The sequence below is a fragment of the Hyalella azteca genome, unplaced genomic scaffold (genome assembly GCF_000764305.2).
Source record: "Hyalella azteca isolate HAZT.00-mixed unplaced genomic scaffold, Hazt_2.0.2 contig258, whole genome shotgun sequence".
In the NCBI taxonomy this organism is placed as follows: Eukaryota; Metazoa; Arthropoda; class Malacostraca; order Amphipoda; family Hyalellidae; genus Hyalella; species Hyalella azteca.
Window position 1 is genome coordinate 1 of NW_025930613.1, and position 62673 is coordinate 62673.

Here is a 62673-nt window from a genome sequence, read left to right on the forward strand (position 1 = left end):
AGCTCAAATAACACACGTGCTTCCGCCGTGAACGCAACTGACTTTCTCCCGATGGTGTGATGTATGAGCAAACAGGAGATGAATGGATTGCAATGATTGTGGGACTGTCAACGGGGGTAACTGCTGCTATGATTGAGAGTGGAAAGCGATTTTTGGAGGGTGAGGGAGAGGATGAGGTTGGCTAGAGTGGAGGCTGGGACTTACCTGGGAGGGTGTAAGAAAAAAGCAATAATAATAGTAAAATTGAAATAACCAAACCATAATAATATCGCAAATAGTCACTCAGGGACTAAGAGGCCCCATAGCTAATATAATTATCAAATACACAGTCAACAGTTTAATAATTGACAAATAGCAATAATAAACCAATGAATCTCATCTTGAACTTCTCTTCCCCTTGATTACATCTCACCCTTAAGCTTAACACAAACTTTCACACCTCTTCTAGTTCTAGCCTCTTCTCTTTAATGTTGCTTCCACCTGGCTTGGTCTCCCTTTCTTCTTCTTACTAACAAATGAAAATGTGATGCGTGCATGTGGCTGATGGCCGTTGCAAAGGCCTGACCCTGAAACTCTTTTTCTCAGAGTCACCACGCCCCAAATCCAAATCCTAACTGCAGTTTGAATTCTTGCAATTTTAAGTTGCAAAGTACCGTACTGAGTACTGACGGACACTGTCAGGCTGTCTCGTCTCTCGACGTCAGTAGAGGTTCTCAACTCGTATTTTCTTAAAACAAGTCAATGTTGTTTAAAGCTGATTTTAAAAGGGCTTCTGGTTTGCAGACTGGGTAACACTGATAATAAAGAGAAGGTTTCAGATAATAGAGAGAATGAGAATTTAAGAAGCTGCATAATTCTTGATCTTATGAACATTGTAGGTACAGTACAGTAGGCTGTACTGCTGTAGCCTTGTAGGTACTTAGGCAGTTAGGCTACCTAGGTAGCGTAGGTTATGTGCACAAAAAACTTTTTTCCTTTGATCGTAATAAAAATTATTCCACTGAAAAGAGAAAAATGTAGAAAAATATATAAGTATGACATATGAGTGGAGTAGGTCGAAAAATGAAAGAAGCTAGTTATGAATTTTTTTCAATTTCACCCCAAAAGTGGACCAAATTCAGTCACTTTTTTTGGAAAATTATCATTTGTAGGTAGGCTTTTTATTAGCCAATTTCAAAGATTCATGCACCATGAGCATGAGGAAGCTCTTGTTGTAGGCTTTCTAATGCAGCCCTGCACTGCCTACTGAGTAGGTAGGCAGTGCAGCCTGCAGGGCTGCCCGGCTGTAGCCTTGTAGGCACTAGGCAGAAGCACAGAACAGATTGCCAGTGTTTGCCATCAAGATGGTGCTGAATATATCCACCTCCTAGGCTCCTTACTCATTAGCCAATAGCCATGGAGTCCATGACTTATTGATTATGACAACTACTGTAGAACTTTCCTGCTGATGCCATTTTTGGAGCTGGGAGATTCCTGAATCGTGATAGATGAATTATCTCTTATCTAATTGCTTATTAAACTGCACAATTGTCCATGTGCTGCAAGATTCCAAAATCCAAAAGTATAAGAAATTTGTCACATTGGGCTGCGAGATTTCATTCTTGAGTAGGAAAATTTCAATCTAGGTAGACAAGTACTAAACTCTTGAACTGAACTTACTAAAGTGAAGTACCCGTACCATAGCTGTCAAGAACTCGTGAGTTCAGAATGATTATACATAATGATGATAATGCTCTTATGTTACTCGATATGATAATGGTATCGTATCTGCTATGCTATCTGCAATTTAATCTGCTATCTGCATTCCTATGGCCCTTGCCTTTTTTTTAAAGAATGAAGAGTAAAGGCAGACAACTTTTTACTGCAATTTTCAAAATTGCTCTGTAGTCTAGCATGAAATATTATACAAGTCTCTACTATTATAGCTGTAAATAGAGCTTTCTCACCATTTTTGGAGAGGCAATATTTCCCACTATGTTGAGTAGGTACTGTAAAATGGGGTAACTTTGACCATTTTTTTTTTCAAAATGATGCCATTTTTTTACTAGATAAGTTAAACTTAAAATGAAACATGCAAAATACAGGTCTATACTCTAGCTTTACTCACCATATAAATTGCTGGCTCCTGCCTCTCATAGTTTTGATGTAATTTCAAAAAAGTGATGGTCTTTGTTACCCCAGCTCTTGGGGTTTCTTTGACCGGGTGATAAAATCAATTTTATTTTTTTTATAAAATAACTCCAACTGTCTCCAAATAACTCCAGGTTGTGGTGCATTGTAGTAGAACTCTTCTAGTTACATATGCAAAAGACAAATTTTAGGAGAGTGTCTTAGTTTGCAAATGGAGGGCGCTGCTCCTCAATGGGCAAAATGTGACCACCTAATGGCAGCCGTGATGGGGTAACATTGACCGGTTTGAAAATTAAGTTAAAATTACAATATATAAGACTCTGTATAGTCTGAAACATAAAGAAAAAAACATTAATAGGTGTATCAAACATGAAATATGTTATATAGGTACCTATGGTAATTTTAACTTACTTTCCAAGCCGGTCAATGTTACCCCGTCACGGCTGCCATTAGGTGGTCAAAGTTCCCCCATTGGGGGGCGATGCTCCCCATTTGCAAACTATGACACTTTCCTAAAATTTGTCTTTTGCATATGTAACTAGAAGAGTTCTACTACAATGCATCAAAACCTGGAGTTATTTTACCAAAAAATAAGAAAATTGGAGGGGGTACTCCAACAGGCTTTAAATAATAGCTCTTTTTTGTGGGTCACATTATTAATTTTTTAACCTATTAGATATGCAAACTTTTCAAATCTTTCTATTGTGTTACGTAGCCTCAGTATTAGGCCTTTGATGGCCATTGACAAAATTTTTCTATGTCAAATACCGTAGAACGGGGCTATTCGGGACAAAATTGAATGATTAGTTTTAAACAACAGTTAATAACTTCTTAGGATGAAACATTTCATAAACAAGTTTGGTTTCCTTTTATAGCTAATTGGCAGGGCTATCGAATGGCATTGTCAAAAAAATTCCATATGCTATTCGTAAGGTGCCAGACGCAAAATAGAGCTTGTCCCGAATAGCCCCGTCGGTCAGGGCTATTCCGGACAAATGCAAAAAACCTTACTTTTAACAAATTTACAGCATGCAGAATGTACTCACCCATTACAAAAAGTACTCTGAAGTCATTAACTTCACATGATCATTAGCTTGGCGTGATCATTAACTTCGCGTGATCATTAATTTGACATGATCATTAATTTGACGTGATCATTAATTTGACGTGATCATTAACTTGACGTGATCATTAGCTTCTATACATGACATGCTATGCACAATTTTGTGATGACAGATGATGCACTAATTTTTCCATAAGTGAAATTTTTTTCGCTGAGCAAGGAAAATGTGATCAATATTCTTTGTTTTTAATTAATTTTTTTCGTAATTGAAGCCATTGCTAACTGAGGTTCTACCCTTAATGCGTGTTTGGGGGTGTCCCGAATAGCCCCGGGGGGGTGTCCCGAATAGCCCCGCCGTGCGGAAATGGCTGCCAATTTTTTTTGCAATGAGATAGGCAAATTCTGTCAATTACGTTTTCAAGCCGACACCTGGGTTACAAAACACAGTTTTTCACCATTTTTTTCAGGAATTTTTCAAAGCAAGTAAATGCAGTATTTTTCGACTTCCTTTATACTAGATAGATAGGAAAAATAGTTACGTTTATGCCACTATTTTTAGTTTTGCGATATTCCAATTAGTTTCGCTACTACGACAGTTTTACGACGTGTCATAGGTCTGTCCCGAATAGCCCCGCTTGTCCCGAATAGCCCCGTTCTATGGTAGTTTTTGAGTTTTGGGGGTTTTTGTTAAAAAAACGAAGAGTGGTCAAAGTTACCCCGCCGGTCAAAGTAACCTCATTTTACGGTATTGTCAATGTCCAACTGAGTGATGAGGGACTATTTTGCACATTTTTCATTAAGAAATTCTTACCATGAAACATTTCGTAAATGAGTTTGGGCTCATTTTAAAGGTCTTTGCAAGGACTATTGTATGGCACCTCCAAAAAATTCCATATGCTATTTGTAAGGTGCTAGATGCAAAAGAAAAGCATTCAAATTACCCCTGGAATTGGCGAATGGTGTGATTTGGGACACTTGAAAGTAAACTTAATTTTTAAGCATGCAAAGTGTACTCACCCATTACTAACAGTAGGTATTCCCAGTCCCAAGTCCTCCTCTTCCTTTGTAGATGATGTAGTTAGTAGATGTAGAATAACTATCATTTTCTGTAATTTGTACTCATTTTTCCTTAATTGATATGATATTACCATGTTCATACATTACTGGATTGACGTGATATTACCATATCCATGGAGTCATGGACATGCCACTGAGTGTTGATAACAACCTTGTCCACTGCAAGCTTCATATCAGCAGCCATGTAGCTTTTCTTCTGTATCTGTAAGCTTATAGGACATGGCATGTAATTTTACACCATTTTAATTGGGTCAAGTGGATTTACCATGACAAAAGAAAGAAGATTGTAAAAAATGTATTTGAAACTGAAAGATATATTTTAGTGACAACCTTCATGTTCTTTGATGAAATATACCATAGTTTAAGATTATTCCCGATGGAATGAGGTTGGATTGTATTTTAATTTTATGACCTTTTTGCATCTTTAAGTTAAATATATACTTCCCATTCTATATTGCACGGTGCACAATTCTGTCTATGGAAGTCTATGCACAATTTTCTGGTAACCCTTGATGCATTAATTTTTTGTTAAGTGAAATTTGTTTTCACTGAGCAAGGCAGATGTAATAAAAAATTTTTGTTGTTAATTGATTTTTTTTTGTGAACTAGAGCCTTTGCTAACTGAGGTTCTAGTGTAAATGAGTTTTAAGGGGTGTGTTTTCATTACCCTGGGCTGGGAGAGGTGTCACTGTCCCTTAATAGGTACCATGTTCTGAGGAAATGGCCACCATTTTGTTTTGGATTGAGCTACAAAAATTCCATCCATGAAGTTTTAAAGCCAACACTGGTCTGCAACTTTTTTTCAAGCTACATTTTTCAATACAGCACATACTTTTTTTACTAGGTACATTACTTAACAGAATACATTTTAAAATATCACTTTTAAACATTTATTTAAGGGGATTTTTTAGAGCTAGCAAATGTATGATTTCTTAACTTCCTTTATGCTACACAGATAGGATAAATGTTAAAGTTTACACTGCTATTTTTAGTTTTGCAATATTTCAATTAGTTTTGCTGCTATAACAATTTATGCCATGATGGAGGACTGTCCAAATTTACCCTGCCTGTCCTTTATTACCTTGTTTGACAGTAAATGACAGTAAACTAATGAGCATTATGGCAAACTAGAATTTTTTTTGGAAACCAGTTCATTTTAATTTTTTGATCTAGTACCATCAATGATTCCTACACTGGTTGCTTGTCAACAAATATATACTACACTTACCATGTTGCTTGTTACTAAAGATTGTATAGATATGAAGGGGAATCTGGTGTTCTGGAGAAGTAGAAGCCTGATCTCCACAGGACTGCAAGATCTCTGCAGAACATTGAAGCTGTGCAGCAATCCATCTTGAGGTCTCCTTAACAATCTGCTTGCAAGCATGCATCAGCTCATCAGCTTGATCTGTTAGATGGATCCTTCATGAGGAATTGAAGTTCCATCCATACAAGATTGTTGTCACCCAGGAACTGATTTGTTGGGGCTTCGATGCTCGTGAGACTCGTGAGGAAAGATGTGCCTCATCCACAAAATGGCATTACACATTTGTCCATTCCATGACTACTGCAAAGAAAAAAATAAATTAATGTGGGTCATCATATAAACAAAACTTTACAGTTTGTGCTTGTGATTAAGCCCCTCCTTAAAGTTATTGAAGCAAATCACAGTTCAGGAAGGCTAATTCAAATAAGCAAGTTCCTCTGCCCCACCCAGTATAATACAGGTTAGAACTACAATTTGTAGAGTTTGATAACCATGTGATGATTTCAAAGCTGTTTCAATCATGCTAAAAAGATTTGGTGCAATTTTGTTTGTAAAATTAATTGTTTCTATTGAAAATTGTCAATTCGGGTGATGTGGCAATATTATTGGCATTGATGATAGTTCCAAAATTCATTCAATATCTATATGACACTGCTGATATCACTTATACTATATGGGTCTGCTCATACAACTCAAAAGGGAGAGTCTAAATAAGTCTTTGCTTTACCACTATGCTCACGAATTCAGACTCAAATTGATTTTATTTTAATATTTTGAAATTAATTGACCTTTCAAGATATTGTTTCCATCTCATTTATGTTTGAAAACAAGCTTTTGCGAATCAACATAGATACAGAATTGGAAGAAAGATAATTTATTTCACAAGCCATAATGCCAGCTGTAAGTCCTGCAAAAGATTTTCTTGCTGGAGGATTTGGTGGCATGTGCTTGGTGGCTTCTGGTCATCCTCTGGATACTATAAAGGTAATTAAGGCTTGTATGCTTAGGGCTTTATTCAGTGCATTGTTATTTTTAAGTTCTTTATTTTTACATACATAAATGTTTGGAACATTAGCTTAAAAAAGAGTGAGTGGGTCTAGACCCAGCTGATGGTGTGTGCTGTGGCCCAGCTGATACAGCTGATGATGTGCTGTGGCCCAGCTGATGGTGTGTGCTGTGGCCCAGCTGGTGGTGTGTGCTGTGGCCCAGCTGATGGTGTGCTGTGGCCCAGCTGATGGTGTGTGCTGTGCTCAGCCTAGGTTTTCAGGAAAATTTCTTCGATGCTCATCCAAATCTGGTGTCCACAAGAGACTTATGATTTAATATCACATGTACCATTCAGCTTTAATCTCAGCTGGTGGCAGTTTAAATTGCCTTTTTATGATTGTAAGGATTCTGAAGTATAGGTATGGGCAGTGGAGTGAATTATTTAGTTGAAATTATGTTAATGGTACTTCTCCATGTCTTAGAAGTCTTTTAGTAACATAATGATGATTTTTGTGATATTCTAATTGTTTTTAGGTACGACTTCAAACTCAAAGTAAAACTCAACCACTCTACAATGGAACTTGGGATTGTGCAGTCAAAACTGTCAGAGCTGAAGGCTTCACAGGACTATACAAAGGTTTGTTGTTTTCAGTTGCATGTTGAAATGCAGTAAACTTCTATTCATTTATTGGGCGTCAGATATAAGATAGAGTTTACATTGATGGTGAATTTTTTATTGTTCAAGCAATTTACATATGAAGTTTGGTTACTTCATTTGTCAGACTCTTTTGTTCCTTTTAAACAACATATGCAACCATCCTATTTCTTATCATCATAATTGACAGGTATGGCAGCCCCTCTCATGGGTGTTACACCTATGTTTGCTGTATGCTTCCTTGGCTTTGGCATTGGCAAGCGTCTTCAACAGAAAAGTCCTGATGAAAAGTTGACGGCTGTGCAGCTCTTCAATGCTGGCATGCTTAGTGGCGTGTTCACCACAGCCATCATGGCACCCGGCGAACGGATTAAGTGCCTTCTACAGGTACGTTTATTTGAAAATGGATAGTCAATTTGAATTATTTTTTTCTAGATAATGAACTGAAGACATTACTTGATTTCCTAAAATGTTGTATTTATTAGTTGGGATAATCACCTGTTGCTCTTTCTTGACGTGTTTGAATTTTTCACAATTTTGGTACTTTTTGACTATTTAGAATTGTTTTTCAGCATTATGTCAAAACACAAATTGCTGTTACAGGTTCAACAAGCCAGCAGTGGACCCCAGGTCTACAAAGGACCCATTGATGTGGTTAAGCAGCTCTATCGTGCTGGTGGCATTGCCAGCATATACAAGGGGACCTGTGCCACTCTTCTTAGAGGTGAACTATTCCTCCAACATCAACTCTGGCTTATAATAGTCTTCTACAATATTTTTTCCAAATTCTGCCCATCATATTTTAAATTAATTTTTTTTAATTAAATTTTTATTAAATTCTGCCCATCAATAGATTCTTGGATTGGGTATCACCTTTTCTATGTTGATCCATAAAATACATCTGAATTCCATTGCAACTCATTAAACTCTTTCATGCATCTTTCATTAATCCAGCTCCATTGCATTTTTGCTGAGTCCCAAACTAGCAGAAATAGAATGGATTCTGTAAGTATGAGCGTCTCCTGTGTTGCAGATGTGCCAGCGTCAGGAATGTACTTCATGTCATATGAGTGGATCAAGGCGTCTATGGCTCCTCCTGGGCAAGAGGCACAGCTCAGCCCCCTGAGGACTGTGGTTGCTGGAGGTCTGGCCGGTATGCTCAACTGGTGCGTGGCCATCGCGCCTGATGTGCTCAAGAGCAGACTACAGACCGGTATGCTGGACATGGGAGAGGATGTAGTATAGGCTCTACTTGGTATTGTGATCGATTGTGGTAGGCTTGTAAAGATCGAGTTGCCAATGCTGAAATAAAAGTTTTCAAAGACACTCAGAGGCTAGGGAGAGGCTGGAGTACGGTGTGAGGCAAGTTTATTGTTTACAGGTTCAGGGCTGGTGATGAACTGAACATTACTAAAACTTAGCTAACCAGGTTGACAAAAATTGAGCCTATTTCTTTAGTGGATGAAATCAAGAAGAACGGATGGTTGCTACAGGCTTTAATCTGTGGGGAGGGTGTTGGTAGGTATGATGCTTTCCTCCGTTGTGGGTTTGGTGATCAGTTATTTGGTTCATGTTTGGTAGGATCGTTCACTGCATGTAGATAGGGTCGGATGTAATGCGTTTTTGGGCGTTATTTTGTAGATTATTGATCAAATTAAGTAGGGTAGGATGCTTCACGTGTCTTGGTGATGGTCATTGGAATTTTTTCATCATTTATTCTCATGGTATCATTTTATTTAGACAATTTACTGCCTGAAAATGATGTAACACGTGATGGGGTGGAGTTTACCATGCCCTAGTGAAGTTTAAGATCTGTTCTTAGTCGAATCTTGAGAATCCTGCAAATTTCAAACAGATGTTTTTGTGGGAATTTTATAACCATAATTTGTTTTGTTAACTAATGAAGTATTGTTATGTTAAGTATTGTTAAGTACTGTTATTATTATTGTTATTGTTAATTATGTTATTTATTTATCATGAACTGATTACTGTGCAGCTCCTGAAGGCACGTATCCAAATGGCATTCGTTCGGTCTTCATGGACATCATGAAGAAAGAAGGACCTTCAGCTCTGTTCCGCGGTCTCACCCCGGTCATGATCAGGGCGTTCCCTGCCAATGCTGCCTGTTTCCTTGGCTACGAGGTTGCCATTAAATTCCTTAACAAAGTGGCTCCCAACCTCTGATGCCCTGTACATTTTAGCGAATTTCTAATTTTTTCACAGGCCCTATGAAGGTCATGAGTCCACCCTTTTTTAATTCACCTTGTAAAGTCTATGGCCTTATTTGCTGTAGTATTTGATGACTCTACTTTTCTTGTTGACTCGAATTCTAACACTGCCTAATATGTGTATCCTAGGTACAATATGCTTGGAATTTTTTGTAACAATTCTATGTCATTTGTTTTAAATTTTTTCCAAAGTTTTTGTCCTTGTATTAATGCAACTTATTTTTATATCAACGTTCAGTAGTTTTGTATATTATCAAATAATTCCTGCTTTAATTGTCACTAAAATATGTAATCCGGTTCTTATTTATTGAGTAAAATATTTTGGGGCCGAATTTGCTGCGGCATTGTTAGTTTCATTTATTAGTTTCGGTAGCTCAATCTGTCTTGTATAAAATTTTTTTGCTCATCCGACCTCAATCATTTATGAGGTCATTTAGGACAACGTAACCGTAAAATTTGCATGAATATTGCAATTATCAGTCTCTGGACATAATGAAACAATTCTTTTGTGTTTACGTTCGCAGTAAGTACTGTGCCTGCCATTGCATTTTTGCAATACCTGTGCAAGTATTTTTTAGTCGTTGATTCTGCATTTTTATTATAATTTCACCCCCTTGGACGCTGTTGAAACAATCTTATTTTATTCACGTTCGCAGTTCGTACTATACCTGCCATTGTGGTGCTATGCAATACCAATGTAAGTTTTTGTAAGTGAAAATATTATTGCATATTTTCAGGATTTCTGTGTAACAGAGGTAACGTTGCATACAGGGCTACAGTTACACCCGTTTAAGATCTTTTCAACCAATGCAGCAATGCAATGTGCAAGCGTAGCGTAATATTAACTCCGACGTAGTATATATAATTAGACGTTAAATTTTGTTGTTGATTTTACAGGCTGAATTTTAGTGCAAACTAGTTGAAATTGCTCTTTATCATCAGTATTGGGCGTGCGACTGCAAGGCTCGCGACCAGTATAGGTTGAATGGTTGTGCGTAACTTTCGAGGAAACTAATATTTGGTGTAATTTTATTGTATTTTGGTCCACTAGAAGTGGGAAGGAACTTTCAACACATTTTTTAATGTATTTATTTGGAGCAGAAATACTACCACAAACATGACTGAAGATGAAGTGCATAAATAGAAAGGATATATCGTAAAAAGTTTTGTAAACATGATTCTATATGTATTTCCATTATTGATTTTCTTTTAAAGCAAAAAAGTCTAAACGTCTCTATTAAGATAAAACAAAAATTGCTGTTACCGTCTTATCTGAAACTGGTCTGTGAACATTGATGCCATGACTGTTGAACCATTCTGTTTCTGTCCTCATCGCATGTCATATAATCTTGGATTAGTTAATAATGGCTTCCTCCCGTGGAGGATAAGCAAGCATCTTGGTGGTCATGAAACCTTGAAGCGCATATCGACAAAATAATGGATGTATATAGCATGTTCCATTAGAATGGGCAATAATAGAGGGATGTCAGAAGTCCAATTATTGCCTATATATGAGGTCGCTCTTAAGTCAGCGGTTGTTAAATCAAAAAACACATGCTACTAAATAATAAAAATATACTTTGGTTGTGTGTTCAAAATTTATTTTCTTATCTGGTATTCTCTTGCCTTAACGGCGATGTTACCTTGTGTTATATCACGGAATACATTCAAGAAAATGGCTCCAGAACTCCAGCGTTCTGTTTCACAAAGATGTAATAAGTTTAATTGAATGGACTTTTTTCAAATAATTAAAGATTGTCTTCGCCACTATATCATAAATACTGTTGTAGTAATGAGAATTTATCGTTGGCCACAGCTCCTATGGTTTTATCACGGGCATGCTGGACGGAAGTTCCAATTATAACACGTTGGGTGACCGTTATGTTGTAAAATTGTGGGATTTATTTTCTTTGACGTCAAATTCATGCTCATAATCACTTTTATGTTCGGTGCAATATCACTAAAAGAATTTTGTTGAATTTTTTGAGATTCTCCTTTTCTTTATCAAGTATTGTCAGCTATGATTTATTTTATTTCTGTAATGGGCTCATATCTTATAAAGGAATGTTAAATTTTACTTCTGAGTTTTCTTTCCTCTAAAATTAGTCATGATTATCCGATTTTATATTTTCAATTAACTGGGCATTTCTCGGTAATCGTTGCGGAAGACGCAGCGTGGGTACCGGGTACAAAGAGGCTAGTCTAACTTTATGATGATCGGTACTCGTAACTCTTTAAATAAACAAGCTAAAAATTATTGGCTCATTACTGACTGAACACTACGGCATAATAAATTATTCAAATCGACGCCTGTTCTTGCGATGAAAACTCGGATGCCTTGGCCGGACGTGAATTTTTAGTGAGCCTTTCATGCTCACGAAGAAGTCTTCTAAATTTAGATTTTTAATTTCATAATTAATGTTTATTAATACGAATTATTTTCTTATCTTAGACTTCCTCCTAACCAGTCTCCGATGCTACATCATAATTGTTGAAGCGTGTGCATATTAGCAGCCTTTCAGTTTGTCTCTTAAGCACATTTCTAAACAGATGCGAATTTCATACCTACAACCATTCTTGAAACGCACGTCACCCCAAGCCGTATCCCCAACGTGTTGGTAGCGAGTTCATAAGGAGCTTGTTATGTTCGCAGTCCGGCTTGCCTACTGTTTGGGTATCCTGACCGTTACCCTCATCCCTTTCCTCCCGCTCAGTACCTCCGAACCTGCCTTTAATAAACAGCCGCCACCCATCCCGTGGTGAACGTGGTCTCCGCGCTCCTCTCCTTCCTTCTTCCCTTCCCTCCCTTCAAGTCACCACGATCTCCATGTACCTGAGTATTTGTACTAATCTCGAGGTTTCTAAATTGTTTTTGTGTAAAGTTTTAAATTCTTTCTCCGTACCAGAAGTTTTATTGTTCTGCTTTATTTCCTGAAAACCGATCGTGAAAAACGCGTGCAATCTAATTTTACGCATTTTTCCCATCTCTGTATGCGTAAATTCGGGAAAATCAAACGGGAGTGTCCCACCGAATGCTATTAATTGTATTTTTCATAGCAAATTCCTGCACACTTGAGAACTCTGTCCTGATGATACTCGTAGATGTGGCACCGCTGGCACGAGGCGTGATGGTAGTGACGACGATGGTGGTGGTGGCCGCCACAGACGGCCGAACAAGTGCACGCACGCACTAAAGCGACGAGCCGCAGGGGTTAAAGAGACAGTCTTTGTGTTAATAGATATTCTGATGCGTTATTACAACAAGAAATTATTGAAATAAATTGTGCTTACTGCGTATACGCGTGACTCATTTCAAATTTTATTCAAGCTAGATGCACACCTAATGATGATATTCGCCTCCACACGAAATTAGACAATAAATACAATACTTGGATACACTTGACTACTATTTTGTGACGAAAACATATGAACATAAATTTAATTGGGCGACGATCGTTTTCTTTTGCTAATAATGAACGCCTGTATATCTCTGCAAATCTAGTGTTCATTTTTTTATGGACTTGAGATAGTTGGCTGCGATTATCACTTACTAGGCTATTCGAAGTTGAAATAATGCATTTCCTCTGGAAAATATATAATCGACTTAATTGAGCCTGATTCAATTTTGTTGATTGCATTTTGAAAAACCTCAAAAGTGAGATCAAAATAAGTGTCCAGGATTCTTTTTAATCAATATTACATTACGGTCTTAATTTATAGTTTAGATTTAAACAACTAATGTTCAGTTGGCCAAATTTCGGAATTTTATTTCCTCATGTCGCACTAAATAATTTAAATACTATTAAAGAATTTTATGATTCCTATGAATTTGACCGGCTGTATCAATAATTTAAATGTGCTAATAAGTTTCGCGTTCTGGCTCAGCTTGATTGACCTTTGAAATTTCCTTCGTTTTCATGGTTCCTTTTGTTCTGTAAGATAATCAGTTTGGTGACAGTCGGTGCTTGTGTCCCGTGGCCGGACCGAGCGAGCGACCATGTCCACGAGCATCATCTCGGAAGCAGTCAGTGTGCCCGTGCCGCTCGCCTGAGTGAGATGTTTGCTTCGTGGCAGCCAGTTGAACAGATGCTGCGTTGCTCTTGTTAATTTTTTCCCTGTGATCATCCACTCGTTAGCTTCATGGATTTCCCTGGATGATGTCACGTAGGAAACAGAAATTTCCTCTTCATCTAAGGTGTAAGTATACCTTCTCTATTTTTGCTTAGTTATTCGCACCTTAAAATATGTTTATCTTTAACGCTATCTATAAATACACATGGAGGAGAAATGTGATAAATTGTTTCAATGTTTACATAGCTAGGCTAGATCATCACTTTAAACGCTGTCACAGGATTGGCAAAAATTTTCTCCTTATAGTTATAGTCTGTATTAAATTATTTCTGATTTCCTGTGTGGAGTGTCAACGGTGAGCCAACTTGTTCCAAGCACCAAATGCCTTATCATTATGATTATGTTTAATTATTATATCATTGCCCTATTGATTAATTTGGTACCGCCGTAGCGATGATGTTTTTGCCATGAGTAGGTATGACCTTTATAGTTGAAAAATTAAAAGAACCGAGTATAGTACAGAATCTGTATTATGCCTTACGTTGAGTTCGATTGGTAATATGGTTAGTGTATGATAAAAAAAAAGGCTCGAAATATTTTACGACCCGAGTTCCAGGAGCACGAGGTCTTGCTCAGGACTCAGGTATTACTGTTACTCTACTTTTAACAGACTAAGCTGTTTTACTTCAAATAAACTAACTAGGAACAGAGTCTGGTACACAGATTTTGTCTGATTTCGTACAACTCTCATACTCATAGTGTCAGACTGTCAGTGATAGTCTGGTCGTTTAGGATATCTTGGATGTTAACCTTTTTAGCGCATTTTCTCGTTTCTGAAAAAATGCTCTATTGTGCTCGTCTTGTCCGTCCGTCCGTCTGTCCGTCCGTGACTTCACGTTTCCGTCGACGAGAAAATTCGCTCTCTGTCACTCACTGCAGTGAGTACTGAGTTATATTTTTAACCTACTCTGTAGTCTATCTAATACCGGTAGCGGTACTGTTGTATTGCACTTTGTCTTTGAATAATCGTTTTCGGCTATGTTATTTTTAATTAACTCAAATTTGTAATACTACTATATTATTCGATTGACATATTTTCGTCTGAAAAATGTAACCAAACATCTTACTTTTATTCTCAAGGGATATTGAGACTTGAGAATTTCGTTTGCTAATTTCGGGATGCTTGCTTGCATATTTCGACGTTAGTTTACCAAACCTCCTTTAATACTTAGGCGATGCCTGGCTAGCCTTTTCAGTACGAATTTATCGATGTACAAAATAAAACCTGTATATTGAACGAGAATCTTCAGCGTGTATACTGATAAAAATTGTGCTTAACATTGTTTTCTTGGAGATGCGTAGTCATAATCACCCACGTGTGCACGGGATGAAACTTGGAGCCTAACTTACCGGAGGCACGCGTCGCCTCTGTCGTGCATACCAACTTCAGTGTACCGCCCATGTCGCGTGCTATTATTATCTGATTTCCCACTTTGCTACTGATTTATATTTTACCATATAATTAAGCTATAACTCAGTGCAGATTTTATTTTCAAGTAATAGAATTTTCTTATCATGTTTCGTTGCTATGTTACGAGCCGGGTTCATTTGCTGTATTAGGCTATAGTTTTGTAGGTAGACAAATATTTTGGCGATCAAAAGTATTGATTTGTAACTTTCTGCGACAATAACAGATATTAGTTCACCTTAGAGTGTATATTTGACATATTACTGTAAATTTATTGAATTCACACCAAAGCATTACCATTGGTGTAACCACTTATTTCATTTTACGTCGTTTTTATAGGAAGAATGCTCGTTTAGTCACGTGTGCTCTGACAAATACAGAACGATAAAAAAAATCAGTTGGATGTGATTGGTTACGTGTCCCATGTAGGGGTTCCGCTGCTGCGACCGCACTCCTGCGTCCCCCCCCTCGCTTTATCCGTAGGCTTCTCTCCCTCCCTCCCCCTGAACCCCAGGCCACCCGCTCATGGGAGAGTAGCATGGCTCCAGGGCACAGGAGCAAGTGCAGCGCACGGCTGCCAACCGCTCCGTTCATATACACGGTGTGCACGTGTAACGTCCAACGCTCCCCCTTATCTCGTTAATAATTGCTAATTATGTAACTTATTTCTTGCGTATATGCTGAGATGCCGCTGACAAGTGCTGCACTTTACTTGGGAGCTCCTTGTCATCTTCTGATTGGCTATAAATGTATGGTTCATGTATCTCATGGTCGTTTTTATTCCCTAGTATTCTTTATCCCGTTTCAATATCTTGACACATGGCTGGCGTTGCTTCCGAATTTGTGAAGTAAACGTTTTTGAACAGCCGTTAATCTTTGTTCACTGACGAGCGTCTTATATGGTTAATATAACTGTGAACAAAGGTTAAATAACAACCTCACGATAATAAATCATTGGTGTGTAACACCTTCTTTGAAATTTACCATTTGACTTGCAGATATTTGGGTGGTTTCCAATAATTTGTATTATTCAATTTTAATATGGCTTATCCAGCTAACTAATTGATGAGGCGATAAATTTCGTCTTGAACTCCTTAGCATCTCCGATGAAGAATCGCGTTAGTGGAAAAGTATAAAGAAGCCGTAAACTACTAATATATTGTCCAAAAATAACCTCTTCTTCTTGTTATTGATTTATCCAACTTGTCTTTATAAGAATGATCATGAACTAAATTATTTTCAGTATTTATTAGATTAACTGCCATGGTTTGAATAGCGAATCCCTTTGTCATCAGCCTGTTAGGGCTGCGGTTTCGGTTAGGTGTCTGCGCGTCTAGGCAAGACGCGAGGCGGGCGCCGTGCTTGGGAAGGAATCCTACCAAGGATTTAGGATCTTGGGGCAGCAGTTGGTAGCCCCTACATCGGGGCAGCAGGCGTGCGTGTTGCATGCGTCGGTACGTGCTGCGAGCACTTGACGCTTTTATATGGTGCCTAGTAATGAAGGATCATATAATGCAAAAATCACATTATACTCACTAATATGTTGAGCTCAAAATTTTGAAATACCTTTTTGGAAATGGGATGCGTTGACACCGACTCCGGCGCGTGTCTGTATAAGGTTTTGGGGGCAGTTTTATTTCGGTGATTGAACGCACGCGTTGCTACTGACCAATGAGCGATCGCGACGTTGCCACGTCTACTGCCTGTGAGCGGGGCGGTCGGACGCCGCTCCGACAACCCGTGTAGCCAGGGTCGCTGGGCATCGAAAATCGCGCGGCTCTTTATCGTCCTCGGGTTTGCCTCGTCTGTCGCTTTACTTTTCGTTCAAGTTTCTCTCACAGCTTCGCGTGTTATTGTAACGCTGACACATTACGTCCAATTTTCTCCCTCCGTTGATTGTATGGCATGAAGTTAGCATTTAAGGCAACCTCGAATTTTGCGCGTTTTCGTATGTAATGTTGATTTGCAGGTTAATACGGTTTTATTCCTATAATATCGGTATTTCGGCATATAAATTGTTTCATAGCAGATTTACGCCTTGGCTTACAAATGTCTTTACACGGATTGCGAGTAAATGCATATTTTAAGTCGTCAGGACTTTCGAACCAAATTAAATAATAAAAAGCACTGGTGATTCCTCTCACTACCACCCTAATCCGTTATCATCTACAATTTCCCATGCACAAGTGAATCGCCGTATTTTGTGACGATTTTATTCATTTTATAATTATCGAATTCTCTTGATATCACTTTATCACCTAAGATAACCGAGCTCAACTGCAATGAGGAAAAAGTGTCACGGATCAATTTTTTATACAATTATCATATGAAAACTGGCTTGCTATAAATTAATGCCACTTGTCGTTTGTCTACTGCGTTACTCAATTTGTGTAAGGACGTTTTAAACTGTTAGGCTGAGACTGTGCTTTTTTGCGCATTTTAAGAGATTTTGAGCGCTTTACATTAATTTGATTAGGGTGTCGACTGGTTTAAAAGTCTGCTCTTCTTGATCGAATTTACGTCGCCTTATCTCTGTATCTTATCTGTCAACGGTGAAAATGAATTTTCAACAGTTCCAAAATTTACTGTAGAGAATTTAGTTTATTTATGATGACAGTAATTTATTTACTGTTCGGGAAATGACAAAGAGGAAACTTATGGTAAAGAATAATTGACATTAGCATTAAAAAACTTCAAATAGTAGCCCCGTTTTCTTTGTTTATGGTTGAAATCTTCGTCGTTTCTTAAAAGATACTCTCATTTGACTGTAGATAATTCGCGCCTCTGAATTACCATTATTTGTGTTTATTGATTGACAAATTTCGAATAATTTTGTCTAAAATACGCTCCATGTATTTGTGTTACGTTTGCTTATAAAATATTCGTCACGTTTTGCCGAAACCGTTTAGACTTTAGTGTCATGCGATTGATAGCCAGGTAAACAACCTTTATGTTCTTACTAATATAGTGTAGGCGCAAATTTTCTCTTGTTCTTTGTTGCTTGTGTCCTCTTATGTTAATCAGCTCTCTCGGGGTGACATTTTCACGTGTAACTTGCACTCAATGAAACCCACGCACTCGCATTGCCGAGCACGTGTGTCTTCTCGATCTGAGAGAACTTCCTCCTCCCGTCTGATCTTTAGGTATATTCTCAGTCTTCACGTTTACTCTTAGTTAACAGTTAACACCAGTAACGCAATAAACATTTTAGTTGATCAATCACTGGTACACGTTTTCTAATGATGCATTAATTTTTTGTTTATCGGTCATTATATTTTGCATTTTCGAGTTAGCTTGTGTAAATGTGAGGCGATCTTTGTTTTTATTGATCACGATCATTTCGTTTCAGAATTTAAATAAAGATAAATTGAGTGGAAAATTTTTTCTTCCATTGGCCTGCACTTGCATATTGCACAAGCATAAATATTATCAGTGGTTTCATATCTGCTTGTCTAATTTTATGAATTATAAAATGTGAGTTACTATTTATCAACTAAACTGAAGGCGCAATCGCAAAATCTAATTCAGGGTGGGCGCAAAACTGTGTGAGTTGCAATAAGAAATGTATACGGTATTGTGAATATTGGAGGCTTGCTTGATGCAGACTCGTTGAACATTGAAGACATGGATGAAGCAGACACATTGAGCATTGTTGTCATGGCTGAAGCAGACTCACTGAACATTGTTGGCATGGATGATGCAGACTCACTGAACATTGTTGGCATGGCTGAAGCAGACTCAGGTTGGTGTAATGGTTCAGGTGTGATACCCAGAGGAGCTGCTGACGCGCTACGTGCCGTCGTATTGATCTGCCGGCCGATGGCGCTCCGGGGCACGTGCTGCACGCGCCCGCCCCTCCCTTCCCCTCTCCTCCCGCTCTGCCGCCCTCTGCACTGTCCCACTGCCATCCCTCGACTGCCACTGCCGTCTCTCGACTGCCACTGCCGTCTCTCGACTGCCACTGCCGTCCCTCGACTGCCACTGCCGTCTCTTGACTGCCACTGCCGTCTCTTGACTGCTACTGCCAGAACTGGCGTTCAGACTGTTATGCCCAAGCTGCTGAAAACATTTTTCAACTAATGCGGCCATTGTTCAACTAAGAGCTGTTCATCAACCGAAAGAGCCATGTCCTACGGTCCTGGCATTCCTGGAGTTAAAAATCATCTACTGCTAATTAAACTTTTTACCTGCATAATTTCGCATTATTGTATTACATTTCTTGTACCATCGAATTAACAGCGGAATTCTTGAGCATCGCTTTGCTCCCTGTAGTATGTGATAAATAACGAGTGATAATTGTTCATGGGAGATTCAACGATCTACTTTCGCTAGTAAATGAATATGTATTTGTAAATACCAACAAATGAATATTTATTATTAGAAAACCTAATGTAAAGAAAAGGGAAATTTTAACTAACACCTCTTCGCATACAATTCGTTGGGATACTTTGGTAAGATTCATTATTTATTCTCGATAAAAAAGTTGATTCTGTTCAATTTTTCGATTAATTCAAAATTGGCTCAACCACTTCAATTTCAAATTGAACTTAGATCATGTTTTTCAACAGGTGGAGACGAAATCGTGGTAGCCGCAGCGGATTCCTCAAAAAGAAGAATCGGGTTCAGGTTTGCTTCTGATCCTCTCAACTCTGATATTGCACGGAAACTTAGACCTACCAGCTCATCTTTAGTGCGGAAAAGAGCAAGGATCTTGACGAAAATGAAAGATAATTCCTCGTCTGCTGCTGAAAGTGATAGCGGGAATCGTTCTCGAAACTTTCTTTCGAAAACTGCAATGAAAAGAAAACCGACGAATCGTTACCAACGTCTAAAGCATCAAGACGTGAACAAGAAAGTGGGGTGCAAAATTAACCCTATGCGCGAAGAAACCCATGAATTGACAGGAAAGAGATTCAAATTCTTAGCTACTTCATGTCAAGCTTCAGAAAAACTCGACTCGACTGAACACTCACCATTAACCATTTCTCAGGCCTGTGCCGCGGACGATATAAGTGAATCATCTACGCTCAATAAAAGTGTAAAAATGTCTGAACCGCCTGAGGAACGCGTGCCCAGTCCGCTATTGACCCATGGCAGCGCGATGTCGCATCAGGAAACCACCAAGAAACCTTTGACCGAGCGAGACCAGGAATTTAATTCCCCTCCATCGACTCGGGATGGTTGTATCGTAGATAAAACTACTGCTTCGATTACCAAGTCCTGTGCTGATGTTGCTGCCGATGACTGTTTTTCCGCTTTTGCTCATGTTAGGTCATTTAGTAATCTTGATGTTGGTGAGTTTCTAACCATAAGTAAGCACCGATAGTTCTAATTTTCTCCTATAGGTATATCGCTTTATTGCCGTCTTGTTGCTCAAATTTTTATTTTTAATTTGTGCCTGTTTTTTGAGTAAATTTGCTTCATGTTCCACGTATTTCTTTTCTAGTCGGTTGAAATAAAATACAACTTGATGCATTTTGGAAATCTTCTTATTTTTTCAGTCGAGTTAAGTGCATCGTGTTGAGTATACTGCATGTGTGATAAATATTTTAATTTATTTGCAGCGCTGAGCAAGCAACTTGGCATTGATTTGAAGTCTCCTGAACATAGCATTTTGGTCAGAAGAAGCGCTGGTTTCAGATCTAACGACCACCTCCTAACCAAGTCGACTTCTGAAAGCCACGTTTCGGCAGAAGATACCAAATCGGACTTGGTATGTTTTGAATAATTATTTGTATAACTCTCAGTTTTTCATCAGAACTCAGTGATATTGTCGTTCTTCTGCGACCTAGATATTCTATAAATTAATGTGGAAACAAATCATGATTATATTCATCATGGTTATTTACATCGCTTTTAGTGTAGCGGAACAAACAAAGGTTTTCTTTAATTTCCAGGACTTCTCGGATGAATCTCAGCCGCTGGATCTCAGTTGCCGAAGAGACGTACTCCTTGACGGCAAAAAACTACTGCCTGCGACAGTTAATGGACTGTTAGCTGATGAAATAGGGAGTATCCACTACTCCATGAACATCTCTACTCCTAAATCAATGTGCAGTCATTCTTTACTCGAGGCTGTGAGAGATGCTAAACAAGTGACTTGTAACACAGGTTCCTTGATGAAAGTCGTAAAAAATGGCCAAACTGAGAGAAGTTCAAAATCTTCTAGACCAACAAGTTCGGTATCGTCCGTGCCGTTCCTCCTGCCTATAAACTCGACGTTCCAACTGCCTGTTACCTCACGACTAGGTTTGGAAGCGTCGAGAGCAGCTGGACTGAAGAGTACCAGTGATGTTGCTCATTTCACTCGAAATAAATCTACAGACAACAAGAACACTTGCACCATCCGAAAAGTTCCCGAGAGTATGTGCGAAATTGAGTCCATCGGCGATAGTTCTTCAGACGGTTCAACCTATTCCGGTAAAGAATCTTCCAAAATTTTGAGCTCGACTGACGAAAATGATGAAGGTATCATTGGCGATTCCGTTAAAATTTCTAACTTCATTAGCCGTGACTGCAGTGATTATTTTTCTGATCCCAATAGTCTTTCAATTTCCAACGCTCCTGGAAGCATTAATGGCAGTTGTTCCAGGCAACAAAGGAGTCCTTTCGACGTTGAAAGGCAAAACATGGAGAACGAACTTCGTGAATTTGAAGCCAAGGTTTTTAATTACGAGCAAGCACGCTTGTACCTCAGGGACGATTCAAGCGCACTAGATGTGTGCGCAAAATTACCTCTGTTGAATACTGGTAAAGAAAAGAAAATATTCACAGTGAAGGAGGACAGCGAAAATGATCGGCAAACAACGGTTACCGTGCATTCTGAACAGGCAAGTTGTTGTGGAAACTTAATTAGTTTTAAATTCGATAAATTTGGGCTATTTCCGTTGCTATATAAATGCAATTTTTGGATTGATATATTTGTGAAATTTCAGACAATATCATTCGTGATTCATTTTCTGCCATTAATTCTTTCAACAATTTGTCTCATTTTCTACAATTTTACTGCTTCGAGCCTCTTGTCTCATTGGCATCGTCCTTCTAAATTGACAACGGAGTATAATGTTATGAATTTATTTTATCGTCACCGGCACTGATTAATGCTAATTAATGAATTTTGAAGTCATTAATAAGTTATTGCCATTTTGCGATTATATGAATATTAATCTATCATCCTGGGCTCTGAAGTATCTCTCTCATCTGGCAGGTGTTATCCAGTCGTCTCTTGTGTATCGACCATCGGAGCGGGTGTCGGCGTGAGCTGTATTTGTGCTACCTCTGTAACTGCGCTTTTACATCTGCTACTGACCTGCACCGTCATGTCGATCAGGATCATTTAACGCACTACACGTGCTCTCTTTGTGGTTTTACGACTCACGCGCCCACGTTATTCTCGCTGCATGTCCACCAGCAGCACATCGCGCCAGCTAAGATCCACTTGAACTCCTTGTGCCGAACTTCGTATTCTTTGCCTTCTTCGACGTCTCCTTGTGCAGAAAAGTCGACCTTGTCCATTGTGGATGCAATCGCAAGTATTGCTTCTGCAGGCACTCTAAATGTTGAAAAAACTTCGTCATCTCTTGGAGAAAGAATCGTAGATTTAACCTCTGGAGGCACACTGAAAGGAAACTCATGTATTGCAAACTTCAGCAGCAATGAATTATTGCTCTCTCCAGGAAAAGCTGCATCCGAGTTGGGATTGACACGTCATGAGACTACAGTTTCAAACAATGGCACACAAAGAGTTACAGAATCCATTGATACTCTTCTTGAAAACAATAATAATAAAAATGTTGATATAGATTCCAGCGATTTGAGATTTAATTCTGGGACTCCATCAGAAATCTCACAAGAATCATCTCGTGTTGGCGATGTTACAGACATCACGGAAAGCTCTTGCCCCGGTTCGACACGTAAGCGAACTTACTCAAGTGCATTCGGAAACAGAGCTGGACATAGCGGCAGAAGCTTTTCTGATAGTGGTTCATTTACTCAAGAAAATATTTCACGAGCCAAACTCTCAGCAGCATTTGACAGCGAAAAGCTTCCATCGCGAGATGGAGATGAGCTCGCGCTCGATAAGAGCTGCCGAGGCTCTTTCAAGCATGAGCCCGAGTGAGTAGACATTAAAAGTGATTATTTGGCTAGTATTCTTAGTAAGACCAGTATTGTTATCATATGTAACGAATTTGAATTTTGCCCTCAAGTATGGGCTTTTTCAAGGGGTCATAATTACTGATAATTAGAGCCCGTATTTTACGACTTTGAATGAATATAAATTTACATTTTGTTGCTTGGTCGATATAACAATTTATTTATATCTCTCCGCATTGCTTATTCTTTTTGTTTTCCTTGCAGAGAGCGACGATCCCCGTTTTTGTCTCCTGATGACGACAGTGATGTCACTGTGGCACAAATGCTTACTGCCCTCAGGCGAGGGTCGTTAACGAGGCAATATTTTCCTGAGAACTTGACAAATGTGACAACTTGCAACATGCTGACTCGCAACGGTATTATCACGTGCCGTGCTTCATCTCCCGTTACAAACTTACAAAATTTCGAATCACTGTCTTCTTACGCAGCTGGTGGCCATGCCAGTAAATCTCTTAAAAAGTTATCCTCTCCCTGTATCGAGATCCCAAACAAATACAGAGAGTTGCCAGATGCTGACAAACCAATTTCACATTCTCCGCCTTCCCTAATCTCAGCCAGCCAATGTTCTGACAGCCAATGTTCTGGTTCCATTAATTACACCGAATCGGACTATGTTAGTTCCTCTGAAGGAACTGGAGTTTTTTGCATTAAAACAGAAGTGCAAGATGTGGTAACAGCACATGATGTTCTGAAACTTAGAGAAGAGAATGTTATCGCAGGACTTGTGAACGGGGCAGACGTTTCCAAAAATTTGACTGCGTTTGCAGTTTTATCACAAGCCGACACTTTGCCTGTAACCAAGACTCATGCTGTGAACTATCCCAAGCTCAAGCTGAAGAACGGTGCAATTTCTGCGAATGGTAAAGAAAAACACGCATCTATGGAAGGTGAAAATGTGTTCAAAATGTACCAGTGTCGGTACTGCGAGAAAAAATTTGATCGAGCTTTTTCATGCAATCGTCACGAGCGGGTGCACACTGGCTACAAACCTTGCTACTGCAAACATTGTGGCAAGGGCTTCAGTGAGCCTCGGAACTTGCGGCATCACATGATCCGCTTCCACTCAGACGGATCTATGAAACATTTGATCAGACGCGACCGTCGTCGACGGCTTAGTGGCGAGTATGGGATGATGCCACTGTCAAAGCCTGCGGGTGTTCTCTACTCGCCCGGAGTATTTCAAAACCCTGTGTCTTCTGGTTTTTCTTTTAAAAATGGCATTGCTGAAAATATTGCTATGAAAGCTTTTTCGGACAACGGTCTGAAAAACTTTTTGCAGCTTATCGAGCCGCTTCAACAGAAATCTCTCGCTATGAACGACATCGTCAACAGCAATGTAGGGGACGTTAAGATGCAGCCTTGTGTTCAGTCTCTATTGGGAAGCAACGCTGACACGAAGCCACAGCAGATATTCGCAAAAGCTGGAGTTAATCTCCTTTTAAAATCACAATTGCCTTTTGCTACTCTTTTGTCTGATGTCCCAACGTCTCCTGTTGATCTCACCAGAGTTACAGATTTAATCAGAAGCGACGCTGACACCAATTATGATTCCGAATATTCACTCGGGTACAGTAGTATTAATTCTGAGGCGAATGTGTGCAGACAAGTCCCAACATCTGCCTCTGATACTGTGAGTGAGGATGACAAACTTGAAGCTCCTACGAATCAATTGTGTGATGGCTTGGACGATGATCAGCCGTCAATCAGAGATGCCGACATTCATGTAATTGATGAAAACGGTAAGTTGGTCGTAAACAAACGACTATATGGCTGTTCTCTTGTATGTAAACGATTGCCAAATAACACTACTTTCTTCGAAACTTATGACAAGCCTACGATAAAATCCTACTTTCAGAGTTGTCCAGATGAATCAATTGCAACATGAAACCAGTTTTTTTTATCAATTTAAAAAACGACGCCGTTGATTTTGTCGTTTATCTATACAATCATGATATATAATTTAGACACAATGCTGTCGGGGTAAATTGATATAACAGGCCTGTGAAGTCGTGAATTTATATTGTTATGAAACTGACAGGAACGTGTAATAATTTCACGCTCATTGCTCACGCACACGTTTTTTTCCTCCTTCCAGAGATTCAACCGTCATCTCCAGAGGATCACACGCCAAATTTCTCCAGCGCATCTCCAAAGTAAGTTTCAAGATTTTAATTACTCACACTGATGCTTCTTGTCATGTATAAGCTTATACATCATTTTACTATCAATATTGTAACAGCTAAGATATCAAAGTAACGTAGCGACGAATTTTCTGTTACAGCTCTACTTCTCCAGCTCTGCTCTGGATACCAGCAAATCGTTATTATGCTGTGACGCATAACTTGCAAATCTATATTACCATGAACCTTAAACCTATCATTTCTTTGTCACTTATGCAAATTCCGTGTGAACAGAAATTTAAATTATATTCCTCTTTTTCAGAGAGAGTTCGACAAGTGAAGGTGTCAGGGAACCGCTGCTCCTCTCGCTTCACTGCTCCGAGACGCTCTCTCAGGATGTCTCAGCGCGAGGTGGGCTGTGTATTGAGAGCTACTCTAAAAATTTCTCGTTTGCTAAGTAGCTGAAAGACCCGTTATGTGCTGACTCTAGTTTATAATTCTCTGCTGACTCTAGTTTATTATTCATCCCGAATATTTCTTACTCACTTTAGGCCCTTACTGGTAGGTTAACGCGTTTACACGAGTTTGAAGACATTCGTCATTTGAAAGCTCAAATTAATGTTATTCCACCCTCTTCGCCAGATGCGACGCTTCACAACTGCAATTTTTGTGGCTATTCTGCTCGCTCAGCGAGTCAACTGCGGGTTCATCAGCTCCGGCACAAAGGTTAACATTGCGTGTACGGTATCTCGCTCTACATCGAGAATAGTCAATTTTGAAATTGGTATACAATTCTACTTTTAACCACAGATCAGAGGAAATTTTTTACAGAATTAAACTTTCTGAAGTTAACTAGCGCCATATTTTATAAATTTGAATTTCATCCGTCTGTTTTTGTCGTGAGCCGTTTATCAAAATTTGACCTTTTACGTAATTTAACGTATAAAGTTATCCAGCAAATTACTAATCTGTGATTAATTCTCAAGTTTGATTTTAACTTGAAGGAGTGAAGGAGCACAGCTGTGCGGTGTGCAACTACAGCGGCGTGACGCTGAGCGACCTCACGCGACACAAGAAGACAAACTCCAACGTCCTCAGAAGCGCTAACATTTGCGCCTGTTGTGGTCTGGGCTTCCCAGCACCTGATCAGCTCCAGGCAAGATAATCCTATAATGTCAACGATACTTCTTAATTGTTGCCGAGCTTTGTATCAGATTTACGAAACTTGCGCGCATATTTCACGTTAAGACATATTAGGAACCTACCATGATCATTTTTTCTATTTTCACAGCAGATTTATTTTTCTTACTTTGTGGAAGTTGTAAATGACTAAATTAAAACGTTAAATTACAATTCTAAATCTACTTTACATCATGTGCAAATGTAGTGAATGTTTCTGAGCCTAATTTTATCGCTCCAGGTACACATATTAAAACAACATCCTGAACTCGAAGGAGCGACATCTCTACTTCAGATGAGCCTCGGCCAATGACTGAGTCTTCTTTTGCCTCTTTGCAAAAAACATCTTGGTTAGATACGGAGTCAGTTTTTACAACTATTCAGTTGATCTTCATGTGCTGATAGTTTACCAAGCTAAGGTGGAGTGGGCCGAGCTAAAGGCAAATTTCATGTATAACATCGTATACAAGAACAGGAACAAATATGGTGGTTTTCCTTGAGTCAGTTTTGAGCAGGTATTCGACCGGCTATATCACTGCTCACCTAAACCGAATAAATATTTAATTTATGGTAACACAAGCAAAAGACATGTGCCGTAGATTGAAACTTGAAAATAATCTAATTGATACATTTCTTTCTTGTGATGTCCTGGTCGGAACTGTAAATTGTCGGTCATTGAGTTTTATAGCCTTGTTTATATACAATAGTACAACAGCAGTTAATGAATGTACTCTTTATCGAGTTGTTCTTCTTTGCTCTCTAAAGCTATTTAAATTTGGATTGACAGTTAAGTCATTAATAATATAATGATGCAATTATTTGGGGCTCAGGGGGATTGCAAGGCCTTTCGTTTCAAGACGATACATTTCAAATAATTTAGTATATCAATGTTTACAATGTGCCATTAGCTCGGTTTTGTTTTCGTTGCACAGGCGACGCATAAGTTGACTGCTTTGTTCGGCAGGCTATGAACGGCAATTATTTACTCCCACTGAGATCTCTGATCCTGTTAGATCGAATTATTGTCTTAGTGTTGTTAAGTTTTGAAGTTCCAATTCGTAATTACCAGACGAAGATTTATTCCACAACCATTCCAGTTGAATTTACGTATAAAGAGTTTATGGTCTAAGTTAACGAGCCTGTGATAGGCTTGTGCAATGTTATTCCTGTCGATATTATCAGGTACGCAGATAGACATTAGATGTAGAGACACACCGGCTCAATAACGCTTTTCGTTGATCAGCCGACTATGTTTTCCGCGGCGTCTCCTTTTTTTTCTTGCAATGGCGATCGTCCAATAAATTAGGTACGAATAAGTAAGATGGGCGCCGCAAACGAAGCCTTAACTCTAGATAATCTTATTGCCACAAAAGGCGTTGTCGTGAGATTGTTCTTACAGCCAGATCGCAATGTAACTTAGAATTATTCCATTTGTTTTGTTCCGCATATTATCTTCCACAAATTTATTCAACCGTCCGATGCATCACACTCGATGCGGATGCTTATTTAATAAACAATTTAGCGCTTTCGCTCTACTGCATCTGGGCATTTTGCTGCTGGCATTCTAGAGTATACGCTTAGATTAGGCAACTGTTTACGATGAAAGCACTTTAGAAGCAGCTTTTATTAATAAGCGGTGAGATTGCAATTATCCTAAGCGATTAAGCTTCACTGTTGATCTATCATGTTAAGTTAGAATTGTGATTATAAAGTTGCAGGTTGTTACCAAATTTGGCAATTGATCACTCATCCTTAAATTTACAATTGTAATATGTTACGCAATGCATTTCAATGTTATGCACCCAAGAGATCACGTGAGAAATTTTGTTCGAATCTCTTCAAAGAATCAAGTAATTTGTTATTCATGCTTATGTCAATGATCAACTGTATTTGATTTTGATAGTGCAAACAGACTCCTACCTCATCACCTGTCATTCCAGTGCGTTGTCATACTTTGTGCAATGTTCACTTGCACAAAGTGGTCTAATAAAACATTGAATCGCCTTACTTCATTAATATGCCTTTCAGACTCGACAAGCATTTTCCAAGAAATTTGGGCACTTTTGATACCAGATTTATACTCTTTCTGCAAAACCATGCAAAAAAGGACTTTAAAAATTCATCACAACCATACGGTTAACCCGTATTCTAATTCATTAGCTGTGTTTACTTCATAGTTTTTTAATCTTAATCGATTGAATATAACACAGTATGTATTAATAATTTGGTGGATGCTCATTTGATCACGTATGAATCGTCTCATGACGAATACTTAACTCTAACTTCAAAAGTACAGATGCCGAAAACCTTTATTCTCCGCTTACCATCAGAATGTTAAACATAATTCGGGTAAACGGTACGTACATATTTATCGAAATCACAGTTATTGGACATTACTTCTCATAATCATTATGCACCTTCAACATGCTTAGTGATGTATAGAATATGATCTTCGTTATACATCATAATTTCAAAATTGGATAATGAATGAAAGCGCGGGCAAACGGAACCGCATAAATGAACTCGCTTCGATGCATTCATAACTTTTAGTATTTTGATTCGATGTGATAAGGCTTCTGTCAAAATCTCTTATGGAAATCGATGGTTAACAACGCTATTACAAGCACAAGCTACTATAACTATTGGCTGTAAGGTTCAAGGTAATAGCACCTAGATTCTGAAAGATAATTCAGATAACAGATGGATGGAACAATGATCTATAAGGGCCAGGGCACAGAGGACGCCAGACAATTCCGCCGTATAAATGAAAGCCGCCACAATGCCGTATATTCCCGCCGCCACAATGAAAAGATGAGGCTTTTTAATGCAGGTAAAACACTCCTGTCAATTAGATGAAGCATGTGCGTGATACAATATTGTCAAGAATTCAGGCGTATAATAACTAATTACTAAATTAAGATGTTAGGTAGGTCAAAGGGGACTTCATTTGAAAGGATAAAAAACATGAGGGTAGGTGAGCCCGTGTGTTACAACGTATCCTACGTAAGGGTACGCACACAGTGAAAGCAGGTTGCCAGCGTGCTGGTTACCTGCTCAGGCTGGCGCCTGAAACCATAGAATACAGAAGCCTATTTGTACAGGTTTTCACTGTGAACACTTACATTATTATCCTATGTTCATTCTTGTGGCAGGTTGGAGCAGGTTGCCCGCGCGGGCAAACCTGCTTTCACTGTGGGCGTACCCTTAGCCAGCCAGTAACCTGGTGTATTATTCCCCAAGCCAAAGCATTATGGTTCTCTTCCTCTCGCAATCATCAACAGTGCAAATAGAACAACATAGGATTATCTTTGAAGATGCTCAACACCATTCGGTAGAACATTAGAAGCAGTCAAAGACCAGTCTCTATTTACGGTCAGAAGCAGTCAAAGACTAAGATATCTACGTACGGTGAATTTCTACCTTGAGGATAAATCTACAACATTACTGAATTCAAACAAAAAATACTCATTCTTTAAAAATGTTCTCGACATTTCTTCAATGGAGTGTCAATATACGTCAATTAACTTTATATGTAAATATGAAACATGGCATTAAAAAACTGCATCGGCGCCTATCACGAAGATAATAACTAGCATAATAAACTGGCGCGAGCAATTCCACAAATTCCCCTTCTGACTAGTTCTTCTAAAAGAGAAGTCAACTGTATTATTGAAGGTTTTCATACATAGAAGTGAGGCTTCATAATGTATAGAAAAACAACAAAATATGGGGGAAAGGAGTGTCGCAATTAGCCCCTGAGACAGGACGCAACGAAATGACTGCTGTGTAAATCGGTATCGGCAAACGAAACGAAATTCACGGACCAGCGCCAAGTTAGAAAAACTAGGAGAGCGACGTCTATCAAAGTTGCTTCACTGCGCTTTTCTTTTTGAACTTAAATCTGAAAGAAAAAAAGAAAAATTTATTTCACGCACTATCAGGCAGTATCACCACGTATATAGTTGTTTAAAATTAAAGCGTAAATGGATCTACACCTCGGGTGAGAAGCTCCTACAAATCTTGTTCAAAATAATCGTATACTAGTATTCATGTACTACATGCCAGTGAAAAAAAAACATAAAATGAGTAACAAATGATAGAAATAACAATTGGTGCACGCACATGCTTCAATAAATGATCGTTTTTAACGAACTGCCATGTGTTTTTCCTTTTCAATGCTTCTTGGTCTTCAAACGTTTCACAATATAAGGAACTAGAACTTAAAGAATTTATACTCACACGATGAGCTAAAAATCAGGACTCTTCTTCTTCGTCGTCCGCAATATCTTCCCACTCGTCGTCATCGGCTGTTTGATTCTCACTGTTCCTGGTGGTGGAAGGGTTGGTTCGTGTGGCCCTGCTACCAGAACCAGGATGAATTTTTCTGCGATTTCTAGACGAGCCTTCAGCAGATTGACGTCTAGGCCACGACGCTTGGCCGCTACCTGACGCACCGTTGCTTCGATCGTCATCATCAGCAGCAGCGGTGGTGGTGGTGGTGGTGGTGGTTGCCGCGGTGTTGCTGTGGTCGTCAGTGCTGAGCTCAAACAACACTGACTCAGAATCGCTGTCATCGTCGTTGTTTGCTTCAACATCTTCATCGTCATCATCGTCGTCATCATCATCGCCATCGTTGTCGAAGTCCGAGTCGTTGCTCAGGTTCTCTTCGTCGTACGAGACGTCATCGATATCGAAAATATCTTCGTCATTCGGGCTGCTATCGTCACTATCATCATCTGAAGAAATGTCTTTTAGTGAACGCTTGAATTTATTTGGTATAGATGCAACTAATTTTGCATCGTTATCTACAAAGTTACCCGCCACTACACTGGTGCTCAGTTACACAAATCCATTATATATTTTAAAAAATCGTAAACAATTCAATCATAGGCAGTAAATTGTTTCCTCTTTCAGCGAGCCAAATTTCATGCTAAAGCTTCACTAATAAAAAAAATTTAACTCAGTACTCACTGCAGTGAGTGACAGAGAGCGCATTTTCTAATCGACGAAAACATGAAGTCACGGACGGGCAGACAGACATGGCGAGCACAATAGTGTATTTTTTCATAAATGAAAAATACGCTAAAGAAGACTTTAGCGCACATTTTCATTCTTGAAACTCGAATTTCAACTCAATGGAGGTTAGAATTAAATTGAAGTAATGTAAAACATTAAGTAACCGAGCTTAAACCTAACTGAATATTTGTCCGATCATGACTTATGAGCAGCAATAACACAACTCATTCATCACATTATCACTCACTTGCACCATCATTGACGGCTTGGTCCTCGTCGTCGGTATCATCACTATCATCGTCGTCATCATCGCTGTTGATGTCATCTTCCTCGTCACTCAGCTGTAAAAAATTAGTATTAACGAAATGGGACAGGAATCAATAATTCTCACTCAACCGACATTTTATCAAGTATGAGGCATTGGTTACCCCAGGCAGCAGGACATTTTCTCGCGTCACAGACATCAGTAACCTCAAGTAACGACGTCTTACCACACAACAGACATTACTTACCTAAAGTAATACACATTTTCCCAAACATAAGTCATAAGCTCCCTCGTGCAGCAGACATTAGTAATCTCAAGCATGAGACTTATCCCCTATATCACTCCTCTGAAGCTACATACATTGATAACTTCGTACAAGAGACATGATCTTACGCACCTGACAGGATTTACTGAATTAGCCAAGACTTAACACTCTATCCACGTTCCCATGCATTAGCCACGTTTCCGCGCATCAACCATCTTCCCACACATTAGCCATGGTGACGCGCATTAGCCACGGTGACGCGCATTAGCCACGGTGACGCGCATTAGCCACGGTGACGCGCATTAGCCACGGTGACGCGCATTAGCCACGTTCCCGCGCATGAACCATGTTCCTACACATTAGCCACGCCACAGCCACGTCCACCGACACGTGAGTTGTGTGTCCGTGAAATTCCACTCACTGGATCATCGTCCTCCTCCTGCCTCGTCATGGCGATGTCGTAGAGGCGACACGTAGTCACCTCGTCGAGATCGTCTTGGAAGCCGTTCGCCTCGACGATGGCCAGCTGCGAGTCCATACTGTTGATGGACAGGCTCGACACCACGCGTCGAGTGTCCACGGTCGCTGTAAATCAAGATTAAAATCTCAAATGATGTTCAAGCATGCAATGCGGCAAATCATGTAAACATGCCATGTGGCAAAATTATGTATAACGAGAAGCAATGAAATTGGAGCAAACGGGATGCGTTAAGAAAAATTGTCAAAAATGTATTCCATCAAGTAAGATGGAGTTTGAGAAATCACGTGTGGGAAATGTTCATGAAAGAGCATCTGCGTTAAATGCTCATAAAAAACCATATGATGAACAGCTCATGGAAAACACGCGTTAAATATACCATCTGTACTCGACTGTGACGACAAGCATTTTACTAGAAACATCGCGCACTTTTGATAACTTTTTTACTCTTTCAGCGAAAAAACTAATAATCAACGTGTCTTGCTAGCATAGGATACGAAAAATGGCTAGTAAGAGCAAGAATCTCACCAATGCTGGAGTAGTTGATGGCATCGATGACTTTAAAGCTGGTGTTGTAGTCATCCTCCTCCATTTCATTGGGATCAGCAACGCCGAAAATGACATCATTCGTAGAGTTGAATATCACGTCGCAGAGGTTGAGGGAAGGCACCGTGCGCAGCAGATGATAAGTTCTCAGGTCCCAAACTTCCGAAGAACTGATGACCTCGAGACCATTGCGGTGGAAACGGCCGTTTATCAAGGGGTTTATCTTGTCGAACTTGTGGATCTAAAGAGACGATGACAGTTATTTGAGAAATTTCATAATTAATCATTCAATTTTAATTCACATGGGTTGAAATTACAAAATCTTCAAGTACTGGATCAAAAAGACTCGCAGGTGAATAACTGTAGTTCAGTAAAATAACAAGCGCATATGTCAATATTTAAACATTGAAATCAAATGAAACAGAGATAATATGGGACGTTAACGAAGCGATAGCTTCATTTATATCTTTTCAAGTAAGTTACAAGCAAACAAAGTGTTCAACAACTTCACACCGACTTAAGAAACTTTAGGGTAAACAGATTATTAATTGAATATAAGCGATGATCAAATGTTCTAGGGCCGAAAATATTCTAGGGACGGGAATATTCTAGAAACAGAAATATTCTAGGAACGCAAATGTCCAGGAACGCAAATATTCAGGGGAGGAAATATTGTAGGAGTGAAAATATTCTAGGAATGGAAATATTTCAGGAATGGAAATATTTCAGGAATAGAAATATTCTAGAAACGGTAATATTCTAGGGACCAGAACAGAAATACACTAGAAAAGGAAATATCCTAAGGATGGGAATATTCTAGAAACAGAGATATTCTGGGAACGCAAATGTCCAGAAACGGAAATATTATAAGGATCGCAAATACTCTAGTAATAGAAATATTCTAGTACAATGGAAATATCCTGGGAACTGAAATCTTCTAGGGACAGAAATATTCCAGGGATGAAAATATTCTAGTAAGGCAAATATTCTAGGACGGGAAGCAGGCGGTGACCTCGCGGCCAGAGCGGACGTCGAAGAGGACGCCGTCAGTAAGGACGAGTTCGTCGTGAGGGTGGATGTCAGCGCGGTTGTTCTGGTAGTGGTTGGACAGAGTCGGCTGACAGTCTCGTATCACAGCCTGCGTTGCGATGTCTAGTAGCTGCACAATAATAAGAACTTTCACGTCTCTGTTCAATGTCATTTAAAGAAGCTAAGTACCTCGTATCACAGCCTGCGTTGCGATGTCTAGTAGCTGCACAATAATAAGAACTTTCACGTCTCTGTTCAATGTCATCCAACGAAGTTCAGTACCTCGATCGAGAATACCAATGTATATAGGTCATGCAATCTAACTCAAGGGTTTTATAGTTTACTTTCATCACTGAAGTACTATGGTGCGATATTTTTTCTGCATTCCTATCATTGCTTTCTTCAACGGTAATTCTATCATTATTTCACTAGTGAAGGGGTACAGTTAATAACAAGGAAGAATTCAACAGAAATTACTTTTGATGTAAGAGTTTCTGCAATAATCGTCGTGTGTGGATCGAGCGATCGCCGTGATGACAAGGAGCTCAAAAACGATACGCAATTAAAATGTTTTTAGAATCGCAGTAGAACTGCTCCAATAATAAAGGTGATGATAATACAAGGCTGTAAAACAATTCATCTAATTAAATATAACGCTAATAAGGGATAACAATGAACTATAAATGAAAACGTGATGTCCGTAAGAGAGGACGAACAGAGAACAAAACGTTACGATCTCTCACCGTTGCTTTGGTGTCCATGGTAGCCAAGATCTTGTCTTGCTGACTGCTGAAAGTTGCGTACTGGCAGTTGGGGATGTGGAACTTGGGCTCAGAGGTCGTATACACTTCGTCCAGGTTCCAGAGAACTGCCTCCGACACGGAGGCGCAGGAAGATAGCAATGAGGAACCAGACTTATGGATAGACAAATGGTTGACGGAACCTTGGTGAGCGGTGAACAACGCTTCTTCCTGTGAACAGAAGATAACAGTTTTGGAATTGGAGATAGCAGTATCGGATATTCTCAAAAGAGAATATTCAATTATTCCATGTGTATTTTAAGTTATGATTGAATGTAGACGAATTTTAATAATGAAGGGAATTGAATTAGAAGATAAAATGATCTTCCTCCAACTTCAATTAAATCTTTCAACTGTCAAAAATTAGTACAGATGGAACACTCACTCAAAAACACAACGGATCGTACTTGATGGAAAAGCTTAAACGTCACCAGAGCAAAATTGGTTGAATATTTTAAAGAAACAGTAATATATTTTTAGTTGACTGAACTGCATATTCTAATTTCATTTGTATGAAAGTGCGCATTATCTTAAGAACTAAAATGCAGCGAACGTATTGAGCTTGGGCTGGTTCTCATAAAGCCAAAAACATTGCCATTGGGTGCCTAACTTAAAAATGTTTCATATTACTCATAAAATAAATCAATCAGGGTTGGCAATGATTAAATCAAAATGATTAAATCATGTGATTAAATCACTTGATTTTTTTATAAAAAAATCATGATTTTTTTTATTTTTTTGATTTTTTCGATTTTTTTTTTATTTTTTTCATATATTTAAATATATTGAGTGGCAGTCTTTAATTTATATTGAGTTATTGTTATTCATGGTTTAGTATAAATGTACTATAAATGACAAATTGGTATATAAACTTGTTGCCTTTAGTGTGTATTAGGTTCCAATTAATTGAATGTTTTTGGTACAGAGGCATAAGTGTGCAATACATTGTACGTAGCTAGCAGCTTAGCTAATTCTTATAAGGCTATAAGTAGTCTTTAACTATTTGACTATTTGTTATATATTGATTACAATATACAATTTAAATGTGTTAGCTAGCTTATACAGGGTGGGGCAGAACTGATTGCACAGTTTTGGGGCAAAATAAAAGAGTAATGGAGGTACATAAAAAAGAAAGTTTATTTTCCTCAAGATTAACATAACATACCATTTAAAATATTTATATTTTGCAAACAATATCAGGAAAATGGGGTTTGTTAGCTGCATCACACTGTTGGATTCGTTCTCGGAAGTTTCCTACAGCACGTTCACACATATGGCGAGGTATGGCCACAACCTCTGCTGCAATAATCCATCCCCTTAGCTGTGGTAGGGTGTGAGGGCAACTTCTGAACTTCTCTTTTAGATGTCCCCAAAGAAAGAAATCGCAAATGCTCAAATCAAGTGACCTCACAGGCCAGTGTAAATCACCACTCAGAGACACCAGACCTCTGGGAAACATGTGTTTCAAAACATTGGGTGACATTCGGGCTGTGTGAGCTGTAGCCCCATCCTGCTGGAACCACACGTCTTGCAATGCATCATTTTCAACGATGTTTTCCATCATGGGCTGCAAGAAATTTTGCAACATTGCAGCATAGCGATTGGAATTCACTATCACGGTTACTCCCTCCTCCGAAAACGACTCCAACAGTGTGTTGCAGCTAATAGCCTCCATCTTCCAGATATTGTTTTCAAAACATAAGTATTCTAAATGGTATGTTATGCTTACCTCTAGGAAAATAAACTTTCTTCTTTATGTACCTCCATTACTCTTTAATTTTACCTCAAAACTGCTCAATATGTTCTCCCCCACACTGTATATTGAGAGGTTGAGATTGTATTGACCTTTTAGGCAATTAGAAAGATTTACCACCTTAATACGAGTATTCTAATTAAAATATTTAATTTTAATCTTTAAATATGTGAATTTAAAACTAGAAAAGACATAAAACTAGTGGATCTATTGATAGTGCTGTTCACTGTGCTATCAGCTACCTATCTCAGGCTATCTGTTATGTGACTCTTCAATGTTTAGAAGATCTGCATTCCTGAGGTGTTTTAGTATATTGAAGCCAGTTAAATGGTCAATATTTAGCTTATTACCTTGCTCCATACAAACTTTACAAAGCTAATGAATAGACATAGTACCAATAATTATTTACCCAAAAATCCCTAAGTGGTAAACACCACCTTGGCCTGTTGGCCATTATTGAAGGCAATAAGTGCCTTTTTTAGCCATCCATTATGATCCATATACTGTTATATTTAGTAGGCTAATTGCAACATAAAAAATAACACATCAAAAAGACAAAAAAGTTGAAAAAATAAAAAAATCAAATAAATAAAAAAATCATGAAAAAATAAAAAAAAAATCATTGATTTTTTAAAAAAATCAAAAAAATCGCCAACCCTGAAATCAATGCAAACAATCGGAACAATATAGTAATTTTTTCTCTTTACCGTGGGGTTACTGAGGTTGAAGAGGATAATCTCTCCGCGCATGGTGCCCACGAAGAGTCCTTTGTTGTCGGCCGAGAAGCAGTTGGTTGTGAACGCAGATCCGTCAGTAGTCGGTCTGATGATTTCAGAAGGTCGGTACCTGCCGTATATGAACTTACGATCGAGGGCCTTGAGCGAGTAAGCCGTGCTACCACCGCCAGGGTTGTGAGACCCGCGCATGTTGCCGTGATAAGAACCAAACGCGCGGACCAGACGTGGAACTGAGTAGCTGCGGTGCGTGATGCGGTGAGCGATGTTGTACGCACCGATGATCCTGTTTGTCCGTGGTTCCGGACACCGGTGAGGGCTAAAAAATGCAGAAAACGTTAACCATTCAGTAAACCGGATGATAATCGTTTATTTCACCAATGACCGTGTTTGTTTATGGTTCCGAACTGCAGTGAGGGCTGCAAGTTTGAGGCAAACTATATACATTAATGACGCGATACGAAATGTTTTCGGGGACTGCAAAGGCTAATATCCTCAGGATCCAGGAGAGGTAAGAGTAACCAAAATGATAGAGTTCCTAATTGAACATGAAATTCCTTACTGAAATTCATCCAGAGTTCCTTACTTCAAACAGAGCCCCATAACTCGAAAGTTAGAGTGGAATGATGCTATCTGGACCAAGCCATTTTCGTAAGCGAAATTCAAGACAGAATAAAAATAAATGCAACAACATAATTTTAAGAAAGTAAGAGCCTCCAATTATAGCAGTGACAAACTAAACAGTCAAACACTTATTGAAAAATAACGATTATACTCAACCAATACTCTTTTTGTATTAAATAAAACATTAAAAGATCACAATAGTAAAGAAAAATTACATCTTGAACGTACTGGAAGAGATCGAAGGTAGGGCAGGTGACCACAGGGTTCTGGCAGAGCGCGTGTTGATTGGTGAGATACTCGCGAACGATGCCATCCAAGCTGATGCCGCTGCTTGGTACGTTGCTTTGTCCGCACGCACCATAGCTTGTGGTGCTGCAGGGGACCATGGACATCTTACTAGAGGAAAGAACTGCATTGCAGGATGCGGCTGCAGCGGCGCAATCAGCGGCAGTGGGCGTAGAAATGCGGCTGGGAGTTACTAAAACCCCTGATGTTCGGCTATGGGTAATTTGAGGGGAACAAGTGACGCGAGAAGAGGGAGTGGGCGTAGAGCAAATACGCGTAGTAGAGATCATTCTAGAATTTGGTGCGGTGGACGAGACTGGAGTGGATGACATGTCGGTGGAAGAAGAATCGGAGGATACCGACGGGTTTGGCAAAGCACGACCGTCCGCCGACCTCTTTAATCCTCTGAGAAATAATTTGCGGTGAAAAAATCATTAAGTAATCGGGTCCTGGACCGTGTTGTTAAACTGCAATGAAAATATTGCAATAATAGGTGATATAGGGGGCTCGGTCACGGTCGTATCACGTACGCTTATTGCCATTAAGGCGAGTAAAATAGATATTTTTAGTGGCGATTTAAAAAATTATACAGAAACAACGATTACGCGTTTGCTCAAATGAAAAATTCGCGGAAAAACTAAATTTGTCTTTTTTAATTTTACTTGAAGGGAGTTAAGGAATAGCCTCGCGATAGTTCCCAATCAAGAGCAGTTCAAATTACGGTAAAGGCCCTCTTCTTCTCATGAAATTTTGAACGCCTGTAGAGCACTCGTAGAACTTTGACAGACTTTGCAAGGGAAGCCAGCTGGTTACGCTAGTTAAATAAACTTGGCACACGTCATTAAATGATCAGAAATTAAGATGTAATTAATTAAAAACGCAATCACCACTAGTACTTTGCGTAAATTTTGCACGATCGCTAAAATTTTTACACAAATAAATGAGCACAATCATGAATGAACTCGTTTCTTCGTTGAAATTTTTGGAAATATGAACGTTAGAATTCAACAATGTTATTTATTAATTTCCGAGATTCTGGTTGAGATTCTAAAGGGCTTAAGATTGACGATACTCTAAAATTTCACTATAACAAATAGAAAATAAAATTCAATGCACTAACCGGCCAGGTCTAATTGAAAGCGGTGTTGGACCAGCACTTGTAGAAGGCAAACCACTCCCAATAGGCGCTCCCCTGGCTGAAGAAGAGTTGGGGGCGGCGGACGTCGGAGTTGAGGTAGTGGAAGGCGATGGACGTTCAACAGATGGCCGAGCAAGAGGTGAAAAAATGTTACGAGCGCCAGGGGTGCCAAGATGACGCTGAGGAAAAGTTATCATGAATTACTGATGGTTAAATTTTCCTCAATAGAGCAACGCAACCTCACATTGGTGGTGCAATTTTTACCTCCATTCGAGAACTAGTCGTACTGTACAGCGTTGTGTGTTACTAATAATGTGAGTGACATAAATCTGATGCCTTGAACTAAACTGCACTCAGACCAAAGAATATAAGTCATAAATGTCCATAAAGGCTTCTAAGTCTTAGAAATTTGTGCAATACGTTTACCAACTCTCGTTATCGTCTGCTCGGCCGAGTTCTCTCGGGTTATGACATACATAAGACTCTATGTCCTAAGTATCGCTTGAAACTGTATCGTAAAACTACAGTTGCCTTGCTTACTATGACTTCACTTACCGATGGAGATTTCGTCTCCATCGGCAAGTCTCAATCCCGTGACTTGCACCCTGGAGACCTTCAAGAGACGACTGGACGTGTTCTTGGGCACTATCCCAGATCGACCTCCTCTGCAACACTACCAGCGGCGAGAAGCAAGCAACAGCATCGTGCATCAGGTGGCCCAAATGAGGGCGAATAAGCGATAATCAGAGGTGGCGATCCATCGTGGCCTGGGACTGCTACGTCCCAAACAATTACCAAGTTACCAATACATACAGTCTTATGTATGTCATTGACCAAGAGATTTCGGACGAGGAGACGACAACGAGAGTGTGGTTAAAAGCACTGCACAAATTTATAAGCCATAGAAGCCAAAAAGTCGTAACAGGCAGCCCGGATACATGATCATTAATTTTTGGATCAGCTGGGTAAAGAGAACTCAGAAGTGAGAACTCACAACACGTGCTATTTCTAATATTTTCTTTAGTTCGGTTCTCGAAATAAGACCTAACGAGGCATGAACAGGATACTTCAGAAACAAAAATTCTCACTATCAAATTGGGTAACAGCGATCTACTTGCGCATGATCTCAAACAACATTATCTCAGTTGATACGAAAAATGCGATATATTATTTTTAGTAATGTTATATGGATTCTCAGCGGAACAAATTAACTATTGATTAAGCGATCGCATCAAATCAATAGTCAAAAAAATTCAGAAGAAATGACAAGCATGGGAAATGAATCTATACAATTAACAGTATGTCATTCTCATAAAAGCCGTTCATTGAAATTAAAATAAACATAACAAAATTAAAAATATCTCTTACTGAGTCAATTACACTTGTAGTTCTTGAATCGACGATAGTTGGAAGAACAAATTTAGAGAAATTAGTCACAGCGTTAACTAAATATGTGGTTAAGTAGCAGAAATGCAACAAAGTCCAAATCCACCTTCAGTTTTGGCGACACGATCATATTTTACAAGGCATGTTGGATAAGTTTGTCTCAAAAATTTGCTTGCGTCAAGTTCAATACTCACGTTCCTGGGGGCAGGCGTGGCCGTGAGGGCGAGCGGAGGTGGCATAGGACAAGGATGGGGCAGTGGGGGAAGACCTGCCTCTAACTGCAAGGCCATGGCTGCGTTGTGTAGACCTTCTTTAACGAGATGCATCTGCATGAGCTGTAATAACTGGCGCTTATTGTACCCAATACGCGTTTGTGCCACCACATCAGCTTTGTGAATAGAAAGCAAAGAAATGTCCGAAGTAACACTGGCGGACGAGGCGCTCACACCGGCATTCACAGTGGCAACAGCACCACCCGAGGCTTTCCCGCTAACTGCGTTGATAAGCTCGAGTCCGTATCTCTGGAACTTGACGTGGTCAGCACGCTTCTCCTGAAGGATAGGCTCCCTCATGAGCAGCTGCAGTTGACCCTGAGTGAACATGGGCAGTTTGCTCATGATCTGACGGGCAGCTTCGCTACGACTTAAACCCACCAGTGCACGACACGCCAACGCACGCGTGCAGTCCGCGTCTGTGATGGGCAGCTTCTTGTGCAGCAGCGACAGCAAATACTGTGACAAACATGATCAGCTTGAGGATTGCGTTCATTAATCGTCAACCTAGTGAACAGTTTCAAACAAGTTTTAAAGGTTGAAATCAAGTGCAAGAGTTATAGGTCATTAATAGAATAGCCAAACGACAACATGCTTCCGTGGTAGCAGTGATAGATAATTCTAAATTAAACATTGTTAAGGTTGTCATTTCGTATCATCAAATTTGAAAAAAATTGTTAATAAGAATAAGCTTCTCGCTAAAGAACACAGTGAGAAAGTAGACTTATGGTTGGAAGCGAGTAAATTTAGCAAGTGACGCAGGATACAAATTGATATTATAGCACAATAAGCGAGACTTTAAACGCAGCAATGCTAACATTCCAAACACGTAATCTCGAGTTGCAAAAAGGAATTATGTTTCCTCTTGAACAAGAGAAGCATATTTGAATAATTAGCTGATTGCAAGAAGGGTCTCCATCTCATCATCAATAAAAAACAGCAAAAAAAGCTTCATTTATTTAGCTTACAAAAGCAAATGAACCGCACTACTCGTCAGCACAGCGGGAACTGTACACGGTTCCAAGCGCCACAAATCAAAGCCACTGCTTCACAAAGAAACAATAACTGTCATCACATTTCCCATAACTATAATCAAGGACAATGAACCAAATTACCATGATTCCGTTGCTTGTCCTCACGCAATCCCAGCTCTTGGTGACGATGTCCTCAGACGCTACAGAGTTTGCAGCAGACGACCTCGCCGTCTTCCTCCCTGACGGCGTACCGTCCACAGACCTGAATGACGCACCTCCAGACTGTCGGAAAAAAACTTGCCATATTAGTATACATTTGGCAATACACTGAATACAGGCAATTCTGGTAGAGTAATTGGAGCCAATGCATATTAATAGCATGAAAATAAAAAAAAAACGCTCAGAAAATTTCTCAGAAAAATTCAACACGAATGAGAAAGTATTTTTGGTGCTCAAATATTTCATAATTTAGTGTCTTTAGGGCTGAGTCATACAGTTAGTTATACCAACACTACAAATACCCCCCATATATGCGGTTAACCCACCCTATTCAGCGGCGCACAGAGGCAGTTGACAAGCACATGCAGAGCTGCACGTTGCACCTCAGGAGTGGCGTTCATCGGCTGAATGTTTGTCTCAGGGATGCACGCGACTAGAACCGCAAACCCAGGCGCCTCCATCGGGTTGACGTTGCGGAAGAAATCTTCACTGGCAGGGATTGTGATCTTCTCGCAGAAAGCCATCTGTACAGAAAGTTCAAGGTATTATGAGGGAACTTTGCGCTGCTGATAGGTACAACATAACCTGAAGTCTCAATTGGGGCTTAAAATTTCTTTGAAATAACTGTGAGCTCGCACGCACGATCCGTGATACGTCAATGTACATTTTGAAAAGTTTAGGGTTATTATATAGGCGCAAGATTGAGATCGTACTGAAAATTGAGACTTGCTAAAATACTGATGATAAAGTAATTCAGCATAAGATTGCACGCAAAACTATTCAAGTGTTAGTCAGATTGAAATCTTGATATATCGCTGTTGACTGCTAAGAATATGCATACCTTTAGTGAACATTAAAAAAAATTTCTTGTGAACCCAAGCTCGTACCTGAACCTGAGGCATAACAGAGCAGATGTAGAGCGTATCGAGGGCCGACACTGCAGTTTCAGGACGATGAGTGCTGTACCTGTTGTTGAGAACCACCGCCACAACCTGCAGCCACACAACACTATAACCAATCTCGGTCTCTTCATACACATGCTATCATGTATAATCATCACTGATGGATGTAGAAATGTGACAGTAAGATGAATATTTGTGAAACTTGAATATTTCAATTTACCGATTATACTAAAACAGTATAACAGTAATACAGAAAACATTAAAATCAAAACGCACTTGAAGAAATATGGAAACGCCATTTAGTTTGAGGAAGTTTTCAACGGGCTCCCAACGGGCACGAAGCGGTAACCCCTCAAGCAGAGCCTCAACATTCCTAGTGACAGACTCCCAGGACACATTAAGAGGTTTGTAGCAAGGAGTGGCTGAGTGATTGCTAGACAAAGAACGTTGATACGAAGTGTGGTGTGCACGAATGGCCAAGTGAGCCTCAAAGTAGTTCTTCACTGTGAGGCAGACATGTTTTACCCTCTGCCACATCATGCCTTCGTCAGGATCGTCCGGTGCGTCTTCTTCTGTTAGATTTTGCAGGATCGACATCGTCGACATGACATTGACGAGCTTCCTGAGACCGTCCTGCTGGTCGAAGCGGTCGAGAATTGCCCGGAACCGGAACACAAGCCCAAAGAACATGATGGAATGAGTGCATCCAGACGGGTGGCCGGACTCTATCAACCACAGAGCATACCTTGTCGAGACCAAACAATGAACAGTTAATGTACAACAGACAAAGTAACAAATAATCAATAATTCAATGAAAAAAAAAAACAAATTGAAAATGTCAACATGTAGCAATGCAAAAGGGTGAATTCAAGGTCACTTCAATAATCCACAAACAAAAGAAGCACAAACTACAATTAGGCTCACAGTAATCATAGGTATTGTCTTGGCAATGGTTAATAAGAACGATGTATCATACTTTATCAGCGACTCAAGCACGTTGTCGGGTAGCATACACATCCGCTCTATGGCCTCCTCGCAGTATCCTAGATACCAGAGACATAGAGCAACGCCATCCGCAGGCAGAGATGGACGAGGTATCTGGCGTCAAGAAGAATGTACACTCCGTTAGTATGACAGAGTTTCATCAACAATCTACGGAAATGCGATAATGTGATTAAATTACCTGGTACATTAAAATGTAATGAAACAAGACACATATGACACAACAAAGAGAATTTTTAGAAAATCATATAGTAATATATACATCATACATTTTTATTTACAAATAAAAGCAGTTTTAATGTAGGTATAGAGATAAGAAGTTTCAATGAATTAATCCAACACAACAAAATAATTTGGGGGTTATAATTTAATACCTACATAGAGTATTTCTGTGATGCAATTCATGATGGCATGTCAACTACAAAAAAAAAAAAACCCCTGCAAGAAGCCTGCTAGATGGATATTTTATTAAATTTGTATATACAGCCAAACTTTCAGGAAGTATTAAAGCAGGAGGTAATTTTTGTCCAATAATGGAAGTATAAGCTAAGCAAAACTCGTCTTCACACCCTGAACTAACGCTCACCTGCATCAACATTTGCACGCCTCCTCTATTGACGAATTCGAGACAGAATTTCTTGTGAAATAGCAAGGAGCCAAGAAACCTCAATGCCTCAAAAGAAAGTCTAGCATGACAAGTTTTTCTCACGTTAATATAATGGAAAATAAGATCCAATGCTCGATATTCAAAGACGTTACCGAGACTCTCTTGATATTCTCCTACAGGGCGTAAGTACTTGAGGATGAATAGAACTTTAGTGTCGCGAGTGACTGGATGCATTTGGTAGGAGCCCAAAATGTAACTGGACATCTCAGCCCAGGATGAATTGGAGCAGTCAGAGTTCAAGAAGGAGGAGTTCATCAGTGCAGAAGAATTAGGAGCAGGACTTGCAATGTTGCTTGCAGGGGAAGCTGCGGTGAACAACTTGCACGGAGACTGAGCAGAGCTGGGGACTCGTTCAGAGGTTCTGTCTGCATTGTTCTTGGAAGAATTTAAGCTCTCTAAATTGGATTTTGATGATCTTCTAATTCCTAGGGTACATGGAAATGAGTCTGCGTTAATCCCTGATGAATTCAAATTGTTCTTTGTTCTGTCCAAATTGCGTGGTGAAAACTTAGTCGAGTGCGTCTCGGAGGGCGACTGTTTCTCGATTGAGTCTGATGGAAGAGGTAAACAGTTATTATGTTGTTCATGACATTTTGCTTATAGCATACGGCGAGATACTACTCATATAAATTGTGTCTTTCTATTACTAGTTGATTACAAATAGTAGTTATATGAACCAAGATCACTTCTTTCGTCTCCCATAGATGTATATGTATTTCAAAGATTGCTGAAGCAACCTTAAGCGTTTCAAAATTCTGGATTTATGTTGAGTAGGGTGAAAAGGATTTTCTCGAGCATGTTGTGATATTGGAGAAGTTATTCATTACCATCACTTAAACATTAAGTCATGGTAATGCACTCACAATGCCTCGCAAGGCTTAATTTATATTACAACATATTTTAATTATTATTACAGTCACTATTCCGTTGCTTGTTATCAGATTAGAAGTAAAAGTAACCCTCTTTGGTGAACTAAGATGATATCATCCATCATGGATGATGCTTATCCTCTGATGAAAATCACAGGTTAAAATTACAACAGAAAAATAGGAGTATAAATGCATTTTTAAATTACTTCAAAGCATAAGAAAAGCCTAGGACGGATTTTTATATGCTAGTTGATAGAAGGAAAAAATTTATAAAAAGAGGTTTTGTAATTGAATAGAAAACATTTTCATTTTTAATGTATACATTTCAATTCAATATTAATTTAAATTAAACTTGCAGAATTAAAACAGAACTCGTACTCTCAAAAGTTTCATACGGTATTGTCCTCACAATTTACAAAACTTGATACCTAATGTAATGAATATAAATATAATATGGAATTAATGATCACCATTGTTATTTGCAATGCTGAAAGCTGCTGCTTCACTGTCACCATTCAAATGAGCAAATGGCCGCGCTGGAAGGTCTTCTATGCCACTCGCAGCAGACGCAGCGTCCTCTCCTGCAACAATTACAACATAATTTAAATTCCTATACATTTCTAGGCTAGGTTAACATGGTTGGTAATTAATTCATGTTAAATTAATCTTTTTCATTTCTTCATCACGTATTTTAAAATTTAAAAATGAATCCTATCCCAAATATATCAAGTTCTTTTCTACTGTAATCATGAATAGATACAAAGACCCTGACCAAGTTAGTCTTTCTCAGGCACCTTCTAATGTTTCAACAGTTTCAAGATCATGATAATGCATTTCAACAATGGTGTCTAGAATAACAAAATACCAATGTAATAATGAATCAATAGCGCCTTTTTTCATGAAAGGGAAAATGAGCTAAAAATCCAGATGGTTCATCCAAAAATTAATAAAAACAAATCACAAGACTTAAACATATTGATATTTTCTAAGGACAAAACCAAAAATTTAACAAGAGTATCATCATTTCCACAGATGAAATGAAAGAGCTTGAAGGCACACGAGAAGAATGGCAGAATTATCATTTTAATAAAATACTTAAAAAACTTTAAAAAACACGTTTTTCTTGTGAACTAAAAAGTATAAAATAAATTATGACTCGCCCCAGAAAACGTGTGTCGGGCAGATTTATGATTAAAGCAAAAAGTACACAACACGAATTTTGGAAAGTTGATGGTGAACTTACAGCCCGACCCACGTTTTTTGGGTCGGGCTGTTTTTTGAGCCATAATTTATTTTCTACTTTTTAGTCCACAAGAAAAACGTGTTTTTTTAAAAAGTTTTTTTTTTAAGTATTTTATTTTCTACTTTTTAGTCCACAAGAAAAACGTGGTTTTTTAAAAAAGTTTTTTTTTTAAGAATTCTATTTTCTCCTTTTTAGTCCGTTGCTATAGTTTATATTCTACTTTATCTAATGACTGAGTGTTAACTGAGCATCCACGAGAGCAGGTTGTGTGGTGCCTAAAGCTCTTCGATTGCTTGTTGTTTGCTCTGTTGCCTTGCACGTGCGTTGCTCCCATTCTCTCGTCTCGTTGTTGCTGACGCGGCGATTTTATTATTGACACGTCTTTCCACTGAGTGTGCTCGTTATTCTTTTGCGGCGTGCCACTTGCTTGACTGGCTGCACGTAGTATTCGATCTAGCATAAGCGTAATTTTGATTGTAGCCACAGCAGCCGTTCCGTCTTGGTTTTCGCCTAACCTTATGGAAACGGCCGAGGGATGGAGGGGAGAGGACGCGGGTGCCTGAGTTGCTCGAAGAGTATTTCTGCAATGTAATTCATGATGGCATATCAACTACAAAAAACACTGCAAGAAGCCTCGATGGATATTCTATTAAATTATTATATACAGCCAAAGTTTCAGAAAGTATTAAAGCAGGAGGGAATTAGGTAATTACCTCCTAGTAATTAGAGGTATAAGCTATGGAAAACTCAAAAACAGACCCTAAACTAACGCTCACCTGCATCAACATTTGCACGCCTCCTCTGTTAACAAATTCGAGGCAGAATTTCTTGTGAAATAGCAAGGAGCCAAGAAACCTTAACGCCTCAAAAGAAAGTCTAGCATGACAAGTTTTTCTCACGTTAATGTAATGGAAAATAAGATCCAATGCTCGATATTCGAAGACGTTACCGAGACTCTATTGATATTATCCAACAGGGCGTAAGTACTTGAGGATGAATAGAACTTTTGTGTCGCGAGTGACAGGATGCATTTGGTAGGAGCCCAAAATGTAACTGGACATCTCAGCCCAGGATGAATTGGAGCAGTCAGAGTTCAAGAAGGAGGAGTTCATCAGTGCAGAAGAATTAGGATGCCATCATCCATTATGGATGATGCTTATCCTCTGTTGAAAACCACACATTAAAATTACAACAGAAAAATAGGAGTATAAATGCATTTTATATTCCTTCAAAGCATAAGAAAAGCCTTGGATGATTTTTATATGCCAGTTGATAGAAGGAAAAAAATTTAGAAAAAAGAAGTTTTATGATTGAATAGTATACATTTTCATTTTTAATGTATACATTTGAATTCAATATTACTTTAAATTAAACTTGCCAAATTAAAACGGAACTTGTACTCGCAAAAGGTTTATATTGCCCTCACAATATACAAAACTTGATACCTAATACAATGAATATAATATGGAATTAATGATCACCATTGTTATTTGCAAAACTGAAAGCTGCTGCTTCACTGTCACCATTCAAATGAGCAAATGGCCGCGCTGGGAGGTCTTCTATGCCACTCGCAGCAGACGCAGCGTCCTCTCCTGCAATAATTACAACATAATTTAAATGCCTGTACATTTCTAGGCTAGGTAAAAATGGTTGGTAATTATTTCATTTTAAATGAGTATTTTTCATTTCTTCATCATGTATTTTCAAGTTTGAAAATAATTCCTATCCCAAATATATCAAGCCTTTTTCTACTGAAATCATACATATAATGACACTGATCAAGTTAGTCTTTCTCATGTGCCTTCAAATGCCTGGACAGTTTTAAGATCATGATAATGCATTTCAACACTGGTGTCTAGAATAATCAAATACCAATGTAATAATGGAAAAATGCAGATGGTTCATTCAAAAATTAATAAAAATAAATCACAAGACTTGAACATATTGATATTTTCTAAGGACAAAACCAAAAATTTCACAAGAGTATCATCATTTCCACAGATAAAATGAAAGAGCTTGAAGGCACACGAGAAGAATGGTGGCAGAATTAACATATATAAAACAAACTTCAGAGGCACCTTCATCTTTCAGAACCCAGAGCCTGTTCAACATAATTGGGAGAAGATGAGCATTACTGTCCCTGAAGTTAAGTTGCTATGTCAGGAATATCTACAGCAGCAGCAAGCAAGCCTGTAGCATATGTGCGCAGTGGTTCTGGCGCCTTCTCAGCCCATGTGAACAACTTGGACACAGTTGAGTCTCCATCACAGAAAACCTGAAGAAGGGATTAGCTTTAATTAGAAACAGATAAAGTACTGTAGGTTACTGGTACCTCATGCTTCAACACCCTCTGACCCTGGATACTTCCTGATCTAAATACATTTGTCATATATATTATGACTTTCAATCTAGAAGAGGACTCTCACTTCAAACATGGAAGCCAATGTCATTTTCCCAGCCTGACAGTCTGTCATGTTATACAACACTTCTTCACTGCAAACAGTTTTTACATGTGATAAATATGCCTATCGGTAAAGAAAATAAAATACTATATCAGAGGTACCTTCATCTTTCAGATCCCAGAGCCTGTTCAACATAATTGGGAGAAGATGAGCATTACTGTCCCTGAAGTTAGTTGCTATGTCAGGAATATCCACAGCAGCAGCAAGCAGGCCTGTAGCATATGTGCGCAGTGGTTCTGGCGCCTTCTCAGCCCACGTGAACAACTTTGACACAGTTGAGTCTCCATCGCGGAAAACCTGAAGGAAGGAATTAGCTTTAGTTAGGAAAATATTAAGTACTGTAGGTAGTACCTCATGCTTCAACACCCTCTGACTCTGGATACTTCCTGATCTAAACACATTTGTCATCTATATTATTTCCTTCAATCTAGATGAGGACTCTCACTTCAAACATGGAAGCCAATGCCATTTTCCAAGCCTGACAGTCAGTCATGTTATATAACACTTCTTCACTGCAAACAGCTTTTACATGTGATAAATATGCCAATCGGTAAAAAAAATAATATACTATCATAGATTAAGCACAAATTTATCTCGACCATAATTTTTAAAACTGGGTTAAAAAAATCAACTAGTTCCAATCAAGAGATACTAATTTACATAAATTTACAAAAAGTTATATAATTCAAGACTTTAAATTTATAAATGGCAATCAGAATATTGCTAGAGAGATACCCGGTACCTAACTTACTGGGGCAAAAACCTACCAATCATCAGAAAAATAAAAAATATAGGTATTACTTATTGGAGCACAAATAATAAGAGCAGTAGAAATGCTCCATGTCTCCACACACCTGGGGGATATCAAGTCCTTGCAGGAGGTCCAGCATGAGCCTGCAGGCAGCAGTGTTGACTGGAGTTGAGTCTCGAGTATGGCCTTGAGATGAGAAGTAGTTGTCTCGCAAGTAGTGGTTAACAAGCTTGGTAATGAATACATCTCGCTTCAAAAGTGCTCTCAAAATTTGTCCCAAAGCTCCCTCAGGATCAGATGTGACAGGATGCCGGTCATCAAATGGGTCAGGATCCTAGGAGAGTGAAAATTATGGAACACAGCACTGAAAATGTAAACCAAAATGTTTATATTTTAATGATGCTGTTTCTGTCTGAATTTGAATTAATAAAATAGTAGAGTATATAGCAAATTGTTCAATATTTTCTACAAATCAATACAACTATTATGAATTATTAATTGGCATTAAAATTATAGCAGCAAATCAGAGATTATTTCATTCAGGTCTGCTTGGCATTTACAATCAAGCAGACAGAAGACCATTATCTTCTTGACCAATACAGGCATTGTGCAAAAATTAAAAAAGGAAATCAAATTTACAAAGAGAACAGTGTAATACATAATCACCAGAAAATTTTTATGGTAAATAAATCCCTCACCCTTTTAAGAAAACTCAGGGTATGTAGCTCAAATAATTCACAAAGCTTGATGAGATGTGGAGTCGGGTCACTGCCAGGGACTGTGTGCTCTTCCTCCCACTGTTTCAATATTTCAGTGAGCTCTGCAACTGCATCTTTTGCTACAGTATTTGTAGAGGCATTCACATTGCTTGGCATTTTAGAACACTTATTGTTTCATTCCCTTGTACAAGATACCTGACAAGACATGAAGTAAAAGAGTTATATCAAGGCCACTTCAAATATTGAATACAAAATTATAAAGAGATTCCTAAGTCATGTATTTTTACTCATTCAAAAATATTGATGTTGGTAGTTCAATGAGATGCTCTTCCCAAAATGTCCTAAACAATGACTTTACCAACATTTTTAGTTGACCATCATCAACTGCCGTCACCAAGTACATAGATTAATCAACACCACTACCACCATATGATTATACAATTAACACCACAAGCCACTGCATGATTTTACAATAAACACCGGTGCCACTGCAGAAACGTGCAAGTAACACCACTGCCACCCCCAGCACCACAGAATGGGACAATCAATACCAATATCCACTTCTGCCGCAAGATTGTGCAATCAACACCACTGCCACAACTGAGTTGCAATGCTTCAAAAAGAAGTAGGATTTTTTTGATAATGGCTGTGTAACACCTGCATTGCTTCTATCACAAAAATGGTAAAAATACAGTTTAATGTGCTTAAATGCCTCTTATTTGAAGAAAATGGTTTATTTGCTACTTCTAGTGTTGTTCAGAAATTTGTTGCATTATGATTATCATCAGATTATGTATGTATGGCATGAACTCATAGTTTGACAAAGCAAGTTTGTTGCTCAAAAATTCCAGGGCACAGAGATATGCCATTTTCCTTATTTTCCACTGAAAAATAAGAAAAAGGCTGTAGGAAAAGGTGAGATTGGCCAGATTCAAAGGGGTATTTGTTCTATTCTTGTGTGGCTTCCACTTAATTTTCCAGCTAGGGAAGCTGTGTATAGATATAGTGGGAAAAATTCAAGAATTCATATAGAAGTAAAATGTGGATTGGACTTTTGAGAACAGATGTTTCTCACACCGTCACACCAAGACATTACCAGTGTGGAAAATACAAACTATAGCAAATCTAATGCCAAGATTTGGTTTTTGGCCTAAGATGTTGCCAGCATTATTTAGCTGTCATACTGATACTGCAAGCAATGCCATTACCACATGCAGTGCAATTAATGTAATGCTATTACAGCATGCAATGGTAATTATTGTGAGTGATGCCCACACATGTCTGCTTGTGCAGATTCTTATCTACTCAAGATTCTCAAGTAGGGTAAATGCACCATATTCCAACACTGAGGGTAATTCCGACACTTCTCAACTTTTTCCTTTATATTAAGCTTTGTCTTAGTTCCACGCATGCGCAGATGGTTGAAATAGTGACGTCATACCGTAAAATGGGGTAACTTAGACCGGCGGGGTAACTTAGACCACTTTTAGTTGTTTCAACAAAAAACCCCAGAACTCAAAAACTATTTGACATAGAAAAATTTTGTCAGTAGGCATTAAAAGCCTAATACTGAGGCTACATAACGCAATAGAAAGATTTAAAAAGTTTGCATATCTAATAGGTTAAAAAATTAAAAATGTGACCCACGAAAAAAAGCTATTATTTAAAGCCTGTCAGAGTACCCCCTCCAATTTTTTCATTTTTTGGTTATATAACTCCAGGTTTTGATACATTGTAGTAGAACTCTTCTAGTTACATATGCAAATGACAAATTTTAGGGAAGTGTCATAGTTTGCAAATGGGGGGTGCCGCCCCCAAATGGGGTAACTTAGACCACCTAATGTCAGCCCTGACGGGGTAACATAGACCGGCTTGGAAGTTAATATAAAATTACCATATATAACATGGAGAACAGATGTTTCTTACACAGTCACACCAAGACATTACCAGTTTGCAAAAATGCAAACTATAGCAAATCCTATGCCAAGATTTGGTTTTTGGCCAAATAGGGTAAACACACCATATTCTGACACCTTAAAGACATAGCAAGAAATAAATGGCTATAAATATATCACCTTATGTGCAACTCGAGTTCTGATTGGTTTACGTCACTCTCAAAACACCACACTATACGCCAGCAATGATGAAACATCACAAACCATTGCCATATTTATTTAGAAGCCTTTAAAATTCAAATCTACAAAATCGCTGAATTCCGACACTGTGTGTGACTAAATGCGCCATATTGTGAGACTAATTCCAACAGCACTTCAAAATCTTAATTCGTAATTCCGACACCCTGTGTTGGAATTCCGACACCCTGTGTGTCGTAATTTGGACCCCCTGTGTCGGAATTAGTTTTTATGTGTCTAAAACCGTCTCTTAAATCAATCATCTATTAATTTATTCATCACTTAAAATCAGCAAATACAAGTATACTTAAAGGATTCCTAATATATTCACAGACTTATTTAAAAGTCTCAAACCAGAATATTCTTTCTACACAAACAGTTTATTACTATTTAGTAAAGCAAGGTCAACTATCAACTTTCATATGTGTTTTGATGTTCTCACTAGTTGACTTGGAGTTTTGCTCTGAGGATCTTAGCATTTTCCCGCTAGACCTAGTGTTTTGCGGAAATCTGGCACGCAATATTATGACGTCACTATTTCAACTATCTACACGTGCGTGGAAATAAGACCAAGCTTAATATAAAGGAAAAAGTTGAGGGGTGTCCGAATTACCCACAGGGTCGGAATATGATGTGTTTACCCTATGTTGCCAGCATTATTTAGCTGTAATACTGATACTGCAAGCAATGCCATTACCACATGCAATGCAATTAATATAATGCTATTACAGCATGCAATGGTAATTAATGTGAGTGATGCCCACACATGTCTGCTTGCGTAGATTCTCATCTACTCAAGATTCTCAAGTAGATGAGGCAAGCGTGGAAAACTTCTACCATTAGGGCTGCAACTATATATACCGCAACGCGGTATATTCCAACATCGTGGGTGATTCCGACACTTCTCAACTTTTTCCTTTATATTAAGCTTTATCTTAGTTCCACACATTCGTTGATGGTTGAAATAGTGACATCATACTATTGCGCGCCATGCTATTGCCAAAACACTAGGTCTGGGCTGTCTGGCTGGAAAATGTTAAGATCCAAAGAGAGACAGTGCACGTCACCCAGTGAGAACATCGAAAAACATGTCAAAGTTGATAGTTGACCTTGCTCTACCAAATGATAAACTGTTTGTGTAGAAAGAATCTTATGGTTTGAGACTTTTAAATAAGTCTGTAAATATGTTAGGAATCCTTTAAGTATACTTGTATAAGTTGTATGAGCTGATTTCAAGTGGTAAATAAATTAATGGATGATTAAGTTAGTTAGTTAGTTTAGTGGCCAAATGTTTACTAGCGCTTCAGCTATTTAGCTATCTCGCACCGAAAGTCAAGATGAACATCACCATAGAGGTGGAAGGTCTCGATTATTCATCACCCACAAGAGGCGGAAAGTCTCACATGTCCAGCCCGCTGAAGCTGGCTCGAAGGAAGCAGCGTTAGCATCTCAAAGAGACAAAGTGACAAGGAGGGACAGGTTAAAAGCAACAGAAACGAAGACACTCGAACAAGAGGTCGCTTACACGGGACGTTGGCCGCCTGCACGAGAGAGACAGAGAAGGGAAATGTAAGGAATCCTGCCTACATAATAACTTAATGTAAGGAATCCTGCCTACATAATAACTTAACCCCACAACTGAGACCTACAGTCAGACACCGCGAGCTCAGCGGTGGGGCGCTCAGGAACAATCCCCCTAGGAGCGCGAAATCCCATAGGACTTCTGACGAGCAATAAAAACTAGTTCCAACACAGCTTGGAATTAGACACACACAGCTCATTTCGAGCCGTGTCCAAACATCAAAATTTTCTTAATTAAAAGCTTAATAGCTCTTAATTAAAAGCTTAATTAAAAAAATTAAAAATTTTTAATTAAGCTTGTTCCAAGCTGTGTCGTATTCCAATACAGCTCACACAGGGCATCGGAATTCCAACACAGGGTGCAGGAATTACAAATTATTAGAGTTTGAAGCGCTGCCGTAATTAGTCTCACAATATGCCAAATTTAGTCACACACAGCGTCGGAATTCAGGGATTTTGTCGGTTTGAATTCTAAAGGCTTTTAAATAAATACAGCAATCCCTTGATTAACACGGTTTTGAATACAGCGGTTTTTATTAACGCGGAAAAAAAATTTGCGACCTACCCTTAATCTACGCGGTGACAGTTTTGATTAGCGCGACTTTTTTTCACATCGCATCATTTTCCCGCCTCTAGCCAGAGGTGTTACGTTCGTAATAAGTGTTACTTTTTGCTTATTAGATCTTATGTTGTTACTTTTGTTACGACTTTTGGAAAAATTCGCCAAATGTTGTTACTTTATGTATTTCAGCCAATAATTCTTTAAATAATGTCCCGTTCCGTAGGCACTTGTGCTGACTACAGAGTCGGTTTAACCGCGCCTTGTCTCGTTCATAACTCAAATGGTCGAGTTTGGCAACGTTCGCCGGTAAGTGCGCCATGCCGGTGCTCTAGTTACTCGTTTGCCTTCAACTGGTCAAGATTGCTGCCATATCTACTGCTCATTTTTATCAAACTACATAATTTTCCTTCATAAATTACCGTCATAATTATGGACAAAAAGGGAACGCTTAAACGTAAAAATATCACTTTGGAGACTAAGCTTGAAATAATTAAGCGTTTTGATAATGGTGAAATGAAAACGAAGATCGGTGAAGACCTAGGCAAGGGAAACAACAATAGGCAACAATAGGCTAGTCAACCATAGGCAAGGGAAACAATACGCTAATTCATTCGCATTTCTTTTATTTATTTCCCCTATTATTTAGAAAAAAATATGATGAATTTTAGTGGAAAAAAAATTATTATGTAACTTTGCTATTTTTGAGGATTCATTATAATTATTCCCATATATTATTAAGTTTGATTAGCGCGGTTTTGCTTAACACAGTAAAACTCAGGGATTTATTAACCGTGTTAATCAAGGGATTGCTGTATATATATATATGGCAACAGTTTGCGACATTTCATTGCTGGCGCGTAGTGTGGCTTTTTGAGAGTGACGTAAAGTCTTAAACCAATCAGAACTCGAGTTGCGCATACGGTGATATTTTTATAGCCGTTCATTTCTTGCTACATATTTAATGTGTTGGAGTTGGAATATACCGCGTTTACCCTAACTGTGAACAAAAGTGCAGCATCGGGCCATGAGATTCCAAATGCATTAAAAATTTGTCCAGTTGGACCTGCCAGATTTCAGAAACAAGTAGAAATAATTCCAATCCTAGTATGAGATTATGAGGTAGTAAGAAACAAACTAATTCTATAAAGTCTTTGGTTTGCCACTATTATTATGGCACTATCCATAGTAACATACCACCTGTGAATTGGACAAAAACATCTGGTAATTAGACCAATTTCATACATTTCAATTTCATTTTCCTACTTTCTACTGCAAACCATAGGAAAAACAGCTTATTTTTACCTTCAATTTTTAAAAATCATGCATGAAACAATCATTTTTATCAACAACTTTAATAAAATTCTGTCCAATATTCCAGGTTTGCCTCAATTACCTAGCTGAGGTACCTACTAGTAGGTAAGTAGGTATGTGGCAACAGTAGCATTGACTCAAGTAACCTATTAATAATATTGGGCATGGGCAAAACTCTAATATTGGGCAAAAATTACAGGTAAAAGAAATTGTATTATGGTGATTTAAAAAAATTGCAGGTCAAAATAGACACTTTAGGCCTATGTTATTTTCAACTAAAAAAATTAGGAAATTGCCATAGAAACGTGAAAATTGCAAGATTGATGAGGGTTTTTGCCAATTCATGAATGGTTTCTGCTCAATTTTCTGCTCATGACTTAATATTACAGCTCTGAGGCCTCAAAAAAATATATATTCTAAAATGATGAGCTCAGGTAGCTGTTAAGCAACAAACAACAGCTCTGACAGAAGTGACAGAGCTCTGAGTCTGAGCTGCTTGATAGCCGATGCGAGCTTGTAGATTTTATTAAGCAAAGTTTAATCCAGCATTCAAAAACCTAAAAAATCAAATTTTATTGAAATTGTTCTATTTTAAAAGCATAATTTGTAATAATCTTCTATATTTATTTTCTGTGTCACTTTTTATAGGTCAACTTCATGTGGTCCCTCCTCCGGGATGACTGAAATAACCCAGCAATGCCCAATACCAGCATAATTTTCATACTTCACCCCGTGCGCAAGCATGCTGCAGAGCAAATTAGCCAACATGATTACTTGCTGAAAGCCACAGGGACTAAATCCTTTCATGGATGTAAACCAGTGAGCCAATGACCTGCAAGCCACCAAAACAATGGTCGTAACCCACACGCTAAACCCCAAAATATTTCTATTCCATGCAGCCTAGCCCCTTCACCACTTTCGTTAAAGAACGCCCTGCGCCACAGTGCTATGCTATCACTATCAGTACACTGCTACCTCTCCAGCCTGTTCGTTCTTCTGGAAGCTAAACCTCCATGCTTACCCCCTGCTCCCCCTCCTTTCGGTACAAGCTTGCGGAAGAATTCCAACCAAACCTAACCTAACCCTTTCGCAGAAAGGTGGAGAGGAGGGGGTAAGTGTGGAGGAAGATGCTGGTGAGTGTCAGGGCTGGGCTTACGCCTGCAAAGTGGGTAAGGTGATGCGACAGTCCCGTTCGGGGCCGTTCAGGGTCTGGTGCGGTCTGCGGACCCTGTGGCTTACGGCATTTGTAAGAAGTGATGGTATGGGCTTAAATCATTGGTGTAGGAGCTATTGGGCGTAATCCGTTCGGAGTATCAGCTTGTGGGCTGAGGCATTGCTTGTTTCAAGCTGATGTGGCAAGATGAGGCAAGTAAGAACAGCTGCATAGGTGTTAGACTGACTATTTCTATTGCATGTAGAGGGTTGGCATTGGCTCTTGGGCTGATTTAAGAGTCAAATTTTAGGGCTACGGCAGCGCTCCCATCCCTTTGTCTACTCTGCCCTTTAGCAGGCTTACGCACAGAAAGGAGGATGAAAGACATGCTGGTCTTGGGCAATGCTGGCCTCTGGCATGCATCCCTTCCAGTGTAACTTTCCACTCGAAAGGACCAGATATCGTTGATTGTGAATAAAAACGTCTTTCTTTATGGTCACGTGTGACTAAAAAAAGTAATCAGCTTTAATTATTGACTTGCTCGGTTCTGGCAATAGTTGATAATGTTCGCATAGTAACAATAATATACCATGTAAAAGAAACATAGGCTATCAGAAAAATAGTAAAATAAATGTCCTGACTAGACTTTCAGCTCTCGTTGGCGTATGGGCACATATCATCAACTCAAAAGATTTCAAATGATATACGTAAATGAGAATGACTATGAAATGTGTCTTTTAAAAAACTCTTATTAAGCTTAGGCCGTAGGCTTGTCGCTGATTCTTAACACCGCAGAACATTCACAATTTGTCGCAGTCTCGAACACGCAACTCACTGCTCCAATTCTGCTGTGCTTAACCGCCCGGCCTCCTCCATAACTGGCACACAGAGCTGGGACTGGCACCATAAACTGGCACACAGAGCTGGGACTGGCACCATAAACTGGCACACAGAGCTGGGATCGAACCCGCACTTCTCTGCTCCACTTATGGTACTCTGAACTGACCCCCACTGGGCCACCCTGCCCTGATCATAAAATATAGATACCCAATACAAATAAATATAACGAAATTAAAGAAATAGGACTCTGCATTCACAACTCACAAGTGTGGCGCTCAAAACCTTTTAATATATGACATCACATTCTTTTATTTTCACTTCCACATCAACCTATAATTTCGCAAGTAAACAATAAACAGCCAAATCCACAATATTTGAGTACAACGCCAGCTCCACTACATTCTTGAGTTCAACTTCAGCCAAGACGTGAGCTCCTGGTTAGGTACTGCTTCCTGTTGGAGGACATGAACGACCAAATGATTGAATTAACACCAGGCCTCTTCAGAGACCCATAAGCGAAGAACTTCACATTTTACCTCTCCGCCTATAAATTTGCGCATATCTCGGCGGCCTAATCTCAGCGCCCACGTATCAATAAATACATGACAGAGCTGTGCAAAGATACAGCACTTGCAAGCAACTCTTCAACGTGTACCAACGCCACTCCTTCTTTGACCTCATCCTACTTTTCGATTTTATTCATGCCAATGCAACTGAAATGTTGAAGCCGCGATTACAAGTATACTCATCAATAACGATCTGTCAGAGGCGCAGTATGAGCTACAAAGTTAAGGGGAGCGTCTAGGGTAAAATTTATCTTGGCTATTCATAGACGGATCACTCTGAAACTTGGTACACATATGTAAAACAGAATTCTAAAACATTTTTGTTCGTGTGAATTTTTCGAAAAAAATGAAAGAAAACGTGAAATTCTTAGAAAACGGCCAAAAGAGGGGGTACTGTAGAAATCTATCTCCTCCTAGGATTTTCAAGCTACAACATCGAGACACGTATCATTCGATGCGTAAAGACCATATCTACAAACATCACTTAGCGGTTTTCTGGATTTCTCATTTTTGTGGGTGTGGGAGCATTTTTTCCGATATTTTTTGAAATTTTTCGATTTTACCCCCGCCCTCCTCCACTTCTTGCAAAATAAAATCCAAACTCTAACGAAATTGGAAAAACGACAAAGTGACGTTTGTAGATCTTTCATTTTCTAATCGAATAGTATATGTCTCATTGATGTAGCTTAAAAACTCTAGGAGGAGATAGGTTTGCAGTGACAATAAGTTAACTTTTCAGTAGAGCCCGTCAAAGTCCCGCGCGCATCAGAATAGGCACTCAATGTAGCAAGGCTACGAAACTAAACGTTACTGGAGCTTGACTCCAGTCAAGGATGGTGGGAGCGACTGCATGCACACCTCCTCATACAACGCCAGGCGGGTAACTAAGATGCACTTCAAGCAGACACTCTATTTAAAGTGCTCGCAGCGAATTTCCTCCCATTCAATTTGTTGAAGAACTACCCCACCCCCCTCCCTTTCATGATCTGTCGTGAACGCATAAATATATACCATGTAGAAGAAACATAGGCTATCAGAAAAATAGTAAAAAAATGTCCTGACTAGACTTTCAGCTCTCGTTGGCGTATGGGCACATATCATTAACTCAAAAGATTTCAAATGATATACGTAAATGAGAATGACTATGAAATGTGTCTTTTAAAAAACTCTTATTAAGCTTAGGCCGTAGGCTTGTTGCTGATTCTTAACACCGCAGAACATTCACAATTTGTCGCGGTCTCAAACACGCAACTCACTGCTCCAATTCTGCTGTGCTTAACCGCCTGGCCTCCTCCATAACTGGCACACAGAGCTGGGACTGGCACCATAAACTGGCACACAGAGCTGGGATCAAACCCGCACTTCTCTGCTCCACTTATGGTACGGTACTCTGAACTGACCCCCACTGGGCCACCCTGCCCTGATCGTAAAGTATAGATACCCAATACAAATAAATATAACGAAATTAAAGAAATAGGACTCTGCATTCACAACTCACAAGTGTGGCGCTCAAAACCTTTTAATATATGACATCACATTCTTTTATTTTCACTTCCACATCAACCTATAATTTCGCAAGTAAACAATAAACAGCCAAATCCACAATATTTGAGAATTGAGTACAACTCCAGTTCCACTACATCAGGGGTCTCCAAACATTTTTCACCAAGGGCCAAGATCAAGCTTACTGAAACCTTCGTGGGCCGGAGATGTTCGTGGGCAGAGAGGAGGGCAGCACAAATTACGAATAAAATGCGATAGTCAAAATTAGCGCACGAATAACTAGTTTATTCTGCACTTCGTCTTATGGAACAACTGTACACAATTTTTCATCGCTTATTCTTCACATAATCTTAAATCCTTATCATTAATTGGCGTGAAAAGCACGGCTCCTAAATACAGAGGGGACATAATAATTATGGCTATAATTATTAAAGTGTAATCTTAAAAAATATTCAACGTGAAACAGCATTAATGAGAAGCATTGAATTGTTTCTTTTCATACAAAATCCCATTGAGTTCAGGATCAAAATTACTGCTTCCCATCATCAAAATTGATTGTAAATGTTTGTCGGATAAAGCTGCCGGGCTGCCCTGTAGCCATAGTGGCAAACCAGAGCTTTTCTGGAATCAGTTCATTTTTAATATCCTGAATAACTCAAGATTTGAACCAATTTCTTAAGTATGACAATGCTGGTATCCATGATACTTTACTGGTCTACTTAAAGGACTCAAAAATGAACTTGCAAGTTGCAGGAGAGTCTAAAAAAACTCGATGCTTTGTCACTATGCCTGTAGCTAGACTTGACATAGTACATACTTCATCTTGGCAAATGTTTGTTCACAAAAATAGGTTGTGCCAAAAACGGAAATAAAACCACAAGCAAAGGCTTGTAGATGAGCATATTCATCGCTTTGCAGACACTCGTAAAAGTCGGTCACTTTACCTTCTCTGAATCTGTCCTTCTACGCGTCATTGGCTTGCAGATCAATTACTTAATTCCCATTGAAGTTCAGATGGCAAATCTTCGATAGCACAATCAAATGCATTTTGGAAAATTTTTAATTGCTGCAGATGCGTAACGTTCTTGGCATTGCTGTTTCAGATTGCAAAAAATGTCTTCTGCAAGTCTTCTTGCGAATGAAGATTGAGTTTCTCGCTCAAACTTTTCACAACATGGAAAGTGTTTGAAACAGTTCCTCATTAACTGGGTCTCAACCGAAATAAAATAACGTTTGTCGAAACGCCTTAACTTGGGTAGCCTATACATGTTGGTGATGTTGCAAATGAGAACTGTTTTGTCCTACAATTTCCAATGAGTAGTGGCTGGGGCCGATTCATTCCATTCAGAAAAATGTCAATTTCTGCTCGGAGTTCAAAAAAATCGTGACAACACCTTGCCACAGGTAAGCAAGTTGCCACACAGTGCAGGCACCTTGCCACACAGTGCCTGCTTGTGAATAATGCCGTGAAAAACCAAACGCTTGGGACAGCCCGCAATTGCAGCAGCTTTGTAAATTTGCCCAACTAACCCTTTTCCAGAGCCGCACACGTTTCTTCCTCCATCGGCTCATTCGGCTGTGACGCACTTGAACAGTTTCCACTTGAGGCAGTAATGTAGGAGAGATTTCTCGATTTCTTCGAAAATTTCTTCGCCTGTTGTACCATGCAATGCATGTCGTGCACAGAGACAGAGGCCAGCTCTTCAATCAATTCAAAATCTTTGCTGACCCCATGAACAAACAGCAACTGCGAGGTAGAAGTGACATCAGTTGATTCATCAAGCGCGAGAGAAAAGTACTTGAATTATCTGGCCTCTTCTTCGAGTTGAGACACTAGATTTATTCCAATATAATCAACTCGACAGGCAACTGTAGATGACGAAGGGCTAATAGTTTTAGACAAGTCTACTTTTTCCGGACAGAGTTCGTTGGCTGCTTCAATGATGCATAATTCAATTAACATTAACTCACCATCGGCAAAGGGCTTTCCTCGCTTTGCGGCCTTTGCCAAAAGATGTGACACACGGAAACTTGCTCTTGTGGCAGCGTCATTCTCGACGTTCTTTTTTTCAAACAAAAACTGTTGCGCTGCCAAGTTGTGTCTCGGAGCTTTCAGCATGCCTGCAAGAAGTTTTCCTTTGAGTTGCGAATAGTTTGATGAGTGTTTTGTATCATAATGTCTCCGAATGTTGCACTCTTTCAGCTCTGCAATACTATCGTTGCATAT

General features: G+C 39.1%; 3 protein-coding genes across 3 annotated transcripts; 2 read left to right on the plus strand and 1 right to left on the minus strand.

Annotated features, from left to right (window-relative positions):
- The first annotated feature begins 5494 nt into the window (after nucleotides 1-5494).
- On the plus strand, nucleotides 5495-11484 carry LOC108669377 (mitochondrial carnitine/acylcarnitine carrier protein). The gene is made up of 6 exons (XM_018156693.2): nucleotides 5495-6521; nucleotides 7059-7161; nucleotides 7370-7566; nucleotides 7783-7903; nucleotides 8213-8392; nucleotides 9176-11484. The coding sequence occupies exons 1-6, from the start codon at nucleotides 6429-6431 to the stop codon at nucleotides 9361-9363; spliced, it is 882 nt and encodes a 293-aa protein (XP_018012182.1). The 5' UTR covers nucleotides 5495-6428; the 3' UTR covers nucleotides 9364-11484.
- A 1930-nt stretch (nucleotides 11485-13414) lies between these two features.
- LOC108669378 lies at nucleotides 13415-28403 on the plus strand. Its single transcript, XM_018156694.2, has 11 exons — nucleotides 13415-13604; nucleotides 19515-20240; nucleotides 20511-20659; nucleotides 20844-21776; nucleotides 22154-23061; nucleotides 23305-24839; nucleotides 25196-25253; nucleotides 25543-25631; nucleotides 25863-25946; nucleotides 26225-26376; nucleotides 26641-28403. The coding sequence occupies exons 1-11, from the start codon at nucleotides 13562-13564 to the stop codon at nucleotides 26710-26712; spliced, it is 4749 nt and encodes a 1582-aa protein (XP_018012183.1). The 5' UTR covers nucleotides 13415-13561; the 3' UTR covers nucleotides 26713-28403.
- Nucleotides 28404-29542: 1139 nt separating this feature from the next.
- Nucleotides 29543-51238, minus strand: LOC108669376 (DDB1- and CUL4-associated factor 1). The gene is made up of 21 exons (XM_047885584.1): nucleotides 50778-51238; nucleotides 50183-50413; nucleotides 49430-49625; nucleotides 48348-48458; nucleotides 44674-45305; nucleotides 44062-44183; nucleotides 43362-43830; nucleotides 43071-43175; nucleotides 42510-42707; nucleotides 42106-42246; nucleotides 40913-41449; nucleotides 39315-39511; nucleotides 38138-38599; nucleotides 37259-37604; nucleotides 34742-34969; nucleotides 33982-34128; nucleotides 32952-33210; nucleotides 32367-32530; nucleotides 31663-31756; nucleotides 30639-31135; nucleotides 29543-30300 (listed from the first exon to the last, which is right to left on the minus strand). Exons 1-20 carry the CDS (start codon nucleotides 50952-50954, stop codon nucleotides 30654-30656), a joined length of 5298 nt encoding a protein of 1765 aa, XP_047741540.1. The 5' UTR covers nucleotides 50955-51238; the 3' UTR covers nucleotides 29543-30300; nucleotides 30639-30653.
- Between the last annotated feature and the right edge of the window lie 11435 nt (nucleotides 51239-62673).

Coding starts and splice junctions, on each gene's coding strand:
- LOC108669377 (XM_018156693.2), top strand. CDS start 6,429: ATGCCAGCTGTAAGTCCTGCAAAAGATTTTCTTGCTGGAGGATTTGGT. Junction 6,522..7,058: donor ATCCTCTGGATACTATAAAG/GTAATTAAGGCT, acceptor AATTGTTTTTAG/GTACGACTTCAAACTCAAAG. Junction 7,162..7,369: donor CTTCACAGGACTATACAAAG/GTTTGTTGTTTT, acceptor CATAATTGACAG/GTATGGCAGCCCCTCTCATG.
- LOC108669378 (XM_018156694.2), top strand. CDS start 13,562: ATGATGTCACGTAGGAAACAGAAATTTCCTCTTCATCTAAGGT. Junction 20,660..20,843: donor AAGATACCAAATCGGACTTG/GTATGTTTTGAA, acceptor TTTAATTTCCAG/GACTTCTCGGATGAATCTCA. Junction 26,377..26,640: donor CAGCACCTGATCAGCTCCAG/GCAAGATAATCC, acceptor TTATCGCTCCAG/GTACACATATTAAAACAACA.
- LOC108669376 (XM_047885584.1), bottom strand. CDS start 50,954: ATGCCAAGCAATGTGAATGCCTCTACAAATACTGTAGCAAAAGATGCA. Junction 45,306..48,347: donor CAGTTTTGCAAATAACAATG/GTGATCATTAAT, acceptor CTCTTCCATCAG/ACTCAATCGAGAAACAGTCG. Junction 34,129..34,741: donor CCATGGACACCAAAGCAACG/GTGAGAGATCGT, acceptor ATTATTGTGCAG/CTACTAGACATCGCAACGCA.